At 36.7% G+C, this 60,948-nt stretch overlaps 3 protein-coding genes across 3 annotated transcripts; 2 read left to right on the top strand and 1 right to left on the bottom strand.

Annotated features, from left to right (window-relative positions):
* The first annotated feature begins 21,836 nt into the window (after positions 1–21,836).
* LOC122289764 (long-chain-alcohol oxidase FAO4A-like) lies at positions 21,837–28,115 on the top strand. Its single transcript, XM_043097033.1, has 3 exons — positions 21,837–22,224; positions 22,571–22,840; positions 26,163–28,115. Exons 1-3 carry the CDS (start codon positions 21,889–21,891, stop codon positions 28,002–28,004), a joined length of 2,448 nt encoding a protein of 815 aa, XP_042952967.1. The 5' UTR covers positions 21,837–21,888; the 3' UTR covers positions 28,005–28,115.
* LOC122289765 (decapping 5-like protein) lies at positions 28,084–33,101 on the bottom strand. Its single transcript, XM_043097034.1, has 8 exons — positions 32,815–33,101; positions 31,513–31,613; positions 30,868–30,939; positions 29,883–30,773; positions 29,079–29,264; positions 28,818–28,928; positions 28,524–28,696; positions 28,084–28,444 (listed from the first exon to the last, which is right to left on the bottom strand). The coding sequence occupies exons 1-7, from the start codon at positions 32,999–33,001 to the stop codon at positions 28,553–28,555; spliced, it is 1,692 nt and encodes a 563-aa protein (XP_042952968.1). The 5' UTR covers positions 33,002–33,101; the 3' UTR covers positions 28,084–28,444; positions 28,524–28,552.
* Positions 33,102–36,327: 3,226 nt separating this feature from the next.
* LOC122289604 (AP-4 complex subunit epsilon) lies at positions 36,328–47,927 on the top strand. Its single transcript, XM_043096757.1, has 11 exons — positions 36,328–37,233; positions 37,989–38,174; positions 38,859–39,074; positions 39,189–39,299; positions 39,626–39,823; positions 39,902–40,033; positions 40,865–40,921; positions 41,027–41,143; positions 41,828–41,905; positions 44,842–44,985; positions 46,408–47,927. The coding sequence occupies exons 1-11, from the start codon at positions 36,631–36,633 to the stop codon at positions 47,509–47,511; spliced, it is 2,946 nt and encodes a 981-aa protein (XP_042952691.1). The 5' UTR covers positions 36,328–36,630; the 3' UTR covers positions 47,512–47,927.
* Positions 47,928–60,948: the final 13,021 nt, after the last annotated feature.

Below are 60,948 nucleotides of genomic sequence, written 5' to 3'. Positions count from 1 at the left end.
TTTAAGTATATAATGGCTATAGAATAAGACTAACTTTGGTTGCATAGGATGGATTTGATAAATAAAAAAAACAAACAAACAAACAAACAACATATTTGGGTTAAAAAGGAATCTATAATAATCATATACCAATAACCATCAAACTTAACAGCATATTTCTGGTTCTTGATATCTACCGTCGGATCAGAAACCAAGAGCTGGGATGGGGTTCGAGTGGTGCTGGCTCGCTCTTCACCTTCTCCAAGTTTGTGCTTGAATCCAACAGCACTGAGCTCGTCTCCAGAGAGTGCTCGCCGAAGGCAAAGCCCGAAACCTAAATTTCTGCTCCTAAAAATCAAACTCGCCTATAGTATCAAAATTACACAATCTTTATCATTCTTCAAGTAAGAAAAAACACAAAAATGAAAGAAAATAGAAGAAGACTAAGAAGAAAGCGGCCGTGGAGGAGGTAAAAGTTGATGGAGATTCTGTGAAGAGGAATAAACGAAGAGAGAGAGAGAGAGAGAGAGAGAGAGAGAGAGAGAGAGAGAGAGAGAGAGAGAGAGAGAGAGAGAGAGAGAGAGAGAGAGAGAGAGAGAGAGAGAGAGAGAGAGAGAGAGAGAGAGAGAGAGAGAGAGAGAGAGAGGTTCAGCAAGATGGGGAGTGGAGACAAAGAGATAAGAGAGAAGAGAGAGACGAAGAGAAGAAGAATCGAGAAAAGTAAAAAAGTAAAAAGAAAAAGAAAAAGGACAAAAAAGACTAAACACACGGAAAGAGTGAAGACATTAGATACACAGAAACCAAATGAGAATTTACTGCTCATTCCTGTAGCAGCGGAATAGGCGCTTATTACTATAGAGATATATATATATTTTTAATAAAGAGAAGTGATATATTTTTTTAGAGAAATTATGTGATGACCCGCTTTTGAGTGTATTTTCGCTGAAATAATTGTTTTTATTTTAATTAATATATCAGTTATTTATTTTAATTTAATTGCGTTTTAAAATTAGTTTTTTAATTTAATTTAATTTATTTGATGTTGTGTTTTATTTCTTTTAGTTGTTTTGTGGTTTTTAATCTTTTTGGCGGTTTGTTTCGTTTTCCCGAAGTGAGGACTGGACCTCATTTCTTTTCACATCTTTTTCCTTTTTCTCTTTTTTCCTTTTTCTTTTTCCCTTCTTTTCTTTTTCCTTTCTTTTTCTTTTTTTCTTTTTCTTTTCCTCTCTTCTCTCTCCCCGCGTTCGGACCCCCCCCGTGCTCTCTCTCTCTCCTCCCTCTCCCTCACGCCGGCGTCCCCTTCTTCAGCCCCTACCGCCGCCGTCCGGCCACCGTTCGGCCCCCCACCGGTTCCATTCTCTTCCCCTCCCTCCGGTGCACCACCCCACCCAAGCTCACCCCCAACCGGCCGGCCATTTGGCCGGAAAAAGCCCAACAAAGCCGCACGGTTTTGACTCCGATCCGCCGCCGTCGCTCCACCTCCGGCCACCATTTCTTCACCACTTCATCACCGACTCCTTGCCGTCCTAACCCACCCATTTCCGGCCTCCAACGACCACCGGAGCAGCTCCTACGAGCTTGTTTTCCGATTTGGGTATTTCGGCCATTTTCCGGCGACTCCGCCGCCACCCACGGCCGTTCGTCACTCCAATAGCTTCACAACCATCCCTAGACCATACCCTATCAATCTCGTGTCCTAGTTTGTCCCCGTTCAAAAGTGGGTTTTTCAAACCCACGGCCACAGTGAATTTTCACTGTGACGTTGCTGTTTTTCCGCCGTTTGCAACGCCGCTTGTTTTCTAAAATTACCGTATAGCGCTGTAAGTATTTTCCAAACCCTATTTTCAGATTTTAATATATATTGCTCATTCAATTATTTACTGTTGTTGGTTGTTGATTCCGGACTGAGTCCGAGGAGTTTCGGGGGTCGGATGGATGGAGGACGGAGTTGCCTGTTTATTTGATTTATGATTGTTGGATTATTTTATTATGCATTGTTATGACATTACATGGTGCATGCACGTGTGTTTGTGGTTTTATGTGAAAAGCCTGTGTATTGGCGTGAGTGGTTTTACGGGTGCGTGTGTATCATGAGCCCAAGTCGGGATGGGTTATTATCTCGGTGGAGCTCCTCTGGTCACTCGGGAGCGGAATAAACTGAGTGATGTCCCCTGAATTGTCGAGAGCGATGACGGGAGCGGGGCTAGGGGATGCTTGGCTACGAACGCGCCGGGCGCGGAACCGGGCATTGCCCTACTCACCGACTCCGTGGCCCTTCGCTGGCGAGGGCTAGAGGATGCTTGGCTACGCACGCGCGGGGCGCGGAACTGGGCATCGCTCGTTAGGTGTCACATGCGTGGTGGTACTCTACGGTGTGACATTGGAGCCAGGGTGTGCGGATGACCCCTAGGGGAAGTCATGGTGCATACAGTTAAAATTGGATAATGGTTTGTGAGGCCAAATGGGACTTTTGGCGTGGGCCAGATGGACTTCTGGCGAGATATTGGGCCAGATGGACTTCTGGCGAGATATTGGGCCAAATGGACTTTTGGCGGCCAAATGTGACTTTTGGCGTGTTTTTCAGAAAGGATGTGTTTTTGGGCCAAATGGGTTTTTGGCGTGTGTGGAAAACTGGTGTTTTATGGGCTTTGTGCATTGGGCATGTTTCATCTATCTTGTTTGAGTTTTATGTGTTTTTATCTGGTAGTGTTTGGGTTTTACTTACCTGCGGTACCATTCGTGGTTCCGTAGCTTTTGGTGCAGAGTTAGAGGACGAAGAGGGGGAGACTGAGCCCGAGGATGCGGCTCCACCGGGTTGCTGATGCTATCTTTTATATTTGTTTAAAACTGTATTTGTGTTTTGTAATATTTTATCTATGTACGTTTTAAACAGCTTGTATTACGTTAAGAAAGAATTCTGGTACTTAGTTATGACTTTCGTTATCCGCTGCGTGTTTCTCTGTACACATATGTTGCCTCGCACACACTCGGCACCCGTCGATGGGATGGTGACCCGGGTTGTCACCATCCGGACGTCTCATTTTCCCCGTGTTTGGGCGTGGGGATTTGGGGGCGTCACAGGTGGTATCAGAGCGGTTTGGCTCTGGGTAAAACCACATGTCCCGTAGGTAGTACCAGAATGTTTTTAAAGTTGTGTTTTGAAAATTATGTTAAGTATAGTTGTTTTATTTGTTTTATTTGTTTGGGCTTGTTTGCTTGTTTTTATTTTATTTAGTTATGTTTTGGCATGTTGGTTTCTTTTATCTCTTGCTGTGTAGTGCTGTTTTTTGTTTTTGTTGGTTTTATGATGGTTTTATTTGTTTTCTTAAAGGAGGGTCAAGTGTGGTGTTGTGACAGGAGTATGGGGAGACCAGGGAGACCAAGGAAAAATACTCAGGAACCACAGGAAAATACCTCCAGAGATGACTCCATAGCCGAAGCAATTCGGCAGATGACGGAGTTTATGCAACAGAGTGCGAGGTCTCAACAGGCAGGGCCTTGGCCACCACAAGGACCTTGGCCACCATAAGGGGGTCCTTGGCCACCATCAAGAGGGCCTTGTCCACCATCAGGAGGGCCTTATCCACCGTCAGGAGAGCCTTGTTCGCAACAAGGAGGGTATTGGCCACAACCAGGAGGTCCCTGGCCATATCAGGGAGGGCCTTGGGTGTATCCAGGAGGGTCCAGTAGCATGGTGCAAGCCGGATGCACCTATGAGCGCTTCTTGGCGCATAGGACTCCTCACTTCACGGGAAATGAGGATCCAATTCAGGCTGGAAAATGGATCAAAGATCTGGAGAAGACTTTTGAGGTGTGTGGGTGCACTGAGGCACAGCAAGTACTTTACGCCAGCTATCTCTTGCAAGGTACCGCTTCTGATTGGTGGGATACCAAGAGGGTGCTATTGGAATCTGAACTGGGATCTTTCGCTGCGGTGACCTGGCAGCGTTTCAAGAAAGAGTTCAATGACCGCTTCTTTCCCGCATCGGTAAGGAAGCAAAAGGCAAGAGACTTCTCCAATCTGGTCCAAGGGGGCGCGACAGTGGAGCTGTACGCCCGGAGGTTCATAGAACTTGAGCGGTTTGCTCCTCACCTTGTCGCCACTGAGGAGATGCGAGCAGATCGTTTCCAGGAGGGGCTGCGTCATGACATACGCCGTATGGTGGTCAGCCATCGGATATCCACTTTTCAGGAGTTAGTGGATGTGGCCACCCTTGTAGAGCGGGAAAATAATCTGAGTATGGGCTCCCCTCCAGGGCAAAAGAGGCGGAGTTTTTCTGGTGAAGGAAGCAGCTCGGGTTCGCCTCAGAAGTTTGTTCAGCGGACCGAAACTCGACCTCAAGCATCCTCAAGTGTTCGCATGGGAGGACGTATGCCTGTTTGTGGAGTTTGTAATAGAGCTCATGAGGGCGAGTGTCGGACGAGTAGCGGACCCCAGTGTTATCGGTGCGGCCAAGTGGGACATATTGCTCGGGATTGCCTCGTCAGAGTTCAAGGAAGCCGTGGAGGTAGACACGGTGGAAGAACCAACCCGAGACAAGCAGTGCAAGCCCGGGTTTATGCTGTCACACCCGGAGAGGTGGATGATGAGGCACCAGCGACCCATGATGCTGGAGTAATCACAGGTATGGATTAATTTAATTTTTAAGTTGGATTTAATTTTTGGTGCATTTGGTTTCTTCGTTGTTTTTTTTTTTGATTTCATGGGTTGTGTGTTTGGTTCAGGAAGAGTCCGTTTGTATGAGTTTTATGCTTGTACTTTGTTTGATTCTGGTGTTTCACAATCGTTTGTGTCTTCCACATTTGCTCGGGTGTGTAATTTGGTCACGGAACCGTTGCCGAAGGCTATGGTAGTGGCTCTACCCGATGGCGAGATGGTGTGGTGTTCCAAGATTGCTTTGGGATGCCCGTTAAATTTTGAGGAAAGATTCTTGGATGCGGATTTGGTGGTGTTCAAGCTGTTGGGTTTTGATATTATCCTCGGAATGGATTGGCTATACCGATATTCTGCGAGTATTAATTGCAGAAGTCGGATAATTAGCTTTTAGCTTCCAGATGGTGATTGTCTGGAATTTGTGGGGAGTAGATTAAAAGAGAAACCGATAATTATATCGGCGATTCAGGCAAGACGAGAGATTGCATGGGGAGCGGATGCATTCTTGGTGCAGATGGTGTCCACGCCGTCTGAGAAGAAGTCTTTGGCAGACATTCCAGTTGTGGAAGAGTTCCCCGATGTGTTTGTGGATGACTTGCCCGGACTACCCCTTGTTCGGGAGATGGAGTTTGTCATAGACTTGGAACCTGGAGCGGCTCCTGTGCATAAAGCTCCTTATCGCATGGCACCGGCTGAATTGAAAGAGTTGAAGACTCAGTTGCAAGAACTGGTAGAGAAGGGATTTATTCAGCCTAGTACGTCGCCGTGGGGTGCACCAGTTTTATTTGTTAAGAAGAAAGATGGAACCCTCCGTATGTGCATTGACTATCGGGAATTGAATAAGGTGACCATCAAAAATAAATACCCACTCCCGCGGATTGATGATTTGTTTGACCAGCTTCAAGGAGCAGCCGTGTTCTCCAAGATTGATCTGAGGTCGGGATACTACCAGCTGAGAATCAGAGACCAGGATGTGCCTAAAACTGCTTTCAGGTCGAGGTATGGGCATTATGAATTTAAGGTGATGCCGTTTGGGTTAGCTAATGCCCCTGCAGCGTTCATGGATTTAATGAATAGGGTGTTTCAGCCTTACCTGGACTCCTTTGTGGTAGTATTTATTGATGATATACTGATTTATTCCCGAGATGTTGAAGAGCATGTGTATCATCTTAGTCTGGTACTTGAGAGATTGAGAGAACACCAGCTATACGCCAAGCTCAGCAAGTGTGAGTTCTGGTTGGAAGAAGTTAAATTTCTTGGGCATGTAATCTCCCGGGGCAGAGTGGCGGTTGATCCTAGTAAGGTAGAAGCCATTTTGTCATGGCCACGCCCGACTACAGTGCGCGAGATCCGGAGTTTCTTGGGGCTCGCCGGTTACTACCGAAGGTTTGTAGAGGGTTTTGCTCGCCTATCCGGACCTCTCACAGCTTTGACTCGGAAGAATACAGAATTTGTTTGGTCAGAGAAGTGTGAGAGAAGCTTCCAGGAATTGAAGAACAGGTTGACAACGGCACCAGTGTTAGCACTCCCAGAACCACATAAGCCATTCGTGGTCTTCAGCGATGCGTCTAAGTTTGGTTTGGGTTGTGTCCTTATGCAGGAAGGACGGGTTGTAGCCTATGCATCTCGTCAGCTAAAGGACCATGAAAAGAATTATCCGACGCATGATCTAGAATTGGCTGCGATTGTTTTTGCCCTTAAGATCTGGCGACACTTCTTGTATGGGGAAGCTTGTGAGGTATTTACTGATCACAAGAGCTTGAAGCATTTGTTTTCCCAGAAAAATCTGAATATGAGGCAGAGGCGTTGGCTGGAGCTAATCAGTGACTATCAGTGTGAGATCAAGTACCACCCGGGGAAGGCTAATATAGTTGCTGATGCTTTGAGCAGGAAGTCACATTTGGAGGATGAAGCTGAACCGTCAGAAATGGATTCGTTACTTTATGGGATGAGAAGGCTCCTTGTAGAGAGTTCGCAGCAAGTAGAGATTTTGTCTTCAGTTCTTGATATTCGGGTAACTGATTTTGAAGAATTGAAAGCTCTCCAAAGAAAGGATTCGAAGCTGCTGAACATCAGGAAAAGAGTCCGAAAATCTCGAGGGCCGTTGCACTATAGCATGGATAGTGATGGGATACTTCGGTTTCGAGATCGCAGAGTGGTCCCAAAGGACTCAGATTTCAAAGAACGAATCATGGCGGAAGCTCATGCGGTCCCGTATTCAGTTCATCCCGGCAGTACAAAGATGTATCGAGACTTGAAGAAAAATTACTGGTGGAATGGAATGAAGAAAGACGTTGCCTTATATGTGGAGAAATGCCACACGTGCCGTCAGGTAAAGGCCGAGCATCAGAGACCTGCAGGTATGCTCCAACCCCTCCCTATTCCTGAGTGGAAATGGGATGACATCACGATGGACTTCGTAGTGGGTTTGCCGAGAACACCTAGTGGGAAGAATTCCGTGTAGGTGATCGTGGACCGGTTAACGAAGAGTGCTCATTTTCTGCCTGTTAATAACACCGACTCCTTGGGTAAGTTGACTCGTTTGTATGTCAAAGAGGTAGTGCGGCTACACGGCATACCAAAGAGTATAGTGTCGGACCGAGACCCAAGGTTCACGTCGCAGTTCTGGAAGAGTTTGCAGGCAGCTTTGGGCACTAAGTTGAAGTTCAGTACTGCTTATCACCCGCAGACAGACGGCCAGTCAGAGCGCACCATACAGACCCTGGAAGACATGTTGCGAGCATGTGTCATGGAGTTCCAAGGGAGTTGGGAAAACCATTTGCCGCTCATTGAGTTTGCCTACAATAACAGCTACCATGCGACCATCCAGATGGCTCCCTATGAAGCTCTTTATGGGAGAAAGTGTAGGTCGCCCTTGTGTTGGGATGAAGTTGGGGAGAGTAGGGTAATTGGACCCGAAATAATTCAAGAAATGCAAAGCCAAGTCCGGATCATTAGAGATAAAATGGCGGCAGCTCAGAGTCGCCAGAAAAGCTATGCTGATACCAGGAGGAGAGAATTGTCATTTGAAGTTGGTGATTGGGTTTATCTTAAAGTCTCTCCCATGAGAGGTGTTAAGCGTTTTGGTAAGAAAAGGAAACTAGATCCGAGGTACGTCGGCCCTTTTCAGATTCTGGAGAGAGTAGGGTCTGTCGCCTATAGGGTTGCTTTGCCAGATTATTTTGGGGATGTTCATGATGTCTTCCACGTATCATCCCTGAAGAAGAGCTTTGGACAGCAAGAGCCACGTTTCGTCGACCCAGCAGGTATTCAGTTGCAACCGGATCTCACTTACGAAGTTGTTCCGTCGCAGATTTTGGATTGGAAGGAGCAACAGTTGAGGTCCAAGACGATACCTTTGGTTAAAGTGGCTTGGGGAGATCCGTTAGCTCAAGACTTCTCTTGGGAACGAGCAGCGGACATGAGGGAGCAGTACCCGTATTTGTTCGAATAAGGAAGGTATGTGTTTTAATCTTGATCTCAGTTGGTTTATGAGCGTTTATGTGGCTTGCTTTAAGTTGGTGGTTGATTTGCAATTTCGAGGACGAAATTTTTTTTAAGGAGGGGAGGATGTGATGACCTGCTTTTGAGTGTACTTTCGCTGAAATAATTGTTTTTATTTTAATTAATATATCAGTTATTTATTTTAATTTAATTGCGTTTTAAAATTAGTTTTTTAATTTAATTTAATTTATTTGATGTTGTGTTTTATTTCTTTTAGTTGTTTTGTGGTTTTTAATCTTTTTGGCGGTTTGTTTCGTTTTCCCGGAGTGAGGACTGGACCTCATTTCTTTTCACATCTTTTTCCTTTTTCTCTTTTTTCCTTTTTCTTTTTCCCTTCTTTTCTTTTTCCCTTCTTTTCTTTTTTTCTTTTTCTTTTCCTCTCTTCTCTCTCCCCGCGTTCGGACCCCCCCGTGCTCTCTCTCTCTCTCTCTCTCTCTCCTCCCTCTCCCTCACGCCGGCGTCCCCTTCTTCAGCCCCTACCGCCGCCGTCCGGCCACCGTTCGGCCCCCCACCGGTCCCATTCTCTTCCTCTCCCTCCGGTGCACCACCCCACCCAAGCTCACCCCCAACCGGCCGGCCATTTGGCCGGAAAAAGCCCAACAAAGCCGCACGGTTTTGGCTCCGATCCGCCGCCGTCGCTCCACCTCCGGCCACCATTTCTTCACCACTTCATCACCGACTCCTTGCCGTCCTAACCCACCCATTTCCGGCCTCCAACGACCACCGGAGCAGCTCCTACGAGCTTGTTTTCCGATTTGGGTATTTCGGCCATTTTCCGGCGACTCCGCCGCCACCCACGGCCGTTCGTCACTTCCAATAGCTTCACAACCATCCCTAGACCATACCCTATCAATCTCGTGTCCTAGTTTGTCCCCGTTCAAAAGTGGGTTTTTCAAACCCACGGCCACAATGAATTTTCACTGTGACGTTGCTGTTTTTCCGCCGTTTGCAACGCCGCTTGTTTTCTAAAATTACCGTATAGCGCTGTAAGTATTTTCCAAACCCTATTTTCAGATTTTAATATATATTGCTCATTCAATTATTTACTGTTGTTGGTTGTTGATTCCGGACTGAGTCCGAGGAGTTTCGGGGGTCGGATGGATGGAGGACGGAGTTGCCTGTTTATTTGATTTATGATTGTTGGATTATTTTATTATGCATTGTTATGACATTACATGGTGCATGCACGTGTGTTTGTGGTTTTATGTGAAAAGCCTGTGTATTGGCGTGAGTGGTTTTACGGGTGCGTGTGTATCACGAGCCCAAGCCGGGATGGGTTATTATCTCGGTGGAGCTCCTCTGGTCACTCAGGAGCGGAATAAACTGAGTGATGTCCCCTGAGTTGTCGAGAGCGATGACGGGAGCGGGGCTAGGGGATGCTTGGCTACGAACGCGCCGGGCGCGGAACCGGGCATCGCCCTACTCACCGACTCCGTGGCCCTTCGCTGGCGAGGGCTAGAGGATGCTTGGCTACGCACGCGCGGGGCGCGGAACTGGGCATCGCTCGTTAGGTGTCACATGCGTGGTGGTACTCTAAGGTGTGACACTGGAACCAAGGTGTGCGAATGACCCCTATGGGAGGTCATGGTGCATACGGTTAAAATTGGATAATGGTTTGTGAGGCCAAATGGGACTTTTGGCGTGGGCCAGATGGACTTCTGGCGAGATATTGGGCCAAATGGACTTTTGGCGGCCAAATGTGACTTTTGGCGTATTTTTCGGAAAGGATGTGTTTTTGGGCCAAATGGGTTTTTGGCGTGTGTGGAAAACTGGTGTTTTATGGGCTTTGTGCATTGGGCATGTTTCATGCATCTTGTTTGAGTTTTATGTGTTTTTATCTGGTAGTGTTTGGGTTTTACTTACCTGCGGTACCATTCGTGGTTCCGTAGCTTTTGGTGCAGAGTTAGAGGACGAAGAGAAGGAAGCTGAACCCGAGGATGCGGCTCCGCCGGGTTGCTGATGCTATCTTTTATATTTGTTTAAAACTGTATTTGTGTTTTGTAATATTTTATCTATGTACGTTTTAAACAGCTTGTATTACGTTAAGAAAGAATTCTGGTACTTAGTTATGACTTTCGTTATCCGCTGCGTGTTTCTCTGTACACATATGTTGCCTCGCACACACTCGGCACCCATCGATGGGATGGTGACCCGGGTTGTCACCATCCGGACGTCTCATTTTCCCCGTGTTCGGGCGTGGGGATTTGGGGGCGTCACAAATTATATTTATAATTTTTGAATATACAAATTTCATGTACTCATTTAAAAAAAAAAATTGATAAATTTAAGACTCATAAAATAATTATTCTTTTTAACAGCGCACCTCACTTTTTCAAAAGAAGTGTGTATGAGAGCACTTGCATCGGTCTCTTCAAAATGGATATATCTTCAAAATTTAAAGATGTTTGGAATACTTAAAACACTGGCATTGGATTCGGTATACCATCAAAGTTCCAACTTTGAGCGACAATGTATTCACTTTCATCTTCATATTTGAAGACACTATTCATAATCTATTCCCATTATTTTATTACAAAATTACTTCCTCTAACTGTCCTTCCCTTTTTTGTCAGCTCGTGATTCCGTTTCTTTCTCCTAAACCCTAAAGATTTATATATATTGTAAGAGTTTTATTTAAACTTTATGTTCCAAACACCCATATCTAATAGGTTTAGATTAACTCAATCTTATCAGTTAATTTATTGAGTTATAGTGGGACTAGAATATCTTTATATCTAATCATAATTAGACACAAAGTCTCTAAATTTCATGATGGTCGGAAATTTAGAAAGAGTACTGAGGGGTTAAAGGGTTCTCATTTACAATATTATTATGCCTCTAGCCATCAGAAAACATTCAGAGATGAAGTTGTTAAGATAATCTTTCTCTAGGGGTGTAACCGGTCCGGTTCAGTCCGGTTTTAGACAAAATTTAGGACCGAACCGGTAGACACCGGTTTTACATTTTTCAAAATCGATTACGCACCGATTACCCTCCTAAACCGGTACTTCGATTTTACCGATTTCTGGTCCGGTTTGGTCTGATTTTTCAGTTTTAATAAAATATATATTTATTATAAAAAAAATCTGTTTATAAAAAAAAAAAAAAAACTGATATGTCAAAAAATTCTACTAAAAAAAACTACTATATAAAAAGACTGCTATGTAAAAAAAAAACTGCTATGTAAAAAAATTATGCTATTAGTATAGCTTTGATATAGCTTTATATAAATTATATGCTAATATATATAATTTATATTTATCTACTAACGTCTTATGTACTTATAAAAAAAAATAAAGAGTTTTAAGTGTATTAGACCATTAACATTTAGTAATAATATTTGAGTGATTTTCTTTCTTTTTTGGTTCTTACTTCTTATGAATCTATGATAAAATGTTATTAATAAATAATATATATTTATAATATTATATATTTTTAAGCATATGATCAATTAAATTTTCATGTTTAAGATTAAACTTTTATTTTATAAATTAAAATAACACTATCTTATATATAATTATAATTTATATTATTATATATTATATATAAAAATTATATATAATATAAAATATATAATATATAACATTAAATAAATAAAAAATATACACATATTAAATAGTACTAGTCCAGTCCGGGCCGGTCCGGTCTAAAAATGACTGGAACCGAAACTGAACCGGTTCTGGCCAGTTTTTCATTTTATGAAACCAGTTCCGGACCGGATCGGTTCGAAAACCGGCACAACCGGTCCGATCCGGGTCAGTCCAATCCAGTTTTTAGATTTACCGGTTAAAATTTACACCTCTATCTTTCTTTCATAGTCAGGTCAGATTCATTATCAAGTTATAATAGAGAGAAATACGTTTTCTAACTATTATTATTTTATTATCATGAATAATACAAAATTAAAGATTCAATAATTAATATTTTTTAAGATATTTCACACGTGGTATCAGAGTTTTAGCTTATAGATTTTTTTATGAACTCAATAAAATATACAACAAATATATGTTTGTGTGTACATGTAATTTTATCATATTGGGCAAATTGAAAATCCTACGCTTTCGGCCCAGTCCAACCATTATGCCTAAATTTTGTGCCTTATGATGGGTGGAGTCATTGGACTTTAAGCCAGGACGTGGGCTTTGGTCCACGCAGAGAGCAAAGTTATGGTTTTCTTCTAACAAGCTAAAAAGAAAATGGGCTGTATAGTGGGCTCTGGCCCATCCCTATCAGACCCAACTGGGGTCTGACCAGTGAACTAAACTGGGTTTTGACCCAGGTTACTGACCCAGACCAGTCAGAATATTAAAATAATATAATATTATTATTTTAATTTTATTGATTTATTTATTTAAAAAAATAAAGGAAAAATCTTAAATTTTATTTTTCTTTTATGTACATGTTCTCACTGTTAAATACATGCATGAATTGTTTAATATTTAATTTTATGATTCTTATTTAAATTATTGTTATTTACATGTATGAAAATTTTATTAAATACATGTTATTAATTGAGATTCACTCCCAAATGAGAGATTTCGATGATACTATTAGTTCATCTGTAATAATTTAAATTTTATTATTATTTTATAAGTGTCAAACTCAAAACATTAAAATGATCAAAATGCTTTTCTTGCAATAAGAATATGAATATCTTGTTAATTAAAAAATTGGTCGAGAGTGGAAAATCTTGTTAATATGCTTACGTAGCATGTGGCCCTAGTGTCATTAATTAATTAAGGCTGACGTCCTCATAATCATGATTTTTTTTTTAAATAGACTTCAATTTATGAATGAATGAAAGAAATTATAGCTGTGACCAATAAGTCTGGGAATAAGCTTTGATTACAAGCCAACTATTCATCGGTTATACGCCCCCCAGCATACAACTTTCATTGTGCTAGATAATGTCTAAAAATTTCATAAAAACTCTCCAATGACACAGCCCTTCTGAGATGCGAGACTTTATAAAAACAGAGGTGTCCATCTGGACTTGTCTGTGAGAAAAAATAACTCATTTCACCTCCATCCTCCCAAGGAGGAGGGAGATTTTCCACCCACATCCTCCAAAGAAGGATAGAGACTCACTACCCTCCTCCTCTAAAAGAGGAAATAGAATTGCCTATTTCAAATTATTCTCACATAAACTAACAGATCTAATAAAATAAAACAAATTCAATTGAAAATGAAAAAAACACAATGCTTCACAGTCACCGAATGCCCACGCCGTACGTCCATCTACTATTTGCACTTTGATGCTCACGCAGCTCCCCACTTTTGTTGCCCAATATCCCTGCTACTTGTAACTGCCCCAGCCCTCCCTACGTCCTGCCATAACCTGCAACAAGCATGACGGATGCCTTAACAGACTCATCTCCATTGAAACAACCACTGGAAGCATACAGCCACCGAAAGTACTTACCACAAACTAAACAGCAACCCCAAAAACTAAACCAACCTAATTTAGGCACCCAGAACCGACCAAATGGAAGCACCGTAATTCTTATTACATACTAGAAAACCTGAAGAAAAGAGCTAACCCACAATGAAAAGAACAAGACACACTAGGACTAGATTGTAAAAACGAGTAAGATTGGAAAACAGAAAAAACAAATCGAAAACTGCAAGCATTGTCGCCGACCCCCTTCTCTGACCACCATCCATAAAGAAAACTGCCTGAGTTACGGCTGGGCTCCACCCCAGAGAAGACGCCTTATCCCCCTCATGTACATTATTATGCATCCGAAAATCTCCTCTATTTTCTATGGTTAAAAATAGAGGCTTTAACCCCACGTAAGTGCACCCCAATCCCACATGTAATCCTTCGCCTTCAAGAGCAAGCTACCTACCCGCTCACGTCGTAAAACCTCCAACGCATCCCCTCAGCAGACCGTTCTTCTAGGCAACCCCACATACGTCTCTCAAGCACACTTATTTCATTGTATACGTATGAAAGTAACGCCTCTCAGCTGAAACAGTCAGGAACACGGCCACCTAAAAACACGGCCACACGAAATCGAGTTCCTCTACCTCCATCGTGTATAATCTCCCTGCCCAGCTGTGTGAAATATGGTTGAGAACTTAGGAACCAAGCGTGGTAATGTCCATTCCTCCTCCCAAAATTGTGGCCAACAGTTTTTATTATCAATATAAAGAACACGAAAATAGACAGAAAAAGAAATCTAAAACACTATTGGAAATGAGAGATGAGCGAGCCCACCTCCCTCTAACAGTTTTGCCGGATTGTTTCCTAGAGTGATACTTAAGTTTGAGTTAATAGTTTGTCAATTTTTATTCCTCATAATCATGATTAAATAATAAATATTGGTGCTTGTAATTAATTAATTTGTTTCTTAAACTAAGTTGAGAAATTGAGTATAATAATTCAAATAATAAATTCTTTACATTCACAAATAACTTAAGGCCTTTAAGTGGGAAAGAGATACATATTGTTTATATATATATATACATAAACAGAAGTGATATTTTTTTTTAGATAAATTCTATTTACAATTTTAAAGTGTGTAAATTTTATGTACTCTTTTTTAAAAAAAGTTGATAAATCTAATACTCATATAAAATAATTATTCTTTTTAAAGGTGCACCTCACTTTTTTAAAGGAAGTGCATATGAGAGCCCTGGCATCAGTATCTTCAAAATGGCATCGGCCTCTTCAAAATTTAAAGAGGATTGAGGTACTTAAAATGCTGGCATTAGATTCAGTAAACAATCAAAGTTCCAACTTTGAGCTACAATGTATTTACTTTATATTCATATTTGAAGACAGACTATTCATAATCTATTCCTATTATTTTATTACAAAATTACTTCCTCTAATTGCCCTCTCTCTTTTCGTCGGCTTGTGATTTTGTTTCTTTTTCCCAGATCCTAAAGATTTCTATCTATAATAATAAGTGTCTATCTCATTGCTACAAGAATAAACAATGTTTTCTCATTCCGTTTTCATTTCCGTGTAATTGTATGTTTAGTTTTTACACAGTCCGTACAAAACACAGTGACCCAAGGGAAAGAGAGATGCGACGTTGAGGGTGGTGCACGGGACGACACAAACGTTGCACGTTGAGGGTGGTGCACGCGATGGCTAGAGGGGGGAAATGACGAAAAATGGGTGAGCGTTAACTAGGACAGCATCCGAATGGGGAAGTTCCGGTGGGCTCCGCAGCTTTGTGCCCTCGTTGGTTGGCCACGGAGGAACATTTGCTCTGTTTTTAGGAAGCAAAACAGAGACTTTCGGTGGAGGTTGGGTAGCTGCGATGGAGCATTTGCTCTGTTTATTGCCGTGTGGGGAAGAGTTGTGCGGCGTTGCTGGGCTGCTGTGGCTTTCGGTGGAGGTTGGGTAGTTGGGCTCACATGGCTGGTTGCTCGAAAATGAGAGGAAGAAGAACCGGAGAGAAGCAGCAGCAGCATCACATAGAAAACAGAGGAAGAAAAAATAAAAATGGAGGAGAAGCAATCGGCGCTAGCAGGAGGAAGAAGAAAGAATGAAACCCTAAGGGGCATGGACCAAAACGGCGCCTTTTAAGGGAATAAGGAGCCTGGACTTAAGGTACACGGGCTGGGCCCGAAAACTAAAAGGCTTGACCCAAAAATAAAGGAAAAATCTACTAAAGTAAAGCCCATTCAAAAATATAAGTCTAATAAGGTAAAAAAGTACAATAAAAATAAATAAAAATTAAATAAAAACACTACAACTCAATATTAATAAAATAAAATAATTAAACCCAATAATAAAATAATTTAAAGTAAAGAGTAATTTAAATACAAAATAATAATTAATATCAAGAAAGAGCATTAAAATAAATTTTATAACTTATAAATTATAAAATAATACAATGAAAAACACGTTAAAATTAAAACAACAGAACCACTAATTATATTAAATAAAATAATCATTTAATTAAAATATACGAAAATACAACTAAATGAAAATAATTTTATTTTCACATATATGTTATTATGACATGTATGCTACTTTATTTTGACATGTATATTATTTTATTATTAGGTTATTTTGTCACAACTAGAGCAAACGTCAAGGGACGTTTGCTTCATTACTAGTATATATATATATATATATCTAAAAATTATATCTAGTATTACTTTTTTTTTCTTTTTTTTTATAAATTTTGGTTTCCTTAATTTTGATCTCCATCCACCTCGCAAAGTGAAAACCCTTCTGGATTAATCCAGTTAAATGGATAATTCAAGGAAGGTACAGGGTGGCATATATGCACAAACAAATCGTGACCCAACAGATGTTTTAATTTAATTTGTTCGTGTAGGTAACTCATTCAAAAGGATTAATATCATGAGTTTTGTCACCAAAACTTGTCACCTTTTTTTTTATAGTGGAACTAATATCAGAGATAAACCATCTTGAAACCGATCGAATTAAATGAATACAACATTAATAAATAAATAAATTAACTTTACAGATAATACCAACATCTAAACCATAAATGCTAGTAAATTTCAGTCAGCTTTTGGTCTGACTGGTCCAAGCTGATTGTTCTGCAATATTTTTTTCTTTTTTCGACCATATAACGAAGAGTTAGGTCAATCGTGTGTCTCTGTTTAATTTGGTCTAGCTATCGTCTGGCTAGGTTCAAGATTAATGAGTTTAGGTAGCAGCTGAGAGACCATGGAATATTGTAAATATCATTTTTGTCCTTATATGTAATTAATAATAAAAGAATTAAGAAAACCAATATGGAAAGTCAACTTTGGTAGTACAAATATCCACTTATACATATATAAATACTTTAGTCGCAAATAAGAGTATAACCAATTCCATTTGGTTTAATTTTGAATAAAATTTAGAAATAAATTAGTATACATCAATTTTATATTTTTCAAAATCGATACGTAGAAGTTACCTTTTTAAAATACTATTTCGCTTTTACAAGTTTCCGTTCTTGTTTAATCTAATTTTTCAATTTTAATATATTATACTATATATTATCTAATATATATAATATAATATATTATAATATATAATATTATAGTGATAATATATTATAACATTATAATATATTATATAGTGATATATTATAATATATTATAATATATAGTGATATAGTATTAGTATAACTATTAATGTGTACTATATAATATTAGTATAACTATTAATATAATAAAAAAAATGATATGAGATTTTAATATTTAATATTATACTAATTATTAATTTATCATATAATGTAAAACTATTTTATATATAATTATATATTATATATAAAAATTCTATACAATAGAAAAAATGAAAAAATATATATATATGAGCCAATCCGGTTCGGTTTTAGAAAAGTAAAAATTGGAACCAGACCAATTTTGATCCATTTTAAGAACAATAAAACTAGTACCAGACCAATTTGGTCCGGTCAGGCCTGGTTTACAGGTTTACCAGCCTTTTTTTATACCCCTAATCACAAATGAATTACATAAAAGTAAATCTATAAATTTACATAGTTTGATATTGTTGAACCCAATGTTTTAAGACTTGTGTAATTATATATCTACACATAAATTTTGATGATAACAAATGAATTTAAAGAATAAAGAAGTCTCAACTTCAAGTTGTCTACACAATGGAGTCAAGCACATCAAGGAAACAAGCATGAGCAAGAAGGGAACAAGTTCACATTAAAGTTTTAGAATAATGTTGTAAATCTCTTCAAAATTCGAAATTAGGATTAATGCTCAAAATTAATATTTTATCATAAAGCATTAAAATACATTTTCCACATGTGCATGAATATTTTTGAAAATTTTGAAAGATGATTGATTGTCATCTTTTATATGTGCATGCCTTGATTAAAGGGTTGAACTTTGAAAATATTAAAGATGATTGATTGTCATCTTTCACATGTGAATGTTTTATTTGAATATTTTCGAAAGTGATTGATGCTTTTTTTGACTTATGCAAAAGGTAGATGATTTTGTTTGAAATATTTGAAAAGTAAAGTGTGCTCCTTTTGTCATATGCAAAAAGAAAAATATTAGGTTTGAATTTTTTGAAAAGTAAAGTGTGCTCCTTTTGTCATATGCAAAAAGTAAAATATTAGGTTTGATTTGTTTGAAAAGAAAAGTGTACTCCTTTTGTCATATGCCAAAAGTAAAAGATTAGGTTTGAAATTTTTGAAAAATGAATGATGTTGTCTTTGATAATTGAAAAAGAAGAACATTTTATTTGAATTTTTTGAAAAAGTGAATGATATTGTCTTTGACATGTGAATCTTTTTTAATTTGAATATGAAGTCTCATATGCCTATAAATAGATCATTTGAGAGCTTCACATTCACAACATTCAGAGCATACAACATTCATTCAAAACTTTCATTTTCTCTTCTTTAAGCATTGAGCCTTAATCCTTGTTCATTTTGAGAGATAGTTTGCGCTGTATTGTTCTTATTTCACTCATTGATGAGTGTTTTCTAATAACCTATCCACTATCAACTTTTGTATCAGAAAAAGGGTGTGTATAACCCTTGTGCGTGTAGAAAGTGTTCTACACAGAGAATAGTTGAATCACCACGTATAAGGTGATTGCAAGTGTAGAGGGTGTTCTACATGGATCCTTTGTAGCAGTGTTGTTCAAATGTGTAATAGGTTTCTATCTCCACCTGAAGGAGGTTGAATAGTGAATTTGGGGATCCTCAAGGGATAGCTTGAGGCGAGAACGTAGGCAGTGGGGCCGAATCTCGTTAACATACTGAGTTTGCTTCTCTCTTATCCTTACTCTTTATATTTATTACTGTTTCGCATTTTGTTTATATTTTATATTGTATATTTAATTTATAATTGTTATTTTTTTAATGTAATTCAATTCACCTCCCTCTTGTATTAGTCATCTGGGCAATAGATATACTGATACATCAGAATATACAATTATTTTATTGTAAAATAGATTTAACAGATCTCATAAAATTATATCAATTTGTAAATTTACTTGAAAACTAAATCATGTTAAAATATCCACTTATATATATACATGCCGCCGCATGTAACTCCAATATTGCAGTGTTTATCCATGATCCATTTATAAGAGGTTGAATTAATTATATATTGTAAGTTTCGTAAGGAGAAAAAAGTACTGTACGAGCATATATGCATGCATGACCACCCAGCTTCACAATGATCATATATCACAGGCATGATCGAAAGTACTATATAATAGTACTTCACCGTAACGTTCGAGGCTTAAAGGGCACAAAGCTGTACGTACGTTTGCCATATTAATTACGTGTAATTAATAACTGTGCTTTGAAAGTCATTATACTTTATAGACATTCTACCTACAGACTGATTATTCACAAATAATCTCATAAATTGTTATAATATTTTAATATAATTTATTATATTATAAAATTATTTTTTTATAAAATAAATTTAATAAATCATATAAAATCATGTTAATTTATAAAATTATTTTTATATAAGAAAATATTTTTAGAACAAATAAATTATATAAAAATAAATCTAATAAAATTATATAATTTGATATGATATATTAAATTATAAAATTATTTTTATTATAAAATAAATTTAATAAATCTTATAAAATTACGATTTATTTTATATAATTTGTTATGTCTATAATAATTTTTTTTTTTATATAATATCTTATGACTGTACCAATTCTTGACAGTGAAATTTATTAGTTTCTCTTGCTTGAAAAGAAGTGAAATGGCCTCCCTCTGGCTCTAAGTACTGAGGAAGGGGACGATGACGTACAAAGAGGCTAACAAGGTACAGTAAAGTTGGATGCATTGCCAACTTAAATTATTAGTAAAAATAATAAGAAAAAATATAATTGTAAATATAATTATATATTAAGTTGTATATTAATATAATATGATTAGTTAAAAAGTAAATTTTATTAAAAATAATATTAATTTAAATTTTAAATATAAATAAATCAATATTAATATATAAATTAATATGTAATTGTATTTATATATTACAAAACTCAAACAATAAATAAAAATCCAACCCAGCTTTTGGAAGTGATTTGGCCTGCATGCAACATCAGATGAGATGAGCTGGGCAGGCATTCATGTCCCACTTGGTACAAAAAGGCCATTTGCTAAGAAGGATGGTGCTGCAGACACAGTTGATAGTTGGATTCATCTTAAGGTAAATATTTTTTTTTGTTTTATTGTTTTAAAATTATTTTTTAATATTTTTAAATATTTTAAAAAAATATAAAAAATTTATAATAATATTAAACAATTTTTTTAATCATTAAGAAAAAAAAAAATTAGTCAACAGTGGCTCGGGCTCCCAGCCACCAGCGGTAGTCTTAATGTTTTTCTTGCTAAGAAATAAAATAAAAAATTGAAAAGGTAAAAATGAACGGATACCTATCATTTTCCCGCAAACAAATACCAGACGGCCGGGGAAGAAAAAGGAATTGGGTGGGGAGTCAGCCTCAGGATACATGCATGCGCGCATCTTCAAACGTAGGCGGTTCATGCATGTAATTCTATAAATTTACATAAATTTTATAATTTTTCTTTGTACGTTGCAGTAATTCAAAAAATATAGGTGGGAATGCATTAAAGGACGCATGCATGAATCTTCAATTCATATTTAATGAGATAGAAGAGAGTACGTACCCCATTGGTTATTAAATCTAGCTAGCATATTTAATGACGTACTCAGATATTCAACCGAGTTCATTAATAAACTTATTAAGTAGTGTTGGTAATTCTCAAGCAAGGAATTCAAAATAATTATTATATTATATTATATAAGTGATCAGATATATATGACAATCAGTCATCACTTAATATTTGTTGAGCTATCAATATCATGCAATAAAATATATTAATTATAAGATATATCTAGTTAGTTGGACAGTGGTAGTGTGTGGCTCAACTTTAATATATTTTTTTAACGTATGCCGCTTGCGTCATCTCCATTAATACAAATTAATTTATCTTTTTATTTTTTAACATACTTAAATAACTTTAAAAAAATAAGAATAATGCTATACATGATTACACTATAATCTCACTTGCATTCTATTATAAATAATGTGATACATTTATCATCATTAGATGATAAAAAAGTATATAATAAATGATTATTTAATTATGATAAATATATCACATCTTACTTATTGGGATGCAAATAAGATGATAGTATGATGTATAGAATTTTTCTTAAATATATTAACGGTTAAAATGAAGGCTGGGGGCAAACTTATGGTGCATATATATTAGCATTTTCCATATCTAGCTTATGTATTTATCATTAATCTTTTACTTGAGGTCCTATATATTCAATATTTGTAGTGCATTTTGAGTATTGTTATAATCATAAAAAGATTTTATAAAAATAAATTCATAAACTTAGGTGTCGTGGTCACGTTGATGTTAACTTTACAATCTGACTATTCCACCCAACTACATTAATTCATAAATTTAATTTTATAAAATTTAGTTATGGCTAAAATATTTTTTTAGCATTTTTGATTGACGCCCACTAGACAGTATTTGTGGGTCATGTTGTTGATGTACGATTTGGTTGGTCATCATCAATACATGTTCTCTCTCTCTATAGATTATTCATTTTTTGGAAATAGATAGCTAACAGCCTAGCAGCTCATTTTTAGTATTAATTAATTATTAATTATCATGTACACACACATATGTGTATATAAGACTGAAAGGTGCTAGCTTCCTCTTTCATTCGTTCTGAAAATCATCAAGCTTGATCTGAAGCCAAGCATGGAGCCAAACATTATTAATGGTGCAAGAGATCATGTTAGGCCGCCTGCATCAAAGGCTAATGGAAAGCAAGATAAACACATGACGGTCATAGAGGTAGGTAACGTTGATGAGATACAAGTCATTAATGATCTTGTCGGAGGAGGAGATCATCACCATCGAGATTATTACAGTCTGCCCTACGTTAACTCTCTCTCCCCTTGGGAGATGGACTCCCTCACTGCTCTCTGCGACACCTTCTTGCCCTCCATTGATGTCACCGACGACGTTACCACCGACGACTCCGTCATCAAGTTCTACGCCACCTGTGCTTCCATGGCAGGCACTCCAGAACGTGTAGGGATCGGTACTCCTTGAAATCTAATTTCTTCTTGTTCATGATTTTTTCCAACTTTCAAGCAGCTGCATGCATGCTGCATGCCTGCCACTCGCGCTGAAAATTTCATCATGTTTAAGTACTGATCATCATGCTACCAGAAATTATGATGATCTTGTCTTATTTGCAAAATATATATGCATCACGGCATGTTTTTCTCCTTTCTTTCGATCAACATAGAATCTCATGTGGAGTTTTTAGGAAAAAGATCAAAATTACAAACTACTGTTCTTTGTGGCTATGGATCTGTGATTTTGTTTTCTGCAATTTGGTTGATGATGATGATGGATGATCGGATGAATGCAGCTAGGGGGATTGATAAGCGAGAGACTGGAACACCCAAGAAAGTGGTTGATCCGATTATCGTTATTCCTGCTATCGACATGGATTGGGACCTTAATACTATGCGGAAGAGGGAGCCTTTCAAGCAAGTATCCATATTTTCATAGATTTTCTCAGGTATCCAGGCAGAAACGGGAAGAAATAGTGCTCTCATGGTCTCTCAGTTATATCTATACTATGAGAATGCTCTTCAGGACCATGAAGCTTCTCATTCTATATGTTTTCTTCACTCAGGTAATTAATTATTAGATCTTTAATTAATTAATTTAATATCTATTTCCTTTTATTAATTTCCACATAGCATGCATGCATGCATGTATATTTAATTTTTCCTGATCTATATATGTATATTGGGCAGGTTTTGGTAATTCAAAATTCTCATCTTAAATTTAAATTTTTCATATTATCATTACAACTTTTTTCAATTTTCATATAGAATATAATAAACAATTCAACTTTTTCAAATCTCAATACAACTTTTTTCAAATCTCAAAACAATAATAATACTAAAAAATAATATTTTAAACTTTCATTTCAAATTCAAAATTCTCATCTCTACTCCCAGACTTCCTCTAATTAATTGCATGACGTTTCTAGTTGTTTATTTTCTTTGTTTTATTTATTTATTTATTTATTTTTAATCAATTTTATAGTCAATTATGATAAGATAATATTATGATAAGAATATTATCTGTATATAATAAAAATAGCGATCTCTTCATGATCATGTCACCCAGCAATTTAATTATATATATATATATATATATATATATATATATATATATATTATATGTAACAGATATTTTTTACGTTTTTTTATTTGTCCCAAGTAAGCAAGAATATTAAATTATTTAGGATCAAAATAATTTAATTAACCTACTTTCGACCCTTCCTTTGCCCCACTCTCGTAAAATTCAAACAATTGCATCACCATATAAAAATATGTTGGCGGCCGACGCATGGCACGACATTAAAAAAAAAAAATGGTGATCACTTATCAAAATTGAACAAAATTAAGTTGTTTAAATATTGAATAATGTTAAATATAGTCGTGGAGTCTGTAAGTACCGTGTAATCATTTAAAAAAAAGTAGAATCTATTATTAAAAAATTAATTTTTTTATGATGATCATGTATTTACTTACTTTTTAACAGCAATTGCATAACGTTTGTGTATTCTACGATTGAAAATATTATTTCTCTTAAATATATATTGAGTTGTTTTCTTTTGTCTTTCAATCCTTTTTCTTTTGACACGCAACAAGTCTTTGACTAATTATAGAAAAAGAAAAATTTAAGTTGAAAAGAAATTATATATTCAAAAGTAAAGTTACTTTTATTATAAAATAGAATTTAACTGATTACGTAAAGTTATGTCAATTTATAAATTTATTTAACTCAATTTCAAAATACTTGAAAGTTGATACAACTCCAAGTGAGCGTGAAAGCTCCTCATTCTCTTTAAAGAAAAAAAGAGTAACCCCCCCACCCCCCCCCCCCCAATCCCCTTTGTTTGTTTCTGCTGGTTTTCGTTCATTAATAAGCGTCAGTTGGTGGTGATCATAGTGGCCGGAAAGTTTCACAACATGGTCAAGGACATTGAAGCCGTCTATCATTTTATTTCACTCAGACGTGATGAAGGCGTTTTACACGATGGAGGTGGAGGGTTTTGATGTTGTTGTTTGGCCGTGAGTGCGTTTCGGTTGAAAATATGTTTATCAAAGAGGGACCACCATGGAAATCCACTGGGTGTGGTGGTAAAGGGGAGGGCCTTCAATGTGAGTAGAGCCATGGCTTTATGAGCTCAGAAGCTACGGTATGCATGTAGTTTTGGGGTGTACTCCCGCGAGGTTCAATGACTATGTTTTATCCATGGAAAACAGAGGTGGCTTTCGAGAGGCACGCTGGAATGCATGGGGGTTTAAGGAGGTTTCTGGGGTGAAGCCCAAGCTGAACTCATGGTGGAGATTCTCTTGGAAGGTGGTTGGAATGGGAGTGACGCACCGTTTGTTATTTTTTAGTTTTCATTTCTATGCTTGCAGGCTGTTTTTCGTTTGCTATTTTCTGGGTTTCTTTTCTATTTTAGATTTGTATTTTGTTTGGGTAACTGTAAATAAGGCCCTCGACGACAATGGGTAGAGGGGAAGAGTACCATCCACCGCTTGGCTTGCTTGTAGCAGCGTTTTCAATGGAAATGGAGGTGAAACGTGAAACTGGTAGTGGGTTCATCACCTCACTCGATGGGCTCATCACCTCACTCGCATGCTTGCAGGCTGGCTAGTGTGTTCAGGGTGCTGCTCAGAGGGCTTGCACGCTGTTGGCAGTGGGGGGCAAAATGTGTTTTGCTTAGAGATTGTGCACATGAGCTGTCGGGGGTTACGGGTGTCATGTGCCGTAGATGTACATACAGTGTAGTGGATGGGAAAACAGACAAAATTGATGAAAAGTCCACGTTGTGGGGGCCATTAGTGTTTTTTACCCGAGTGAGGTGATGAGCTGCTTGATCGATCACAATCCGGGGTAAGAGTTGATCGAGAGTGGCAGGCGATGTTATGGCTGGTAGTCGGTCGTATGGCCCGTCTCTGTAGTAGAGACTGTTGTCCATGCGTGGGCTGGATGCTCATGCCGCCTATGCCTACGGTAGGTGTGTTGTTGGGGCTCAGGCCGATGCTTGGGGTTCTGTTTTATGTTTGTTTTGCATTGTAGTTTGCTATTTAGTTATTAATATCGTAGAATTAGGCTATTGGACTTGGTGTCCATAGTAACAACGTGCTGTACTCTGCTTTCCTGAGAGGATGGAGGGGTTCTTTCCTTTCTGTTAATACAGAGTGCTCTCTCTTTCGCTTAGGAGAGATTTAGAAGTTAAGACAATGTCCGCTACTATGTATGCGGGGATGCTTCAAAACAGATGCGTAAGTTAGCTTATAGTTTGGATTTTCCTGTATTGATTGGTTGTGTGTAACTTCAGTTTATTGAATGAATTCAATGATCTATTTAAAAAAAATATATAAATTTATTTTTACGTAATATTTTTATATTTGTAACATTTCTCTTATGGAAATATTGCACCTAAATATAGGCATGATCATACATGCCTCCCACCTGAGAAATTGATTTAATTCACCACCCTAAACCTGCGTAGAGTCAGTAGGAATATTGCAATAAATTAATTCAAAGTTGGATATGTTGACCTAGATTCTACTAAGATGAATACCGTTTTTTTTATCTTAATTTTATTATTTTTTAATTATTCTCCGTTGTTGGGTGAGATAGATCTCCAGACAGACGTACACTAGGCCCAGATTGGTTACACAATACCAAAAATCTCATCTCAACTCATCATTACAACTTTTTCAAATCTCTATATAAAATATAATAAATAATTTAACTTTTTCAAATCTCAATATAAAATTAATATTAAAAAATTATATTATAACAATATTTTATTCATTACTATTTAAAACATCTCATCTCATCTGTGTAACCAAACAGGACTTTAATAATATCTTTGACCCACCCAATCCTTATGATCTAATGCCAAAAGTTATCATTTTCAGGTGGATGAGAAGAATGATAACATTTCATGGAAAGCAATCCGGTATGCTGGACCAGACCCACAGTTCAAAACCCAAACTCAGCTGTCCAAGACATCGGAACAAACTGGCTATGGAGAACATGAAAAAGAAGATCAAGGTGGTGGTGTAGAGGACTTTTATGGACCTCTTTACAGAGGCATCATTAATCTAAAAAACCCTCGGGACATGAATGTAGATACTCTACGACGATTTGGATTTCCCACCTCAGTTGTTTGTGGGAAAACCGATCCTTCCAGCTTGTCTTGTCCTTCTTTGGTCATCAAATGTGATGCAGTTGTGATTGGTTCTGGCTCGGGTGGTGGCGTTATTGCTGGTGTTCTGGCAAAGGCAGGATACAAAGTGCTTGTTTTGGAGAAAGGAAGTTATTGTGCTAGGAAAAATCTCTCACTTCTTGAAGGTCCAACTATGGATGAGATGTACCTATCTGGTGGTTTGATGGCAACCATTGATATGGGCATGCTAATACTTGCAGGTTCAACCGTTGGTGGGGGCTCTGCGATTAACTGGTCAGCTTCAATTCGAACCCCTCAGCATGTGATTAACGACTGGTGTGACTCCCATGAGCTAGAATTATTTGACAGTGAACTATACAAAGAAGCCATGGATGTTGTCTGTGAAAAAATGGGAGTTCAATCTGAATTCCATGATGAAGGATTTCACAACACGATATTGAGACGAGGATGTCAAGAATTGGGTTATCCTGTGAACAACATACCTCGAAATTCACAGGCGGATCATTACTGTGGTTGGTGCTGTCTTGGCTGCAAGGATGGAAAAAAGAAAGGTACCTCAGAGACATGGCTTGTAGACTTGGTAAGTTCAGGCAATGGTGCAATTCTTCCTGGTTGTGAGGCTATCAAAGTATTGAACAGGAGGAAGAAAGGAAGATATCGGAAGACAGCAACTGGAGTTGCTTTCGAGTTTGAACATAAAGGAGCAAAAGAAATTTGTGTAGTGGAGTCTAAGGTGACTATCGTTGCATGTGGTGCACTCAGTACACCAGAATTGCTGAGAAAAAGTGGCCTGAAGAATGAAAACATTGGAAAGAACTTGCATCTTCATCCAGTGGCAATGGCGTGGGGCCATTTTCCAGATACACCTTTGTCCAACGTTTGGCCAAAGGCAGAGAAGAAGAGCTATGAAGGGGGGATAATGACAGCAATGTCGACCGTTGCTGCAAATTTTGATGGGTCTGGTTATGGTGCAATAATACAGACTCCTTCGTTGCACCCCGGTACTTTCTCCATGCTAATGCCATGGGTTTCTTCAACAGATATGAGAAGTCGAATGTGCAGGTTTTCGAGAACTGCCCATATATTTGCATTAGCAAGGGATAAAGGTTCAGGAACAGTGCTTTCACCAAATTCAATCAGTTACCAAATGGAAGAAAGTGATGAAGAGAACCTAAAGAAAGGGCTAGAGAAGGTATTGAGGATATTGGCGGCTGCTGGAGCTGAAGAAATAGGAACCCATAACTGCAAAGGAAAGACCTTAAATGTTAAAAAAGCTAGTTCACATGATTTTGAGAAGTTCGTTAAAGAGGAAAGTTCAAGGCGGTTGAACAGGCTTTCGACTCCGCTATGTTCAGCGCATCAAATGGGGAGCTGCAGGATGGGGGTTGACCCAAAGAAGTCAGTAGTGAACCAGATGGGGGAGACATGGGACGTAGAGGGGCTTTTCGTGGCAGACACAAGTGTCTTTCCGACAGCTTTAGGCGTGAACCCTATGGTCACCGTTCAGGCTATTGCTTATTGCACGGCACAGTCTGCTCTTGAAGTTCTCAGGAGGAAGAAGTGCAGATAACAATCGACTAATAATTCAAAAATTGAGTGCATGTGCATCCTTTGTTGTGTGTGATAAACTCAGGCGGGTACATCATACATAAGATGAAGATATCTTTTCTTTTCATGGCTATATTTGAAGTTTTTAGAATCGTGAGCAATACCATGATGAGTTTCCTTTCTATTCATGAATGTACAACCACTAAAATATGTGTTACATTAATGGAGGAAACAACAGAGAATAACAGAGCAAAAGAGACTTCATCAGTCTACCAATGGCAGCATGCCACGAATTTGTTTTTTTTTTTTTTTATCACATTGCCTAGAGAGATATAGGTGAAAAATGCTGGCTCATGGGCAGAAAAAACATGAACCGGCGTAAAGCGTAATCCTGACAAACCGTTTCAAGATGAAACCCCAACAACGTCCCCATCATTTATAATAGGCTCCGTTATCATAAAGCTGAAGGTAAAAAAGGAGGTGAGTTTGAAAACAAGGTAAAAAAGTAGTAGATATGTGATTAACAAAAGAAACAATGGACCTGCGAATAACATTGAGCTTCAGATAGAATTAGGAAGGCATGTTCCACCCGCCACCCCTTCCACCATAGCCATATCCCCTTCCCCAATTATATGATGCGGGATAATTCTCACCATGTCCAGCAGCAAAGCCACCATAGCCAACATTAGGCCTCTGTTGGAAATTGCCAAATGTCTGCAAAAGTAAGAGAGAGAAAATATGGTGGCAAACATCAACTTTTATTTTAATAGTTGATTTCTCATTTCTCATGGTTTCACTTCACGAAATATTTAAAAGAACACAAAAGTTAACAAACCTCAGCATTCAGCTTGGTTCGTTCAGAGAACCTGTTATGTGCATTCCTAGCTCCCCGGGTGAGTGAATTACATGAAATTGAGTCAAAGAACTCGTCCTTATTATACGCAGGCTGCATGGAGAAGAAATAAAAGGTTTTGCTTTTAAGTAGCACTAGATAGTAGATTATGATAACCGCACAACGTTATTTGTCTTGTTTGTCTCAAGTATATATAAAGAATATGAAGATCCGGCTCGTATTTAGCAACATTGCAAGTCCTACCTTAAGATTAGGTACCAAGCCAAGACTCTCTCTGTGCGCCAAGCTTTGATCGGCCACATAACCTTGTACTACCGCTGTTTTATCATTTGCCTTTCCAAGATAACCCCATACTTCATCCTTGTTAAACTTCTCGTTCATGGCCATAAAATCAAACTCTTCAGTGAATTGTGCAGCTGAGTGCTTAGACTGCAGAAGATATCAATAATAAAATACTCAGATTTTAAGAATTTATAAGAACTTATCTATGCAAAAATGGTCCTCACATGGGAACCCGAGGTGTTTTCTATTTCAAACATCAATCATTCACATTTAGTATAAAAATGTCGAAAAAATGATCTGAAATGAGCAGGAATTGTATAAAACAATGGATATACAAGGGCCCCATAGAGACATGGATCACACCCCAACCAAGTCGATAGATCTAGAATTTTTGTATAGGTAAAATAGAATTTATTAAATCAAGTAAATAGGCGAAGCCCAAGTGGGAAGTATTCAAAAAGAATACCTACTTACAAGTTAGCAGCTAGAAATGGATACAAGAAAAAGTTGATAGATCTAGAATTGACAGATTAGGTTCATTTTCCCAGATGGCATTAATTTTTCAGTTTGATATTTATAATGAATGATGCCTTCATTTCCAGTTTCTTTGTTCTGTTTCATCAACTTGTGAAGGCACCCAAGAAATTAAAAACAAGCATAATGAATAGTCGAAACAGCATGCAATGCTAAAGTCAAAAATTTTTTTTCAAAAATAGAATAAAAATTATAAGTCGCCAGCCAAAAACAAAACACAGGAGAACCTACCTGTTGTGCAGATGTCGGCAATGGCAAAAGAGGTGCTTGAGATACTGAAGTAGAAATGAATGGCAGAGAATTAGATGGTGTCAGTGTTTGAGCGCTGAAACCACTCTTATCAGGGTACAGTTTCTGCATGGAAGAAAGCGCATATGGTCTAGACTGTGTTAACTGATCTGAAATTAACAATGATGGAGGTGGTGTTAGCAAGGGCCGTGAAGAATCCACCAATGAAGATGGAGGACAAGGCATAGATGAGATAGGGAGAACTGATCTTGGGTCAGAAATAGCTTTACCACCAATTTGAGCTTTACTGGTGTTTATGTCTATGCAAGATGAAGCAAAAGAAGATGGAGTTGATCTATTAGCAGTCATAGATGCAGAATGTGGTAAAGATGATTTTATGAAAAAAGAGGATGGGATATCAAGAGAAGCAGAACATTGTGTTGGACAAAGAGGGGGTGACAAGTGTGGATGTACAGAAGAAGAAGAAATAGATGAAGATACAGGACCACCAAATTCTGATGTATTCAGCAGGCTCGGGTTTGTAGATGCCTGAATTTGAGGAGCCTGAGATAAACTCTGCATTGTCGAGGGAAATGATCCAGTAGATGGTGGCTGAAAAGATATAGGTTGATGGGGAGGATTGGAAATACTGACTGGTGTTCCACTGTGGCCTTGCCAATACATCTGCATTGAAGATGGGGAACCAGCAATTTCTGCAGTAGGTAAGTGATCCAATGGGCCCACCTGGGTTACAGATTGATATGAAGAAGGTGCACCAGGATAGACTCTACTCGTCAAAGCAGGGGTATCTTTCCATTGATTTGACTCTGTCGAAGTTTTAACCCCAGTTGAAGAGGTTGATGAAGAACTTGAATCAATCCCAGAATAGCGTGACTGCAAACATAAAGAAAATCAAATATATGGGTGGATTTTGTTTTTCTGGATGACACTTCAAAACTTGAATTGCTTAATCTCCTGAGAGTAGTACCTGTATTATAGCAGGATCACCATGAATCTGCTCTTCTGTTTGGGCAGGTGGGAAGGACTGGACTTGCAAGTCCTGAATAGTATATGTTCAACATAAATTTATATATGTAAAGTGCAAAGCAGAAAATGTAACATTCTCACAATTTTAGGACCGATCAAAACAAGTATTTGGTGAGAATCAGAAAACATCATCAACTTATTATCAAATGTCCTCAACAAAAATACAAAAATAATGTGTTGTTGTAGGGGATATACATACATACACACATATATAAAGTGGGAGAGAGACAAAATTCAAAGTGATGCAAATGCACCCAAAGTAAGTCAGTGTTGATTTTTGAGGTTATAAGTACTCTCACATCTTCAAAAGTACGGTGATAACCTTTTCAGCTCAGGCCCAAAACGCTTTCATCCCTGGTGAGGTATTCTAGTCTGCATCTAACGCCTTTTTCCTATAGTGCTTGAAAAAAAGGATACGTTTTTCCATTTTTTTTTTTATGTAAGTGACAAACAAGGATATGTTTACAGAATGGTTCTCTGTTTCACAAGATTTTTCAAAAGAAGCAACAAATAATTATGTTTCCAGAATAAAAAATAAGGAGGCATACTGATTACTGAGAAAGGAAAATAAGTTACTCTCACTTACTTTTATGTCACTTCCTCGGAAAAGAATGTACTCAAACACCTTATCACTTGGTGGAATTTGTGAGCCATCTTTCTTCCGCCCCTCTGTTCCGTAAGACCTAACTGAAAAATCACAGAAGGCAGGATGTTAAAGTGAAAAGATTTCAAGAAAGTGCAACATGGTAGAAGAAAGTTTATCTAAATGGAACAACGGATTTTTTTTTTTTTTTTTGATAAGTAAATGAAACAATGGATTTTATGCCGTGCTATAAACTAAAGACTAAGGAATGCAAGCAAATTTGTGCATATCAGATTAAAACACTGCTGCATCAATATATTTACTAACATTTTTTTATGTTCCTTTTCCAGTAGTGTAAAATGGCAGACTTAACTTAGAGAACTCCCACAATCGGTGTCTTACCGTTTAGTATTTTTAAGTCACTTTTCACCTATCTTACATATCAAAGGAAAGAAGTCAGCACTTTTCTCCTACCCATATTATACTTTTTATTTCTTGATAATGAAAAAACTACTAAGAATGAGAGGATAACCTCAAGTCCTCAAGTATGCAGGCAGTACACAAGAGATTACACAAAAAATCACAACCTGAACTTCAATAAATCAAGAAAATCCCAAGTATATTAAATGACTATTTATAGCCATCCAGTTAAATAATAATGATGAGAATAAAGGCCTCAGCATTGCACCTTATCATCTGAAGCAATTCCAGAAACCACAAGAAAATAAACCTAATATTTCTATATCTTTATTAAATTAAAAGTTAATTAACCAAACCAATAAACCGGAATTATTGTAGCAATACTTTTAAGTCACCAGAACTCTATCAAGTAAAAATGACCCAAAACATAGGGTATCTGCATCATAACACGCCAAAAGTAGGTATCATTTCTCACAAACGGCTTCGATCATACATTCTCATCTGCATATTACATAATTGTTTTGCCACATTTACCATGCTTTTGGTCAAAATTTCTTCATATTCGCCTCTAGAAAATCTCATCTATAAGTAAATACAGAACGCATGCACAGATATATGTATATATATTTATGCATATGTGCGTATGCATGAAGCACGCATGAACACATATTTATAGGCCAGTGCATCGCCAAAACTAGAAAGCTTATCATCCATTTGAGACAAAGACGCAACAGAAACAAATGAATGACTGATGAATATTGAGAAATAATATAAAACAGATGTATCGAATTAATACAAAATCAAAGTCTCGCGAAATATACTACCAAAATTCAATACATATAATATGCGACTACCGAAAATGGAGTAGAGGATTAGATGGCGCACCGTTGTTGAGGCCAATGGTGGAATCGTGGACATTGAGGTAGTAGAGGACGCCCTCGTAGCGAATCTCGGACTTCGAAATCAGGCTTATGAAGCTCCCTATGTACGATGCCGCGCCATTGGAAGACGACGATGAAGAAGAAGAAGAAGAAGAAGAGGGACCTTTTGCCCCCACAGACTCAGTCGCCATAAACACGCGATCAGGGTTCTCTCTCTCTCTCTCTCTCTCTCGGAACAAAATCTTTCCTTCCGTTCGTGTCTTTCGTGTCTGTAACTTTCTAGTTTCTATTCTTAACTCTGAAGTGTTGTTACTTATTAATTATTAGGTATCAGAGAATCTCGTACCATTAGACTTTTTTTTTTAATATTACCTTTTAATTAAATAAAAATAAATTTATTCATATTTTGAATGAAACGTAATTCCTAAATTAATATTTATGGACAAAAATTAATTATAAAGATTGAAAACTAAAAAATTAGAACCATATTCTTAAAAGGCACACCGCCACGAGCTGTATTTTGTCTTTTCTTTAACCTCCTTTCTTCTCTTACAAGTTAGAAACCAAAGATAATTGATATCTAGTTTGATTCTAAAGATAAAAGATAAAGTAAGATTAAATAAGATAAGATAACAAATTTATAAACAGTAATAATATAATTTATGAATAATAATAAAATAATTTGAATAAAGAATTTTATGGAGTTTTAAAAAATGAAGGGAAAAGATGAATAAAAAATTATAAAGTTAAAAAATATTTAGAATATAATTTTTAAATATAATTTTTATTTTAAAATTTAAAAAATTAATTATTTTTTATGTTTTGTGTAAAAATTTAAAAAAATTATAATAATTAAGTAACGAATAGATGAAAATTTTAAAATTAAAAAATATTTGTGTTTAAATAATATTTAGATATTAAGATTAAATAGTTTAAAAGGTCTATAAAACTAAACCAGATCTAAATAAAAATATAATTGAATGTCACACATTTATCTCTTATCTCACTTAATTGAGGTGAACTTTGATTTTAAAAATAAACAGAAAGAAGACATTTTTGAAAATTTTATTTAGTTAAGTGTTTTTACCTATAAAAGAAAGTCATCGACTCAAATGAAAAAAACTATTTGCAAGTGTGAAGGCGCCTTCAACATCAACTAATAAGTAAGATTTTAAGGTGCGTTTAGATATTGAGTTGAGATATTTATAAATAATAATGAGTTTTGTATAACTCACTTAAAATAGATTTATATGTATTTAGATATTAAAATAAATTTAAAAATATTTATTAAAATTTTGAGTCATACATATAAAGATATATTGAGTTAAAAAAAATTATTAGTCCCGCATGTAAATAGGTATTGAGTTGAGGTGAGTTTAATAATTTAAGAATTTTATATTTGAATGTTAGATTCAGCTTAAAATTAGATTAAACCGAATTGATTTCAGTTGAATTTTACAACCAAACGGTATAGATATCACAATATATAATGCATTTGCATACAGACTTAAGAAAACTAATCAGCTAAAGTATAATAAATATTGTTAACGTTGTGCTTCGTATACTTTTAAACTAGATTCTAGTAACTTAAGTCTTAGTCCTCGCACTTGCACACTTAAGAAAATACACAGAATGGGAGGCCTTGGTGGAGGCTGGGAAATCTCTAATGTTTAAATTAGTATATATTCTTAGTAGTTTATGCAAGAGTTTAGAGGAATCATAGAGATTTCTTTCGTACTTGGAGTGACTTTTATAATAGGTTTTTGGGTGGGGAAAACTTATACATTTCCTCATGAAGTTCATGTCACTTCAGTTGTTCATCTAATCAAAATTATTTAATGCAGTGTGGCCCCTGGGGTGACGCCATTAATGTGACGTAAAGTCAGAGAAGTAGCGTGACTCCCTAACTCACTTTATCCTATGAAGGTTTATTGTTAATCTTCTCCATACCTGTTGTCAGCAAATCGAAGGTTTCACATCTCTTGCTCATCTACATGTACAAGTTCCTAAGGATTAAGTGTTATTGGAGAGTGTTGGGGAGGCGAGTCCCATTTGCCCCTACAGTTTGTCTTTGCCATGTGAGGGTTGCTTCTTGGGTTGGTCTTGCTTATAGGCCAAATACTCTGAAGAGGCCCATTGACTCCTTTTAGAAGAGGATTGTTGGGTATGATCGGACTCTCTCTCCCCCTTCCCTCAAAGATCACTTATGGGCTTACTATATGGACCAATAGGGGGAAATATATTACTTTATAGTAATATTATATATAAATTTAAGTTGTGTAATAATATAAGTCCCTTAAAATACACACGCCCACATATATAATAGATCGGGAGTGCGTGTAAAGTAAATTTGCCTAACTGGGTTAAACATGTATTTCACAAAAATAATATGGTTTAAAAAAAAACTTGATTAATAAATAATTTAATTTATAGAGACAAAAAAGTAAACTTTAGCAAATATTTTTAGATAATGATAAGTTGTTAGATATAATAATTACATATTTAGATATATTAGAATAATATAAATAAATAAGAATAGCATCATTACCACTACAATAAATACTATCGCTACACTTAAGGAATGCATAAGATTTGATATTTTTTTGAGATATTAGACGATAAATCTAAATAATGTGTTTTGATATAATTTTCTTTAATCTCGAAATATTTAAACAGATCTTGTTTAGATTTAAGTGTTTTTCTTCGTGAATTTTATTTATTTATTTATTTTGTACTTGTTGTTCTTTATTATCTTTTTTTCCTTACAGATCTGAATATTTATACTTAAATTAATATTTGAGTATTTTAAGAAAACATGTGAAAGGGTGGGTTTGAGGAGGTAAGTAGAGAGACAGATATTGGAGAGGGGGAGAGAGATCGGGAATCGGGAATGAGAGAGAGAAAGAGGTAGAAAAAGGCAACTGTATCTCTAAAATAAGAAAGTAACGGACTTAACGGAAAAGTAAAATAAATTAATAAAAAATAAGAAAAATTACTGTAGCAGTTAGATAGTAATTTATTATAATAAAATAGATATTCGGTCTATTTCACTATTATAATAAAATGAAAGTGCAAAATGTGACTTTTTAGATGGATAATATTTATAATTTTAAGGTGTGCAAGTCCTGCATTCTCCTTTGAAAGAAATTTGTAAATTCAAAATTTACATGAAAAAATTATTTTTTTAATGATAGACATTATTTTTTTTCAAAACGAGTACGTGGGACTTGAATTATACATAGTTTTACTCTATTCTTTTTTCTAATTTAAAAGTTTATTGTATTAATTTTGATAAATTTTAAGAGTAATTTTAGATACAATTGTGAAATGTAGAAGTCTAGTACAATATTTAAAAAAAAAAGGGTTTATTATTAAAAATTTAGTTCTTTTTATATAAATACAGTATTTATTTATTTTTTGAAACAATTACAAATATCATTTTTTAAATTTATATAAAATTTGAAGACACCAACCAAGCGTAATTTTCTGTAAAAATTAAAAAAAGAAAAAAAAGAAACATCCCGTATGAATTGAGGGCTCCTCCACCAATCCGAACGTCGAACCCGACAACCAACGTTCATATTTCGTACTGCAAGTGCAAAGAATCAAGCTCTGTCACCAACACTGGTTTCATTCCTGAAACTATTATTTCGCCACGTTTTCTCAGTTTCATTCCAACACAAAAACTGTTCTGTCTCTGTCTCTCTTACACTTTTCCAGATCTAAAACAAGAAGCTCTTTCTTGAATGCTTCCGATTTCGATCCCAGACAAACCCTAACGGAAAGGCTTTGATTGCAAAATTGGGATTTGAATTGCAATATGGAGCAGCTGAAGACGATAGGTAGGGAGCTGGCCATGGGTTCTCAAGGCGGGTTCGGTCAGTCTAAGGAGTTCCTGGACCTGGTGAAGTCCATCGGCGAGGCCCGATCCAAGGCCGAGGAGGACCGCATCGTACTCCACGAGATCGAAACCCTCAAGCGTCGCATCTCCGAACCCGACATTCCCAAGCGCAAGATGAAGGAGTACATCATCCGCCTCGTCTACATCGAGATGCTCGGCCACGATGCCTCCTTCGGCTACATCCACGCTGTCAAAATGACCCACGACGACACCCTCCTCCTCAAGCGAACCGGTTACCTCGCCGTCACTCTCTTCCTCAACGACGACCACGACCTTATCATCCTTATCGTAAACACTATTCAGAAGGACCTGAGGTCTGACAACTACCTCGTGGTCTGCGCGGCTCTCAATGCGGTCTGCCGGCTGATCAACGAGGAGACCATTCCGGCCATGCTTCCGCAGGTGGTCGACCTGCTCGCCCACTCCAAGGAGGCTGTCAGGAAGAAAGCCATCATGGCGCTTCACCGATTCTACCAAAAGTCCCCCTCTTCTGTCTCCCACCTCGTCTCTAATTTCCGCAAGGTGGGTACTTGTAACGAATTCGTAAATTTGATTCAGGCAATGGTGAATGCTAATCGTGATCATGGGTTTTAGGGATAGTGATACCACTGGATCTACTCCGACTATTCGGTTGATTATACAATCTATCTTTGTCCTTGACCAATTAATTGAGGCTGTAAAAATGAGTGATGATTCAGACCAATACCATAAGCTTAAATAAATAGAAGTAGCAGTTCTGAATATGAGAACACAAGTGCATGTCAAAAAACAACACGCTTCAAGGATCAGAGGCGAGTATTGGACTCATAAAGCAGGCATTGTGAGATAACGTTCCGGACAAGTTAAACAGAGATCATAATTAATATTGAAATTCCTTAAACTGAGGTGCATGCACTGATTTTTCTCGTCACAGTTGACTGTAAGAAAGTCATCAATATGAGCAATAAGAGCTCCCATGTACTCCACAAAAAGGAATAGGGAACTAAAACAACGAGCTTTTTATTTTCTCACTTCATGTTAAAATATGTAAGAAAATGGAAACAATAAATCGGCAAGTGTTGCAATCTGTGTTTAGTAGTAGACGAGACTTACCCGTAAAGTTTCTAAGAGGCTTTTCGGTTTTGGTTTCAGGAGGTCTGCCTTGATAGGGTTATTAATTTAGTTTTATGCAATTGTATTTAAGCAATATTATACTTTTGTCTTTTTCTCCTTATGCTCTGCCTTAGTATCAGAATGTGTTCTTATTTTTATGGTAATTTTCTTGTCTTCTGTTCCAGAGGCTCTGTGATAATGATCCTGGGGTCATGGGTGCAACTCTCTGCCCTCTTTTTGATCTTATAACCATAGAAGTTCATTCTTATAAGGATTTAGTTGTAAGCTTTGTAAGCATTCTTAAACAAGTAGCAGAACGCAGATTACCTAAGAGTTATGATTATCATCAGATGCCGGCTCCATTTATTCAGGTATCTCCTCCTCGCCCTTTCTTTGTTTGTCTCTTGCATGCTATTGGCTATTTATAAGGTATAAGCATAAGACACCCAAATCTGTCCACTACTTTACTTCCCAAGTTAGTTTAGAGATGTTTGGGTCTTCTTGTTATAAACTTCATTTGTGGGAGGTTGTGATTTAGATCCATATTGAATTATAATTTTAAGGTGTTCCAATTGTAGCTTTGAGTAGTCTTTTTGGAGTACAAACTTAGATGTGGCTTGCACTTTCCTTGGTTTGCTACAAATGGTATAAGAGGTTATCCTAACATGCTACAATAGAATGGCTTGAAGAGCTTGTATGGAATTTGAGTGGATTGTAACACAATACATTTATGAGAGGGTGGTAAATGAGATTGCACATTGCCTGGGGGTGAAGTTATTGGCTTTCGTAATGATTCCAAGGAGCTGCAATTATGACCTTGATTGTACTTTTTGGTTACATGCATGAATGACTGGTGTTTTACTTGAGTCATTACAAAACGTCATTCTACAATGTACAGGCAATCTCACAATTTAGTAAAATGTGGTCTATAGATTCTATACTCCCTTTACACATGCAGAACGAATTTGTCACAATGATATAACGTTTCCTTAAGTTTTTATTTTATCCTTAAGTTCACATCTGGTTAATTCAGCCATCATAACTTACTCACACAGATCAGGTTGCTGAAAATTCTGGCATTGCTGGGAAGTGGTGACAAGCAAGCAAGTGAAAATATGTATACTGTTGTTGGCGACATATTCAGGAAGTGTGATTCATCAAGTAACATAGGAAATGCTGTCCTCTATGAGTGCGTATGCTGTGTTTCTTCTATATATCCCAACCCTAAATTATTAGAAGCTGCTGCTGATGTTATTTCCAGATTTTTGAAGGTAGGCCTTGTGCATTGTGCTTTGCACCTTTAATTTAGCAGATTATTCTCACTGTTATCGCTCTAGCTTCCACCTGGAATCACTCATGTAATTATAATGTGATCTTGTGGCCAGAGTGACAGTCACAATTTGAAATATATGGGTATTGATTCCCTTGGTCGATTGATAAAGATGAGTCCTGAGATAGCTGAACAACACCAACTCGCTGTGATTGACTGCTTAGAGGTGAGAGATATTGTGCTATTAAATACTGAAACAGATTCCTTTTCTGCCTATGCATTTCGTTCTTAATGACGTTGGAGTAGCAGCTTCTGTTATGTTAGCTAAGGGGCCAAGTTTCTTTCTTGGTGGTTTTTTTTTCCTATTTTTTAAATCATTTCATTTTCTTCTTGGAGGTATATTTTAGCTGAATGAATGGATAAATCTAGGATATGAGGAGGCATGTCCATATTGCTTGCTGTCCATTTATGCCTTTGTTAGTAATTTGCCTGTATTCTCTTTGCAAACTGTGTATCTTTTATATTAATAGATGTTGGAATGGCATTATGCAGGACCCAGACGATACTTTGAAGAGAAAAACCTTTGAACTATTGTATAAAATGACCAAGTCCTCCAATGTTGAAGTGATTGTGGACCGAATGATTGATTACATGATAAGCATTAATGATAATCATTACAAAACTGATATAGCATCTCGATGTGTGGAGCTTGCAGAGCAATTTGCACCCAGTAACCATTGGTTTATCCTGGTAATTGTGATGATGCCTTTGCTATTTAGACTGTCTATGTAATTGTGTGTGTCTTTATATTTGATGTATTCTCCACAGACCATGAATAAAGTATTCGAGCATGCCGGAGATCTGGTGAATGTAAAAGTGGCACACAACTTGATGCGGTTAATTGCTGAGGGATTTGGCGAGGATGATGATGCTGCTGATAGTCAGCTGAGATCGTCTGCTGTATGTTATTTAATCTACAGTTTATTTATATTAGATGCATATATAACACCTCTGTGTAAATATTTTTGTATGTGTATGTATGTGTATGTATGTGTATCCACGCATACATAAACATGCGCACTAAATCTTTTTGATAGGTAACATGTGCACTAAATCTTCATGTCATTCAATCACGTGAATTTCTGATTACACAAGAATTTCTGGTCACAGAAGATTCAAAATACAATCCTTGATCATTTTTGTCTATCCATCATCTAATACCCAACTGATGTAACCTCAAGTGGTGCAGAGAAATATAACTAACCTTGGAAATCCTAACTTTTGTCATCCAAGAAAGCAATTATGACATGTAATTCTTTTTTCTCCTCGTATATAATTCACCCGATTGTTCCTTAAAAATACACTTTTGCACTATCATGTAGTTTACATCCTCTTTGTTGGTATCATGTATTATCCATTACTTTACAGTAGATTGCAGTTAAGAGATATATTTTTTTCTTATAAGTAGATTGCAGTTACAGAAGTTTTAGGTGTATTAAATTCTTATTTATTTTTTCTCTTCCTCTATTAAATTTACAGTCCACAAATAAATTTAATAGACAGGATTTAATGCAAGAATCCACCTTCCCATTTTTTTCGTGTACATCAATAAAATATCAGAAGCTTATTGAATGCAGATTGGAGCTAAAGTATTTATGTGTAAGTTGTAAAGTATGTATGTGTAAGTTGGTTCAGCTATGTGGTGCACACCATTTTTTGATAGGGAAACTAAGAATGTAGTGCACACTATTTCTTGTTTTTCATCATTTCTTCTTGTTGATGCAAATGCAGGTGGAGTCATATTTGCACATTATCGGGGAGCCAAAGCTTCCGTCTGTATTTCTTCAAGTACACACTGTCTTACTTGGGTTTCATTTTTATTTGTTCACCTCCATACAGATGTTACTGGAGAATGCCTTTGTTTCTTATCCTAATCTGTAGTTCTGATTATAGGTCATTTGTTGGGTTTTGGGGGAGTATGGAACAGCTGATGGGAAGTATTCTGCTTCTTATATTACTGGGAAATTATGTGATGTGGCAGAGGCATGTTCAAATGATGAAACTGTAAAGGTATTCCTCAGCTTATTCTGTATAGGGAAATTGTTCCCTATTGTCTACTTCTGGTTACTTGGGTTGTGCCCCTTTGCTCTTGGAATAAAATTTGCCTCATATAAAATGAAATTTTTTTTTATAGGGAAACTTAAGTTACCATTGGCTGGCCTGTTTTGACTTTATGAATATTTATTGTGTTAATTAACGTTATATTTGTTTTTTTGATGATTCAATTTCATTAAAAGCGCAAAAGGGTTGCTACCTAGGTACATAAGGTGCATGTAGGAGGAACATCTATGTTCGACAAGAGAGTAGAATCTCTTTTTTTTTTTTTTTTGGAGAAATGGAACGAGAAATCTTCATTCTTTAGAAAGTGTATTTTTTGAAGAACAAGAATCATATTGTGTTTTGAGTTGTTCAATGCTGCATATAAATTTTAAGCATAAAAAAATGATGGGTATAAGTTCTATGAAGCAGTTTGAGAAGGAAAGTGATTGATCCATCTCCAAGTATACCTTTAGTTTATACTTATCAAAAAAAAAAGTATGCCTTTATTTTATTCTTTTATATGAGAAGTGTCACCTTCAACATTTTATGGTTTTTTTTTTATTTATTTTTATTTTTTTTAGTTTTTAATTATATTTTAAATTTTGTTTTTCTTTCTTTCTTGAACTTGGCCGTGATTTTTTGCTTCCTTTGAAGGCATATGCAGTTACAGCACTCATGAAAATATATGCATTTGAAATAGCAGCTGGAAGAAAAGTGGATATGTTACATGAGGTATGTTTTTCAAATAGTTAAGTTCAAAATCCAAGTCTTTCTTCCATCTTAATTGAAATCTATGCTTTTAGCGGTTCTTTACGTCTGCCAACATCTGAATCTAGCTCTTGGCTTGAAGTTTATGTTTGGACTATCTATAGATGATCTTTTAATATTTTTTATTGATCTTGTTCCTCCTATTGATGGAGTGAGGGATTGATGCAAACAGTAATCAAAGGCTAAAGAAGCTGATATAAGGAGAACCTCAATCAAGAGATGCATTTTGTAATTGAAAATAGTCTTCAAATTTATAATTTGATTTGTAACAATATTTTGTTTTTATCGGTAAACAAACTTTTATTGATCAAAAGAGAAGACATATGACCAAGTATACGGGACGTATACAAGATCAACGCCTAGGCGTGCTAGTTTAGAGATACAAGGAATTCATGTAAAGACATGCCAAGGAAATCACTTAAAATCGACCAATGGATTAAAATATTGAAAAACAAATTTTGAAGCTCGTCCATGGATCACTCTTGGTCTTCAAAGTTTCTTGCATTCCGCTCCCTCCAAATGCACTACCATAGACATATAGGTATCATCTTCCATATGGATGCAATTTGAGAGTTGCCCCGAATATCTCTCCAAGAAGCTAGAAGGTCACATACCCTTTCCAGCATCACCCAGCATCACATACCCTTTCTAGCATCACCCAAGCTAATCACAATCGAGCAAAGACTTCATTCCACAATGTCATGGCGATCTCACAATGTAGTAATAGATGGTCAGTGGACTCTCCACTTTTCTTGCACATATAGCACCAGTCCATAACTATAATACCACGTTTCCTCAAGTTTTCTATAGTAAGAATCTTCTCCAAATAAGCTGTCCATAAAAATATACTGCCTTTAGAGGTGCCTTTGTCTTTTAGATGTTCTTCCATGGAAACGGATCTGTGTTGTGCATGGTCAAGGTTTGGTAGAAAGAGTGGGTAGTGAATACTCTCTTCTTAGAAGGGCACCAATAGATCTTGTTTTCACCTTCCCCTGATGCACGTGTGGAGTACAGAAGGTCAAAGAACGTTGAAAAGTCACCCATTTCCCAGTCTTGTGCATCTTTAAGGAAAGTAATGTTCCATTGGGGAAGGCCATTGGAGATGATAACTAAATTTGCAATTGATGCTTCTTTCCTTCTTTCTAAGCCATAGACTTGTGGAGAAACTTCCTTGAGTGCCCAATCACTGCACTATAATTCATGCCAAAATTTTACCTTCACTCCGTTTCCTACTTTGAAGCAAGTATGTGCTGCATGTGTCCCACCTTCTTCTAATATGTTTCCAAAGCCCAACTCCATGAGGCCCACTCACCTTGTTGGAACACCAACCTCCCAATGATTCCCCACGCTTCAAAGCAAAGACGGTTCGCCACAAGGCCTCCCGTTCTTGGTGATATCTCCATAACCATTTGCCAAGCAAAGCTTTGTTGAAAGATTTCAAATTCCGAATTCCCAAACCTCCTTTGATGGGGGAGCAAATTGTGACCCATTTTACCATGTGGAATTTAAACTCATCATTTATCCCTCCCTATAGGAAATCTCGTTGAAGTTTCTCCATGCGATGAGCCACCTTGGTGGGGAGTGGAAATAATGTGAGGAAATACGTTGGTAAGTTAGAAAGAGTGCTTTTGATTAGAGTCGCCCGACCCCCATTGGATAAGTACGTCTACTTCCAACCAGCTAATTTCCTCTCCATTTTTTCTAGCACATCATCCCACATGGATTTTGATTTAAATGCCGCACCCAACGGGAGGCCAAGATATTTCATGGGTAGCTGAGACATCTTACAATCCAAGATGGACACCAAACTCTCCACATTGGGTCCATGCTCCACTGCCACTATCTCTGATTTAGCCAATTTCACCTTCAACCCTAACACGGCTTCGAAGCATAATAGAGAGAGCCCTCAAAGCTCGAATCTGCTCATGTCTGGCATCACAAAAGATTAGAGTATCATCGGCAAACAATAAATGAGAAATGTTAAACGAACCTGAAATTACCTCTCCCATTGAGAATCCTGATAGGAACCCCCCTGCCACGCCCCCGAAATCATCTTGCTAAAAGCTTCCATCACAAAAACAAAGAGAAGTAGAGGAAGATGGTCACCTTGTCGCAATCCTCGGGAGCTTCTAAAAAAGCCTGTTGACTTACCATTCACCAATATTGAAAAACAAGCCGTAGAGATACAATGATGGATCCATGTACGCCATTTAGTGCCAAAGCCACATCTCTCAAGCATATAAAGTAAGAAACTCCAATTGACATGATCATAAGTTTTCTCCATGTCCAACTTGCATAGGAGCCCCGGCTCTCCTGACTTAATACGACTCTCCAAGCATTCATTGGCAATAAGTACCGAGTCAAGGATTTTTGTAACAATATTGATTGCATCAATTACATTCTCCAGATTTTTTCTAAGGACTATAACAAGTATTATGAACCACCTAGGCAAGAATACATTGAAGGCCTTTGCTAAAATCAATGGTCAGCACAGGAGATAAAAGTAATGACTGAGAGTGAGAGAGAGAGTGCTCCTCTGCTATATGCGCTAGGAGGTGTTTTCAGGGTTGAACGAAAAATCTTGGTAGAGATTCCTGGAAAATCTGGTGAAATGTCCCAAAATGCCTCTCTGTGTCTCTCTCATATTTATCGAACTTCTATAATTGTGTGCTTCTGTACAAGATTGTTGTTAGTTGTAAATTATAAATCTTAGTTCCTCCTACTGACTTGCACCATATGCTTGAGCATCCTTGCACCTGTCTTTAGGGTTAGAGAATTTGGGATTTTTGTCATACCTTTTCATTGTATTCTCAAACGTTATTAGAATCTCAGTCTGTTTATTGTGTTCTTATACTTTTTGGAGGACTTTCTGGACTAATAACTCTTTCATCTTGACATAGTGTCAATCCTTGGTTGAAGAATTATCGGCTTCCCACTCAACAGATTTGCAGCAACGTGCATATGAATTACAAGCAGTCATTTGCTTAGATGCTCATGCTGTCGAGAATATTATACCATCAGACGCAAGTTGTGAAGATGTAGAGGTAAATTTTTTTGTATCTGTAAATAATAATTTTATTGATGATAGAAAATAGTCATAGTCAAGTACACGGAGTGCATGTGAAGAGTCTGAAGATGTAGAGGTAATTGCATAACTGTATTAATTTCAAATCTTATGCAGGGGTCTAGCCTTTTAATTGCTTCTTCTTTGATAGTCTTAAAAAATTATTTATCTATTGATCTTGAAGTGTTTTTTCTCTTAATGCATTTTCTATTTTAGGTTCCTCTTGTTTCTATTTTCTGATTTCTTTGTGTGTTTAGGTAAAAAAGATTTTATTAGATCAAGTAAATAGGCGAAGCCAAGTACGCTAGAATTATACGTAGAGTATGCTATTATTTTGAGTTCTTATTGTTTAATATCCTTGTGACTCTGAGCATTCAAGCCATGTTTCAGATGTTGTGATTTTATGATATAATGCTGTAAGCTACTGGCATGGAACCATTAAGAATGTAAATTATGATGTAAGATCCCTTCAAGGCCAAATTTATTTGGGATAGTATCCTGGTCTTCTTTTGGGAGCTCCCTTCAAGGCCAAATTTATTTGGGATGGTATCATCGTGAAGATGGTACAATGGTTGGCTAGATGGAAGTGTATATACTTTGTCCAACTTACCCCCTTACCATAAGATAAAAGACTTCATGTTTTGCTAGTGCTATGGTCTGTTTCTCATTTCTGGTATGGCATGTTTAAGATTGAACTGTGATTCAGGTATGTTCATACTATTAGATTTGAATAAAAAAACTTGAGAGATACGCTCTGAGGTCTCGGTAGTCAGATGAACTTGATTATGTTTTCTTAAGGTGGAGGGTACTGAAGTGGCAATTTTTTCAGTGGAAATGGTTTCAAGAAAAGTAGGGAGTTAAAACGTCTTTCATGGGCAATTAACTACGGCATGATGGGAGGTAGTTCAAGTCGAGGGAAGACTAAAGGGAGGGCATTGTGAAGACGGTTTAGTAGAGGCATTTGAATTAGTTGTACTGAAAACAATGGGCTGGGGTTGGGGAGGTGTGTTCCATTCCAATTCGAGTTTGGTGTATTTTGGGTAGTTTTTACGGGCTTTTGGGTCTTTTGGGGCACTCTATTATGGACTAGGAGTTTTCTTGTATACGTTCAGTATACTTAGTTTTTCCTATTGATATATATATATATATATATATAATATTTTTACTTATTCAACAAAAATTTCTTGGTGGAAATGACGATACGAATATCTGAGTGACTAAATGGTGGTTGGATGGTAGGCTGAAACTTGTGTGCCTACATAGGGCGGTGCATCCAAGCATCTTTATGTAGCATCTTGGCTGGTTTTGGCAGACTTGTAATATTTGCCGCTTGATCAATCCTTTTTAATGTTATTGACATTATTTAATGCTCACTCCTAATGTCTCTGAATTCTCCTTGCAGATAGATAAAAACCTCTCATTCCTAAACAGTTATGTCCAACAGTCGATGGAAAATGGTGCTCAGCCCTACATTCCTGAGACTCAGCGCTCTGGCATGTTGGATACCAACTTCAGAAGCCAAGACCAGCCTGAAGCTTCGTTGCATGGTCTTAGGTTCGAGGCATATGAGCTTCCAAAGCCCCCAGTGCCATCAAGAATACATACAGCTTCACTTGAGCCCTCAACTGAACTTGTTCCAGCATCTGAGCCAGCTTATCCTAAGGACACCCATCAGGTTGCTACTGTGCCATCTGTATCAGATGCAGGGTCATCAGAACTGAAGCTACGACTTGATGGTGTTCAGAGAAAGTGGGGTAGACCAGCATACTCCTCTTCTGCGCCATCTCCCTCAAGTTCTACTTCCCAGAATACAGTGAATGGGGTCACTCAAATAGATGCTGCAGGCAGTGTAATTTCAAAAGCACACAAAACTAATGATTCGCGGAAACCACGAGTTGAGATTTCTCCAGAAAAGCAGAAGCTTGCAGCTTCATTGTTTGGGGGATCTTCTCAAACTGAGAAGAGATCCACTTCGGCTAGCCATAAGGTTACTAAAGCAGTTAGCCATGCTGCAGGGAAGTCTCAGGCACCAAAGTCAGCAGTTGTATCCAATCAAGTGACAGTGGAGAAGACAATTCATCAACCTCCTCCGGACTTGCTTGACTTGGGGGAACCAGCTGTTCCAAGTACTACTCCATCTGTGGATCCATTCAAGCAGTTAGAAGGGCTTCTTGACCCAACTCAAGTTAGTTCGACAGCAAATCATGGTGCAGTTGGTGCTGCTACGGAATCACCTGATATTATTGCACTATATGGAAAGACACCTGCTAGTGGGCATAGCAGCAGCGCTGCAATTTCTTTGCCAACCAACGGGGACGGTGTCAATTTCACAGCTGGGCTATTAGATGCAACTCTCAGCACCGCTCATGCAGGTACCACACTTCCAACACAATCTATAAAGGGTCTGAATGCTAAAGATTCCTTGGAAAAGGACGCACTCGTGAGGCAGATGGGTGTGACTCCATCAAGCCAAAATCCTAACTTGTTCAGAGATTTGCTAAGCTAAAATTTTTCAGACAACAGCTTCTAAATCAGGAACTGGAAAATTGATTGCTTTATGATGTGGATATATTTCCAGAGCAGCTCTCTGTTTGATTGGTGATATTTCAATGATGCAATTAGCGAAACGAGCAGAGTAGCAAGAGAATGAGAATGGATGCTTGTGTTAGCCATGCTGGTTATGAAGCAATCCCGTGGCAAAAGAGTTCTCCTGTGCAAATTTGTATTTCCTTTGCTCCGCATGGCATTTGAGTTACCTTGTAATAATAAACACGTGTATAAGCGAGTTGTCTTTTTGATTTTTTACCCTTCATTGGTAACATTTTTCCTTGGTGTCTATTTGGAGTTCTCCAACAATGAGAAGCCTCGTTTGAATCGTACAATGGTCTACATATAATAATTCATGTGGATTGAGCTCTGCAACAGCCACTTGCCCTCTATTTTTTGCCTATTGCCTAGTAAGATTTGTTTTCTTTATTGTTTGAGCACAACAGTTAACTGATTACAACTGTTATTGCAAATGATGATGTCCATTGTGCAATGCAATGAAACCACATCGAATGGTCCATTTTCTTTTAATTTTTAATTCAAATAGTTGGAGAAACTTGGCCCACGTTTGGCTCCATTAAAAAGAAAAAAGGGTAAGAGAAATATTGACCCATTCACTAAAGTGAAAGACTTAGGGTTTAATAGAGACGGTCTCAAAATATATGTGAATAGTAATAAGATAATTTATAAATTATAATAAAATAATTTAAGTTACGATATTTGATTTGTTTTTGAAAAATATAAGAGAAAAAGTTAAATAAAAATATTATAAAATTAAAAAAATATTTTAATATTATTTTTTTTAAAAAAAAAATTGAAAATGTTGTAATTTTTTTTTGTATTTTATTTAAAAATTTGAAAAAATTGCATATAATTTTGTGCTTGGATAATGATTAGATAAAAAAAGATGAAAGATTTAAAATTAAAAAATATTTTATATATAAATAATATTTAAGAATGAGATATTTAAAAATATTTATGTATCCAAACTAATCCTTAAACTTTATTGATAAAGCTCCTGAACTCTCTGTGTCCACTTGGATCAAGGATTCAAGAGAGCTTATGTGACGCCCCCAAATTCCATTTGGGATCGAACGGAAATTTGAAGCGTCGAGACATGCAACACAAGGTTACCTGCCCCCGTTCATGACATATAAGATGCAATGTTCCTAACATGCATATAACAATATGCAATATTCGCAGCGGATAATTTTTTTTTTTTTTTAGCAATACTATGCACCAAATTGAAAATATCTCAAATGCTTAAAACATACTCCATACATAAAAACCTATTGAACAACTAAAATCACAACACTAGTCCAAAATAGTTATGATCCAAAAGTACTGGAGATGCAACTCCATCGTACAAGTAGTAATTTAATTACTATATTAACATTAACGACGCACCGTCGTTCAATCGACTGTGTCTAGTTGGTCAGTTCCTTATCCTCCTTCAGGTCCTGTAACAAAATCTACCATTCGAGGGGAATGGTAGTTGAGACTACCACAGTGAGATTTGATTTCAAATCTCAGCAAGTTAACAAAAAACTTCCACACATGCTAATGATGCATGGATGACAGTAAAAGCATAAATGTATAATCAAATTCATAAATAATTAAAGCATAATTTAGCGTACAACATAGCATAATTGACATAACTTAATTTGAAACATGAACTGAACTTGACTTGACATGAACTTGATCTGAAACTTGACTTAGTATGAACTTACTCTGAAACTTGAATTAACATGAAAAATACATACTCCACAGTTGTTGTGGCCCCATGTATTCTACGTGTAAATACATACTCCACAATTGTTGTGGCCCCATGTATTCTACGCAAACTTGACTTAACATGAAAAATACATACTCCACAGTTGTTGTGGTCCCATGTATTCTACGTATAAATACATACTCCACAGTTGTTGTGGCCCCATGTATTCCACACATCACAATGCTGTTAAATACATACTCCACAGTTGTTGTGGCCTCATGTATTCTACACAAACTGAATGTACTCAAGATGAAACGTGACTAGAAAACTAAAGGACTGGAGCCCTGACGTAACATAACTTGATTTGAACATAACTTGAAATACATGACCAACTTGAGATAGAAACATTTCGTAACATGGCATAACATATAATAGACAACATATTTAACATGACATACTTGTAATGTACAGTAATACATGACAGAATATATCATGTAACAGATAAAAATTGATGACAGAATAAATTCTGTATAATAGATAATTACGTGATAACTTGGCATGACATGACATATATGATAACATACATACATACACTATAGTTCCTTTACTTAGCACACATACACAGTAGATTGCTAGTAAGTTAAAAGCTAACTTACCTCGATCTCCGCGTTTCTTATAAAACTTCAAGTGCGATCACGAGGAACTGTAATTAGTGATTCTAAAAGTTAGAACTAAATCACTAATAATTTGAAATATGGAAAATACTAACTTAAAGAGTAAAATTTTCATTTTACTCTCTACATGTGGGAAAATGACCTTTTTACCTATAACTTAAGGATTTTGCATACTAATTCCAAAAATTTCCAAAATTTACATTCCTCATGTAAAGTTTGTCCTAAACTTAAATATCAACTCAGAAAAATTTAAAACAAAACACAACTATGAAGAACACACTATGGTCGAAACATCCATAGGCCATTTCCCTTTATTTTTGTTGCAATTCCTTCCAACTTCAAAACTCATGCTTAAACCAAAATTTTGCAACAAACATCTTCCAATCATAAGTTCAAAACCATACTTAAAACATCCATTTAGAAAAAGCTAATAATCAATACCAAACTTTTTTGTAAAAAAAGATCCAAGCACTTGAATCACAAGTTTTGACCTTAAATCAAAACATCTCCAAGAATTTCAAAAATCAAATCTTACTTCTAACATATTCATAATATCATCCTAACATCAACCATGCTTTAAATCATCAAACTAAAGTCACCAAAATCACAAAATAACATTTGGAGTTTTTGGTTTTACACTTAGTCCAAAAACAGGAACTTTTTCCTCAACTAGTTTTGATAAATCTCTTGATCTATGACTTATAAATACATGATCTTCAAACCAAACCATTACATGGTTTAAAAAGATGTCCTAAAACATATAAAAGTTTCTAATTCAAGATCACATGGTTAGAAATTAACCAAAACATAAATTTAGCCAAGAATATCCACACTTTGGCTTATCTGAATATCTCTTTGCATAAAATTTCATATCTTTGAAACTAACATCAAATATCTTCAAAATAATAATATAACATGTATATAAGATGTTTAGGATTCTCCAATAAAATTATCAAAGTCATTAGAATAGGTTTAGACCACCAAAGAGTTAAACTTTCTCAAAACAGAAACTGTTTTTCCTCTTCCAGTTTCTAAGTTTCTAAATCTAAGAACATCTTTCATCAAAACCTTTAATCATGTAAAAATCCTCAACCAATAGTCACATATACATGTTAACAATACTCCATAAAAATTTCGGACCAATATTTATCCATTAGTTTGGTCAAAAACTTCAAACTATAACATATTCTCCAGTTTATCTCCCAGAATGACCTTTCTATAGTTTACATAATATTTGACTGACCAAATGATTTTCAAATGGGGCAAATAAGATATCCATATAAACTAGACTAAAAAAGGAACAACTTATATGAAGGAGACTTTATGATAAAACACTTACAACAGCTTCAAAATGGGCGTGCAAAAGATCTCCTAAAATCTGTCCGAGAGAGAGTGTTTGATAACCCTCCGAGTCTAATGGCACAAATCATAATACATTTTGACACTTCTAACTATCTCCAATAATCAAAAATACACTTCTGATATCATAGTAAATAATAACACTAACTATGTAGTTAGACAAAAACCTATACGATTAATGGATTCGTGAAAACTTATGGGTTTTTTCACGAGATTCCTAAAGTTAATAGAAATTTCACAATTGAATTTCTAGCGGGCTGTTACAATCTCCCCTCCTAAAAAAAAGATTTCGTCCTTGAAATCGAAGTAAGTAAGAAATAACAATTCAAAAGTTAAGGAAACACATATACTTTATTGATATTCGAATAACGAAGTACAACGTCTGATATTGTCAGTCCCGTACAAGTGAACCACAAAGTATCAATTAAGCAAAAGCCCAAAACAACTCTGCAAGACTGAATTTAGATGTCAAACAACTGGGGGTACTTGGCTCGCATATCAACTTCCTTCTCCCAAGTCGCCTCTTGAATATTATGATTTTGCCAAAGTACTTTGACCAATGGGATCTTACGGTTCCGCAACTCTTTATCTTTCCAGTCAAGAATTTGCATTGGCTTCTCTTCATAGGTCAAGTTGGGTTGTAAAGGTATGCTATCGGGATCCACTATCATTGGTGTCTGATTCCCAAAACTCTTTTTCAAAGAAGACACGTGGAAAACATTATGAATTCCATGGAACTCAGTTGGCAATTCCAAACGATATGCAACTACTCCCACTTTCTCCACTATCTCATAGGGTCCCACATATCTCGGACTTAACTTGTTTTTCACTCCGAAACGACTTACTCCTCTCATAGGAGATACCTTCACATAGACCCAATCTCCAACTTTAAAATCTATGCTCCTCCTTCGATTATCAGCGTAGCTCTTCTGTCGACTCTGTGCTGTTTTCATCTTTTTTTTAATCAAGTGTACTTGGTCCTTAATCTCTTGTAAGACTTCTGGTCCAACTACTTTACTTTCCCCTACTTCATCCCAATACAGAGGTGATCTACACTTTCTACCATACAAGGCTTTATATGGTGCCATTTGAATAGTGGCCTGGAAACTATTGTTATAAGCAAATTCTACCAAAGGTAATTGTTTCTCCCAATTCCCTTCGTAATCCAAAACACAGGCTCTTAGCATATCTTCCAAAGTTTGAATCGTCCTTTCTGTCTGTCCATCTGTTTGTGGGTGGTATGCACTACTAAACCTCAGACTAGAGCCCATCGATTCTTGTAAACTTTTCCAGAAGCGTGACGTAAAACGAGGGTCTCTATCTGATACGATCCTCTTAGGCACTCCATGCAATCTGACAATCTCTGCTATATAAATTCTCGTCAATCTTTCTAGAGAATCTGTATTTTTAATGGGTATGAAGTGAGCACTTTTTGTCAGACGATCAACTATTACCCAGATAGTATTATTTCCGGCTGAGGTCCTTGGAAAGCCTACTATAAAATCCATGGAAATATCCTCCCATTTCCATTCTGGGATTGACAATGACTGCAATTTACCGGCTGGCTTTTGGTGCTCTGCTTTTACTAATCTACAGACAGAACATTTGTTCACAAATTCTGCTACGTCCTTCTTCATTCCTTCCCACCAAAAAGACTGTTTCAAATCCTGATACATTTTTGTACTACCAGGATGAGCAGTGTAAGGTGTGTTATGAGCTTCCTTTAGTACTTTTTCCTTTAACTCTTCATCTGCTGGAATGACTCTTCGGTCCTTGTAATACAGAGTCCCATCCTCTCTGAGGCTAAAGTCCACTGGTCCTTTTGACTTTTCTATCTTTTTTACAACTTCTGCAAGTTTACTGTCCTTCTTTTGACGGTCTTTCAGTTCTTCCCAGTCCAATGGAATGAATTATTGGATTGTAGTCAACATGGTTTCCTGACTACGGTTTCTAATCAACAGTTTTCTCATACTACATAAGAGGGAATTTACTTCTGATGAAGGAACTGATGAAGCTTCTTGTCTGCTCTTACGGCTTAAAGCATCAGCTACCACGTTGGCCTTTCCAGGATGATACTTGATGTCGCACTGATAGTCGCTGATTAATTCCAGCCATCTTCTTTGCCTCATATTAAGATTCTTCTGCTCAAACAGGTACTTTAGGCTTTTGTGATCTGTGAAGACTTCACACTTCTCGCCATACAAATATTGTCTCCAAATCTTAAGAGCAAAAACTACCGCAGCTAATTCCAAATCATGAGTAGGATAATTCTGTTCGTGATTCTTCAGTTGTCGTGAAGCATAAGCAACCACTTTCCCTTCTTGCATTAGCACACATCCGAGTCCTGCCTTAGATGCATCGCTATATACTACAAAAGATTTAAGAGGTTCCGGCAGTGTAAGAACCGGTGCGGTGGTAAGTCTTTTCTTCAACTCAAGAAAACTTGTTTCGCACTTATCATTCCAAGTAAATTTCACATTTTTCTTAGCCAGGGTGGTGAGTGGTCCAGACAAACGGGAGAATCCTTCCACAAATCTCCTATAGTAACCAGCCAGTCCTAAGAAACTTCGGATCTCATGCACACTGGTCGGTCTCTGCCAGTTCGTTACAGCTTCAATCTTGCTCGGGTCTACTGCTACTCCTCTACTAGAGATCACATGACCTAGAAATTTTACTTCTTCCAGCCAGAACTCACACTTACTAAGTTTGGCATAAAGTTTCTGATCCTTAAGTATAGTTAAAGCCATGCTTAGATGATGTCTGTGTTCCTCCTTGTTCTTAGAGTAGATTAAGATGTCATCAATGAATACGACAACAAATTATCCAAATAAGGTCTGAATATTTTGTTCATCATGTCCATGAATGCGGCTGGAGCATTGGTTAACCCAAAAGGCATCACTAAAAACTCGAAGTGGCCATACCTTGTCCTAAAGGCAGTTTTCAGCACATCTTGATCCTTGACTTTTAGCTGATGATACTCGGATCTCAGGTCATCTTTGAAAACACTGCTGCTCCTTGCAACTGATCCAACAAATCATCGATTCTGGGTAATGGGTATCTATTCTTAATCGTCACCTTATTCAACTCTCTATAGTCTATACACATCCTCATAGATCCATCTTTTTTCTTCACAAATAACACAGGTGCTCCCCACGACGAAGAACTAGGGCGGATAAAACCCTTCTCCAAAAGTTCTTCCAATTGTAGCTTGAGCTCCTTCAACTCGGTAGGGGCCATACGATATGGCGCCTTGTGAGTCGGAGTTGTTGCCGGCTCCAACTCTATTTGGAATTCTACTTCTCTATCTGGTGGTAAACCAGGTAACTCATCAACGAAAACTTCAGGAAAGTCTTCAACCACAGGTATCCCTTGGATTCCTATAGTTTTGGTTGTCTCCTCTACAGTTATCAATAGAAACGCTGAGGCTCCATCATCGATACACTTCCTAGCTTGCAACGCCGAGATCAAAGGTGGGGTGGCCTTAACTGATGCTCCTGTGTAACTCATCCTGTCTTCAGTTGGAGGTTCAAACACAACCTCTCGTTTCCGACAGTCTATCTTAGCGTAGTGCTTGAAAAGCCAGTCCATCCCCAAAATCAGGTCGAATTCCATCTGACCGAATACTAACAACTTAGCCTTCAGTGTCCTTCCTTCTAGCTCTAACGGACAATCATTAACTAAACGGGTACAAGATACTGTATTCCCATCAGGAATTAATACTACAACTCGTCGTGGTAATAGTTCAGTCTGCAAACTACAAATTCGTGCAAACGCTGCAGACACAAAGGACTGCGACGCACCTGAATCGAATAGTGCACAAGCCGAGAACCTAAACAAATTAACCCTTCCTAAAAAATATATATATATACACTAATATTAATACTAATTCTAACACATTCATAATACCTGCAACATCATAAATACTAAAAGGAAAGAAAAAAAATATAAAATAAAATAAAAAAAAAATACCAGTCATGACGCCAGCTTCATCAGTTTCAGGTGCGTCAACATCAAAATCACTGGGTGTTACTGCATACACTCGTGCCGGGATGTGGGGCCTTGGCTTGCGATCACCAGCTCCACTACCTTGTTTGGCGTTAGGACAATCTCTAATCATATGTCCTGGTTTTCCACATCGGTAACAGACTCCATATCCCTTGTAACATTCTCCAGAATGAAGCTTACCACACTTAGGGCATGGTGAATAAAAGGACGGCTTCTGTCCTCCAATCATTATTCTCTTGCCTTTCTCCGGACTAGAAAAATGCCTCTTTTTCTCAGCACTACTGCTTGTAGTAAATGACATGGCCCTCTTTCGATCGGTCATGTTCTGGATCGCCAATTCCTTCTGCTCAGCCTCTGCTATTGTCGCTACATTTACCAACTCTTGGTAATTCTCTATTCTAAGGCAAGCTACTTGACTTTGGATTCTAGGCAGAAGTCCTGCTTGAAATTTTTGTGCCTGCATCTTTTGAGTTGAAATCAAGTGTGGTGTAAACCTTCCCAATGCCATGAATTTAGCGGCATACTGCTCTACAGTCAAACTACCTTGTTTTAAGGACGCAAATTCCAGGGCTTTCAATTGTTTGACAGAGTCTGGGAAGAATCTGTTGTCAAACTCTTCCTTGAACCTCTCCCAAGACAATGCAGCCATACTACCTAGTTCCCTAACTAGAAGTTGCCTACGTGTATCCCACCATATTCCAACTTCTCCTTGGAATAGGTATCCAGCATATAGAACCTTTTGGTCCTCAAGACATCCACAAATCTCGTACGTTCTCTCGAGATCTATAATCCATTTCTCGGCTCTCAGTGGTCCTTCATTACCAAAAAAATTTGGGTAATGGTAAAGCATAAACTTCTCATATGGACAACCCCTAACTTCGGGTCTAGGTGCGTTCACTTGTTGCTGTTGCTGATGTCTAAGCACGTCAGTCAGCATACGCACAGCTTCAGCTAATCCTCCATCCATCGGGGAATCATGATTCTCCTGATTGATACCACCTTCAGGGTTTTGAGGTATTCTACCATGAGTCATTTGTCTCTTCCTGTAACACACGAGTATACATATTACAATCATATAATACCTCTCATACCTTTAAGAAATTCAAGCCTAATGACAACTAAATTTCAAACTTAATATTTTGTGCATTTCCTAAGGACATGTGGATTTACTGCCCAGAGATGTATTGCTCTGATACCACCCTGTGACACCCCCAAATTCCATTTGGGATCGAACGGAAATTTGAAGCGTCGAGACATGCAACACAAGGTTACCTGCCCCCGTTCATGACATATAAGATGCAATGTTTCTAACATGCATATAACAATATGCAATATTCGCAGCGGATAATTTTTTTTTTTTTTTAGCAATACTATGCACCAAATTGAAAATATCCCAAATGCTTAAAACATACTCCATACATAAAAACCTATTGAACAACTAAAATCACAACACTAGTCCAAAATAGTTATGATCCAAAAGTACTGGAGATGCAACTCCATCGTACAAGTAGTAATTTAACTACTATATTAACATTAACGACGCACCGTCGTTCAATCGACTGTGTCTAGTTGGTCAGCTCCTGATCCTCCTTCAGGTCCTGTAACAAGATCTACCATTCGAGGGGAATGGTAGTTGGGACTACCACAGTGAGATTTGATTTCAAATCTCAGCAAGTTAACAAAAAACTTCCACACATGCTAATGATGCATAGATGACAGTAAAAGCATAAATGTATAATCAAATTCATAAATAATTAAAGCATAATTTAGCGTACAACATAGCATAATTGACATAACTTAATTTGAAACATGAACTGAACTTGACTTGACATGAATTTGATTTGAAACTTGACTTAGTATAAACTTACTCTGAAACTTGAATTAACATGAAAAATACATACTCCACAGTTGTTGTGGCCCCATGTATTCTACGTGTAAATACATACTCCACAATTGTTGTGGCCCCATGTATTCTACGCAAACTTGACTTAACATGAAAAATACATACTCCACAGTTGTTGTAACCCCATGTATTCTACGTGTAAATACATACTCCACAGTTGTTGTGGCCCCATGTATTCTACACATCACAATGCTGTTAAATACATACTCCACAGTTGTTGTGGCCCCATGTATTCTACACAAACTGAATGTACTCAAGATGAAACGTGACTAGAAAACTAAAGGACTGGAGCCCTGACGTAACATAACTTGATTTGAACATAACTTGAAATACATGACCAACTTGAGATAGAAACATTTCGTAACATGGCATAACATATAATAGACAACATATTTAACATGACATACTTGTAATGTACAGTAATACATGACAAAATATATCATGTAACAGATAAAAATTGATGACAGAATAAATTCTATATAATAGATAATTACGTGATAACTTGGCATGGCATGACATATATGATAACATACATACATACACTATAGTTCCTTTACTTAGCACACATACACAGTAGACTGCTAGTAAGTTAAAAGCTAACTTACCTCGATCTCCGCGTTTCTTATAAAACTTCAAGTGCGATCACGAGGAACTGTAATTAGTAATTCTAAAAGTTAGAACTAAATCACTAATAATTTGAAATATGGAAAATACTAACTTAAAGAGTAAAATTTTCATTTTACTCTCTACATGTGGGAAAATGACCGTTTTACCCATAACTTAAGGATTTTGCATACTAACTCCAAAAGTTTCCAAAATTTACATTCCTCATGTAAATTTTGTCCTAAACTTAAATATCAACTCAGAAAAATTTAAAACAAAACACAACTATGAAGAACACACTATGGTCGAAACATCCATAGGCCATTTCCCTTTATTTTTGTTGCAATTCCTTCCAACTTCAAAACTCATGCTTAAACCAAAATTTTGCAACAAACATCTTCCAATCATAAGTTCAAAACCATACTTAAAACATCCATTTAGAAAAAGCTAATAATCAACACCAAACTTTTTTGTAAAAAAAGATCCAAGCACTTGAATCACAAGTTTTGACCTTAAATCAAAACATCTCCAAGAATTTCAAAAATCAAATCTTACTTCTAACATATTCATAATATCATCCTAACATCAACCACGCTTTAAATCATCAAACTAAAGTCACCAAAATCACAAAATAACATTTGGAGTTTTTGGTTTTACACTTAGTCCAAAAACAGGAACTTTTTCCTCAACTAGTTTTGATAAATCTCTTGATCTATGACTTATAAATATATGATCTTCAAACCAAACCATTACATGGTTTAAAAAGATGTCCTAAAACATATAAAAGTTTCTAATTCAAGATCACATGGTTAGAAATTAACCAAAACATAAATTTAGCCAAGAATATCCACACTTTGGCTTATCTGAATATCTCTTTGCATAAAATTTCATATCTTTGAAACTAACATCAAATATCTTCAAAATAATAATATAACATGTATATAAGATGTTTAGGATTCTCCAATAAAATTATCAAAGTCATTAGAATAGGTTTAGACCACCAAAGAGTTAAACTTTCTCAAAACAGAAACTGTTTTTCCTCTTCCAGTTTCTAAGTTTCTAAATCTAAGAACATCTTTCATCAAAACCTTTAATCATGTAAAAATCCTCAACCAATAGTCACATATACATGTTAACAATACTCCATAAAAATTTCGGACCAATATCTATCCATTAGCTTGGTCAAAAACTCCAAACTATAACATATTCTCCAGTTTATCTCCCAGAATGACCTTTCTATAGTTTACATAATATTTGACTGACCAAATGATCTTCAAATAGGGCAAATAAGATATCCATATAAACTAGACTCAAAAAGGAACAACTTATATGAAGGAGACTTTATGATAAAACATTTACAACAGCTTCAAAATGGGCGTGCAAAAGATCTCCTAAAATCTGTCCGAGAGAGAGTGTTTGATAATCTTTTATTAGAAGGAGTAATTGAAGATAAGTTCATGGGTGCTGGCTGGACACATTTATGGACGAGATAAGGGAGGTGATAAGGCTGGAGTTGAGAGTTGAGTGTGGTTTTCTCCTACCCAAAATATCTATAAAAGATTATCTCATAATATTCTATCCAATAATATCTACAAAAATCAACTCAAAATATTTTTACCCAATAATATTCACGAAAATTACCTCAAGATATTTCTTTTTATCCAATAATATCTACAGTTTTGAACAGATGTTTTGTCCGAAAATATGAAAAAAAGTTATTGCGCCATAAGACTTTAAATAACCCTCCGAGTCTAATGACACAAATCATAATACATTTTGACACTTCTAACTATCTCCAATAATCAAAAATACACTTATGATACCATAGTAAATAATAACACTAACTATGTAATTAGACAAAAACCTATACGATTAATGGATTCGTGAAAACTTATGAGTTTTTTTACGAAATTCTTAAAGTTAATAGAAATTTCACAATTGAATTTCTAACGAACTGTTACAGCTTAAGATTAATAGTTGGCAGGTGACAGCTCGAGATCGAACTCATTTAATTAATAAACAGCAGAAATAATCCATTAATGAGGTCATTTTCATGGGAGATCCAGAACAGAGCAGCGTACAAAGTTGACATGGTATAGCTATTAAGATTAAGACTAATTAATGGAGATGTACTACCATGGACCATCCATCCATCATGAAGATCTGCAGTATCCACAAAATGGGACAAATCTGTTCTCCCTCTTTGACATTTATTTGTAAGGAAATACAATATGCATGCATCATGATGATCAATGCATTAATTTTTTGTTTGTTTCCTTGGAAAAAGCCCCTTTGGAAAACTCTGTCAACTATAACATCACAAGTACATAATAGGAGACACCTGTCCGGCCTAGAGTTACTAATAAATGAGGCCAAAAGTCAGCATTTTGGCTTAGATTTTGAAGACATTAATAGGTCCAAGGGGAAGCTGAAATCACGTTTTTTTTGGTGTGAAATGATGATGACGATGATGATCTTAGTGTCGAGGAGTTGTTGGATAAGTTTCTGTTCTTTGAACGTGACCAATTCAAGCAATATTATATGCTCAAGTTGTGATTCTTTCAGCTGGGATCGTTTATATTATATGGTGACCAATTTTTTTTTTTTTTAGAATTTTCAAAAATTAAATTATTTATTTTATTTTATACAAAATTTTTAAAAAATTATAATAATTAGATGAGTTAGCATATGCAAATAACTCAATTGAATAAATACACACAAAAAATATTCAATATTTATCGTGAAAATAGTCACCATATATGATGAAAGCAACAAAATTAAATTAAGGAATACTTTGTTACAACGAAAAAGTTTGTGACATCAGTATACATGCCCTTAATACAACGAGTTTAAAAATAGAATATGTTTAAATTAAAAGAGTGAGATTATGAATAAAAACTCCATTATGGAATTATCTTAGAAAATTAACCTTTAGATTAATCCTAATCCAAGTAATACAATGACATGATATTGCCTAAAATCAGTTTAGTGCAATTAGTGCCATTTGGCAAATTTGTAATCATTTTATTTCATTAATCAATATAACCTTATAATAAAACTAAGTCCCATATTAATATTGTATGTTGCAAATGACAAATAATATTCTAAATTATATGCAATAAGCAAGCAATTACGTAA

This window comes from Carya illinoinensis, chromosome 12 (genome assembly GCF_018687715.1).
Source record: "Carya illinoinensis cultivar Pawnee chromosome 12, C.illinoinensisPawnee_v1, whole genome shotgun sequence".
NCBI classification, from domain to species: domain Eukaryota; kingdom Viridiplantae; phylum Streptophyta; class Magnoliopsida; order Fagales; family Juglandaceae; genus Carya; species Carya illinoinensis.
The sequence above is the reverse complement of the archived record's forward strand: the minus strand, read 5'-3'. Positions and strand labels throughout refer to the sequence as shown.

Excerpts from the sequence above, each read along its gene's own strand:
- LOC122289764 (XM_043097033.1), top strand. The coding sequence starts at position 21,889 with ATGGAGCCAAACATTATTAATGGTGCAAGAGATCATGTTAGGCCGCCT. Across the intron at positions 22,225-22,570 it reads TGGCAGGCACTCCAGAACGT|CTAGGGGGATTGATAAGCGA; the intron begins GTAGGGATCGGT and ends GGATGAATGCAG. Across the intron at positions 22,841-26,162 it reads TATATGTTTTCTTCACTCAG|GTGGATGAGAAGAATGATAA; the intron begins GTAATTAATTAT and ends TATCATTTTCAG.
- LOC122289765 (XM_043097034.1), bottom strand. The coding sequence starts at position 33,001 with ATGGCGACTGAGTCTGTGGGGGCAAAAGGTCCCTCTTCTTCTTCTTCT. Across the intron at positions 29,265-29,882 it reads TGCCGACATCTGCACAACAG|TCTAAGCACTCAGCTGCACA; the intron begins GTAGGTTCTCCT and ends TATCTTCTGCAG. Across the intron at positions 28,697-28,817 it reads GAACCAAGCTGAATGCTGAG|ACATTTGGCAATTTCCAACA; the intron begins GTTTGTTAACTT and ends TTACTTTTGCAG.
- LOC122289604 (XM_043096757.1), top strand. The coding sequence starts at position 36,631 with ATGGAGCAGCTGAAGACGATAGGTAGGGAGCTGGCCATGGGTTCTCAA. Across the intron at positions 39,075-39,188 it reads TTATTTCCAGATTTTTGAAG|AGTGACAGTCACAATTTGAA; the intron begins GTAGGCCTTGTG and ends TCTTGTGGCCAG. Across the intron at positions 41,906-44,841 it reads AAGTGGATATGTTACATGAG|TGTCAATCCTTGGTTGAAGA; the intron begins GTATGTTTTTCA and ends ATCTTGACATAG.